The sequence below is a fragment of the Hordeum vulgare genome, chromosome 7H (assembly GCF_904849725.1).
Source record: "Hordeum vulgare subsp. vulgare chromosome 7H, MorexV3_pseudomolecules_assembly, whole genome shotgun sequence".
Classification (NCBI taxonomy): domain Eukaryota; kingdom Viridiplantae; phylum Streptophyta; class Magnoliopsida; order Poales; family Poaceae; genus Hordeum; species Hordeum vulgare.
In genome coordinates, this window is record NC_058524.1 from 46,524,484 (window position 1) to 46,596,572 (window position 72,089).

Consider the following 72,089-nt stretch of genomic DNA (forward strand, 5'->3'; position numbering starts at 1 on the left):
ATCTTATGCTAGAGTAACAATTCATTCACAAGGTAAAATATTGATCAAGAACTCTATTGAGAACTAACAAACCATGATTTCAGTCACTGAAGCAATTCCAATTTATCGCAACGTGGGAAAGAGTCAATATAAGAGCTTGTAAAGGAAATCCACATACTCAATCATCCACATCCACGCGGTACCCATGAGGTCAAAGCTTCAATCGGACACAGAGAATGATAGGGGCTTATAGTTTTGCCTCCCAACTCTTTACCTCAAGGGTAATGTCAACAATGATAACTCATGATCACCCACATCCGAGTGGATATATTTGTCTAGATCATTCCCCAACACATGACGCTTGCCAAAATATAAAGGCGAAATAAAAGAAATGGTGAAAATCACAACGACTCTTGCATAAAGGTAAAAACTAGAAAGTAAGGTAACAGAAAGTTCGTATAAAGTTTATTATCCTCACACTAGCTAATAAAACACACACATATTTATAGAGCAATTTTTATTGCTTGCACTGATGACAACTTACTTGAAGGATCTTACTCAATCCATATGTAGGTATGGTGGACTCTCAAGGCAAAACTGGGTTAAAGGTGTTTGGATGCACAAGTAGTATCTCTACTTGGGGCGAAAGTTTTTGGTTAATATGAGGTGGAGGGAACCAACAGAAGTTGAAGGATCTATAACCATATAACTTCTATTCAAAAGTAAGCAAACATAAGTCATTATGTTGTCTTCCTTGTCCAACATCAGCTTCTTAACATATAATATTTTCATGAGTGCTCACAATCACAAAAGATGTCTAAGATAATATATTTATATGTGAATCTCTCTTTCTTTATTACTTCCTTATAATTGCAACAATGACCAATAGCTTTGTTTGTCAACTCACAACAAATTTCAATCGACATACTTTTTAAATGTGCATTCATCACTCCCCATAAGATCATTATATATACTCTTTGCTTTTGTTCTATAGTTCTTTCTATTTATTTTTCTCAAGATCATAGCAAGCAAGCAAAGTCCTGAACTCAAAACTAGTCTTTATTATATAACTCTAAGACTTTCTTACATAGGGGGAACATAAAGAAAAACTCTAAACTAGATCACACTAAATCTTTATTCTACTACATCAAGATATAACCAAAAGGATTGAACGAACAAAAAAAGAAGAAAGTAAAAGGTGTGATGGTGATACGATACCGGGGCACCTCCCCCAAGCTTGGCACAAGCCAAGCGGAGTGCACATACCCATGTGTTTAGTTATCTTTCTTAGGAGGTGGTGGTGTTATATTCTTGCCGATGATGCCCCTCAGAATGCAATTCTCCCCTTCAAGCTTATTATTTCGCCGACTAAGGTCCATTATTTCCTTGCGAAGTTTTCAAGTGATGGTTAGAGCTCCAATAACCTAACCCATGGATGTTCCATTGCTGCGGGGGGAAGGAAACACTCTTTTTCATATTTTCCTAAGTAAGGAATTTAGCATTGGGAGGGATAACCGAATTTGGAATTGCTGAGCTTCAAAGTTCTTCCAACATGGCTTCAGGTTGTAAACGAGAGGTAACTTCTGGGTCTTCCTCCAAAGTATCTATCCTTTTCGAGTCAGCCTCCATCTTTTCCTCTGTGGCCTGCCCGAAGTGGTTAGCTTTGCTGAATGCCCCGGCCCCCGATGTCGGGTGAAAGGTACGGTTCTCCCCGACCAACTCTTGCGAAGACATCTTGCTCTAAACCTGCTGCAGAAATAGCTCAAAACGAAAACATGAGATATTGTCGTGATACGAAGGTCAAAACCTTCGGGATATTAAATAATGAATTTTTGCTGACCCGAAGGAGTATCACACAAGAAAACGGAGTCCGGAGGGTGCATGGGGTGGCCACAAGCCTGCAGGGCGCGTGCAGGCAGGTAGGCCGCGCCCTCCTAGATTGTCGCCTCCTCGTGCATGCTTCAGACTGCTTTAAATTTTGCTAATTTTTGAAATATTCCAAAACTGATAAAAATTGCCATTGGAAATGTTTTGGAGTCATTTTGCTTACCATAACACATACCTATTTCTTTTCGGAATCTGAAACGTTCTGATAGGTCTCCATAATGTACTATTTTGGAGTTATGGTATTGATAATATTAGTTTCAACATTCATGGGAGTACCTGAGATATAATGTTTGATTCTTTGCTCATTTACCACCTTTGAATTTGTACCTTCGGTGATGGGGTTATAGTCCCAGGGTAGGGTCATAGGTCTGCCCTATAGGTCCTACCCAAGGACTACCCTTCATAAAGGACAAGACCCTTAGATAGTTCCGACTGAACTAAAGACGCCCCCATCATCCAGTCGGCGACGATCCACTCGGAGAATATCTAACGTACCGACTGGAATCCACTCTGTACGTCGTAACTTCCCAGGAGGGCAACGGTCATACATTTTCACACACCATAACTAGCATTTAAGGCTTACGTTACCAGTAACGCCAGCCTTTAATCGCCACTACTCCACCCCTGTCCACCGGGCCATTATGAAGGGCAGCGCACTCTATATAAGCCGCCCTTCACCACTGGTACAGGGGTTGGCACTTGCTGTAATCCCCTAATACACTCGACACAAAGCTCCCTAGAGCACTGACACGTAGGGCTTTTACCTCCACCGTAGAGGGGCCTGAACTCATACATCCTCGTCGTATCTAAGGCTCTGCCCATATACTTTCGTACCCTATATTTCTACTGTCAGACTTATACCCACGACAGTTGGCGCCCACCGTGGGGCAGGCGTCTAAGCGACTTCCGGCGAGTTTGTGATTTCATCTTTTCGTCATGTCATTCGGCGGAGATCTGTGCATGGGTCATGAGATCCTCTTTGGTGCACTCTCCTTCATAGCCGATGACTCGGCATGGCTTCAGGATGCGCCCCTCGACATCGAGACGCTTCCGAGTTGCGGGGCTACGCACTTCTGTGCCAGTTCCTGCGGCGTTCTTCTTCTCCAGCCATCGACCCCGGTGTCGATCTTCGCCCCTGTCACGCGCCGCAGCAAGTGATCCGGTCGTTCACGGCTCCAGCGTTGGGTGCGACACGCCCTGGCACAACAAAACATGTCCTCTCAAGTGGCGGTGCTCGAATCGGTTGTGGTCCCACCGTCATCCCAGTGCTTGGAGTCAGTTCCGACTAAACTACCTTCCGAGTATCAGGGTCATGGGCCTAGAGCCGAAGTCCTCATGGCCGGTTCCCACAAAAGTCCCTCCAGGACTGATCGGAACGAGCGTGAGATCGGAGAATCATCCGGTGTTCGTCGTCAGCACCTTCGTTCTTCCAGTCGACGCACTCGCCAAAGCAAGGTTGAGGTGTTCCGCACACCCATCCTCAACTTGGCTGTAGCCGCCAGGATCGCTGATTTTGTCCAGCCGACTGATTCGGAGGCTGGTAGAGGAATCGAGCAGATCCGTGCCTTGTTACATACAGCGCAGCAGCAAAACTCGGCGGTCTCCCAGTCGCACAACAAGATCCACAACAGTTCCGTTCAAGCGAACACACATCGGTCGGTTTTCAGTCCCGGCTCTCACCAACAACACAAAGGGGACAGCCGTTCCAGGGACCCCAGTCGGAATTCGCTTTCCATTCGGTCTCATCCCGAAGATCGTCGCCGTTCGTGTACTCCTCCGTGGAGTGGTCCTTACGGCCCCCGGAATTACGATGATCATCGTTCGGGCGGTGGCGCGCATGATCAAAGGCCTAATGCAAGAGGGTATATCACTCAGAAGAAGGTTGATAGAAGTCGAGCCCACCGTGATGGTCACGATAGAGACCGTCCGAGTGGAAGCAGGACCGTCGTTTCTGGTCCCGAGTGTTTCAGTCGGGCCATTCGCTCGGCTGACATCCCTCCCAACTTCCGATTGGCGACGAGAATTAGTAAATTCACAGGAGAGTCCAAACCAGAAACTTGGCTAGACGACTACAGAGTGGCATTCCAGATCGGCAGCGGAGATGACCATGTCGCCATGAAACATCTCCCACTGATGCTCGACGGTTCGGCTCGAGCCTGGCTGAACCAGTTAGCTCCATCAAGCATTTACAGTTGGACAGATCTGTCCCGGGTCTTCATCAGAACCTTCGAGGGTACGTGCAAACGCTCTGCTGGTCTCACAGAGCTTCAACACTGTGTCCAGAAGAAAAACAAGCCCTTGCACGATTTCATCCAGTGCTGGACAACCCTCTACCACACGGTGGAGAACGTTACAGAACACCAAGCAGTCTGCGCCTTCAAGGCAGGCGTTCGGTATAGAGATCTATACCTGAAGTTTGGTTGGACAGGCGACATCTCCATGAGAAAGATGACGAAGATAGCCGCGCGCTATACAAATGGCGAAGAGGAGGACCGCATACGTAGCGGCAAGCATAAGTTCATCGCCGACGGAGATGGGAGCAACACTCGGAGGCAGAAACAGAAAGCCCAATCCACTCGCAAGCAGAGGCGGTAGTCGTTACAAACGCTAAGTTCAAAGGCAAGGGGAAACAACAGTACACCCCCAAGAAGAAGCAGTCAGGAAATTCCATCCTAGATCAACCGTGTCAAATCCACACGACGACGGATGAAGAAGGCAATGTCATATTGCTGAAACATACCACTCGGCAGTGTCGCCTCCTGATCCAAGGATTCAGTGAAGGACAACCGAGTGAGAAAGACACCGAGCAAGATGATGAGGACAAGGAGGATCCGTTCCCTCAAGTCCATGCAACGTTAATGATTTTTGCTGACGTAGAAAGAAAAAGTCGACTGAAGCTGGTCAACAGGGAGGTAAACATGGCAACCCCATCCACTCCCACGTTCCTCAAGTGGTCACAGACTGCAATGACCTTTGATCAGTCAGACCACCCAGCACATGTACCCACCCCAGGGAGGCAAGCTTTGGTCGACGACCCGGTGGTGGAAGGAGTTAGGCTGCGCAAAGTCCTCATGGACGGCGGCAGCGGCTTGAATATCATGTACGCCGATACTCTTAAGGGGATGGGCATTCCTATGTCCAGGCTTAGCGAGAGCAGTATGTAGTTCCATGGAGTCGTCCCAGGAAGAAAGGCCAAATCACTCGGCCAGATTGCGCGCGTTGGATGTTGTTTTCGGCTCTAACCAGAACTTCCGCAAAGAGAAGTTAACATTCGAGGTGGTAGATTTCCAGAGTGCATACCATGTCATTCTGGGCCGTCCGGCATACGTACGTTTCATGGCCTGTCCATGTTACGTATATTTGAAGCTGAAGATGCCTGGTCCCAAAGGCGTGATTACTGTCACAAGCAATCGGCAGCGGGCCGAGGAGTGTCTGCAGCAGGGGTCGAGAATTGCAGACCAGCAGATGGCTGTACTCGAGTTGGATGAGTACAAAAAGATTGCCGACCCCGCCGACCTGATGCATTCAAAGAAGCCAGCTTCCGAGTCCGCATTCCAGTCGGCGGGAGACACGAAGAAAGTAAGCGTCCACCTGACGGATGCCATCGCCGCCCCAACAAACTTCTCCACCACCCTTGATCCAAAATAGGAAGCCGAGCTCATCCAATTCCTCCGTGAGAACTGGGACATTTTTGCATGGAAGCCTGCTGACATGCCAGGTGTACCAGGGAGTTGGCGGAGCACCGACTGCACGTGGATCCTGCCGCTCGGCCCGTCCGAGAACGCCTGCGTCGGTCCGCCGCGCACAAGAGAAAAGCAATCGGAGAGGAGGTAGCTAAACTTCTGGCAGCCAACTTCATTCGCGAGGTACACCACTCCGAGTGGCTCGCTAATGTGGTCATGGTGCCCAAGAAGGACAAGTCTCTCCGTATGTGCATCGATTTCAAGCACCTTAATAAGGTCTGTCCGAAAGACCACTTCCCGCTCCCCCGCATTGATCAAATCGTTGATTTGATTGCGGGTTGCGAGTGCTTATCCTTCCTTGATGCCTATTTGGGATATCATCAGATCCGTCTGTATGGTCCAGATGAATTAAAGACATCTTTCATCACCTCATTCGGGTGCTTTTGTTACATCACTATGCCATTCGGTTTGAAGAATGTAGGAGCAACTTTTATGCGAATGATCCAAAAAAGCCTCCTAGACCAGATTGGTCGAAATGTGGAGGCATATATGGACGATATCATAGTCAAGTCACGCAAAGGTTCTGACCTGCTGATTGACTTGGCAGAAACATTCGCCAGCCTACGAAGGTACGATATCAAGCTCAACCCAGCCAAGTGTTCATTCGGCGTTCCCAGCGGGAAGTTACTCGTTTTCTTTGTTTCTGAACTAGGGATCGATGTCAACCCCGAAAAGATCGGGACCATTGTTCGAATGGAGCGACCGGTAAGAGTACATGACGTACAAAAGCTCACAGGTTGCCTAGCGGCTTTGAGCAGGTTTATCGCTCGACTCGGCGAGAAGGCGTTACCTCTGTACCGACTTATGAAGAAGTCAGATACCTTCGAGTGGACAGACGAAGCCCAAACCGCATTCGACGACCTCAAAGCCCTGCTTTCCACCCAGCCGGTTCTTACTGCCCCGCTCAGTAAAGAACCCCTTCTTCTGTACATCGTGGCTACAAATCAAGTCGTCAGCACCGTTCTGACAGTCGAACGCGAAGAAGAAGGCAAAGCGTACAAGGTTCAGCGACCAGTATATTATGTTTCTGAAGTCCTGACTCCTTCCAAGCAGAGGTATCCCCATTATCAGAAGCTTATTTATGGGATCTACATGACTGCAAAGAAGGTGGCTCATTATTTCCAAGACCACTCAGTATCTGTCATATCTGATGCTCCGTTGTTGGAAATTCTCCACAATCGGGATGTATCAGGCCGAGTGGCAAAGTGGGCAATGGAGATGCTATACTGTGACATCAAGTTCAAAGCCAAGAAAGCTATAAAGTCTCAAGCTCTTGCTGACTTCATAGCAGAATGGGTAGAACAACAGCAACCGACTCACATCTACTCGGCTCATTGGACCATGTTCTTCGATGGGTCCAAGATGTTGAATGGCTCCGGCGCCAGCATAGTGCTCATATCCCCGAAAGGTGATAAACTCAAGTATGTGTTGCAGATCCATTTTGATTCTTCCAACAACGAAGCAGAGTATGAAGCTCTCCTTTATGGGCTGCGCATGGCCATCACACTCGACGTCCGTCGCCTGATGGTCTATGGCGACTCGGATCTAGTGGTTAATCAAGTAATGAAGGAGTGGGATGTAAGGAACCCCACCATGACTGCATACTACAACGCAATAAGGAAGCTCGAAAAGAAGTTCGAAGGTCTGGAACTTCACCATGTTCCCCGACTGAAAAACCTTGCAGCAGATGAATTGGCGAAACTTGGATCCACACGGAGACCTGTCCCTAGTGATGTCTGCCTCGCGCACCTACACCTCCCCTCGGTAAAAGAAGATCCTTCTACAGAAGAACCTGTGCAACCGAAGAGCTCAACAGACCAGACTGAAGTCGAGGTTCCCGCTGTGCTTGACCTGGTCATGGAGATTCTAGTTGTCATTCCCGAATGGACTGTGCCTTTCATTGCGTACATCCTGAGGCAAGAGTTACCGGAAGACGAGGTCCAAGCTAGGCAGATCGTTCGCAGGTCGAAGTCCTTCACCGTCATTGATGACCAGTTATACAGAGAAAGTGTTTCAGGCGTCCTTCAGCGCTGTATCTCTCCTGAGGAAGCATAGTTAATTTTGGAAGAAATGCATTCGGGAACCTGTGGTCATCATGCCTCCTCAAGGGCGATCGTCGCCAAAGCATTCAGAGCTGGTTTCTTCTGGTTGCAGGCAAATGAAATGGAAAAAGATATAGTCGACCGTTGCGAGGGTTGTCAGTTCTATTCAAACAAGTCCCACAAGCCAACATCCGCGCTGAAGACAATTCCCCTTTCTTGGCCATTCGCCGTGTGGGGATTAGATACAGTTGGACCATTCAGAACAGGTGAAGGAGGATTCACCCATCTGCTGGTAGCAGTCGACAAATTTACCAAGTGGATTGAAGCCAAGCCAATCAAGAAGCTTGATGCCCTTACGACCATAAAATTTATCAGAGACATCATCGCCATATACGGGGTTCCACACAGCATAATCACCGACAATGGCACAAACTTTGACTCGGACAAGTTCAAAGGTTTTTGCGTAGGCCAAGGTATCCGAGTGGATTTTGCATCCGTTGCGCACCCCAAGCAAACGGACAAGCAGAGCGGGCGAATGGACTCATTCTTCAAGGGTTGAAGCCTCGACTCCTGCGCGAAGTTGGACATGCCGCCGGCGCATGGGTCACCGAGCTGCCTTCGGTGCTGTGGGGCCTCCGAACAACTCCGAAAAGATCGACAGGGCGATCCCCATTTTTCCTCATTTATGGAGCAGAGGCAGTCCTTCCGAGTGACTTGCTTCACAACTCTCCACGAGTCGAACTCTTCTCCGAAGCCGAAGCAGAGCAAGCCAGGCAAGACAGAGTGGACCTTTTAGAAGAGGAGCGCGAGATGGCATTGATCCGTTCAACAATTTATCAACAAGATCTGCGGCGATTTCATGCGCGGCACGTCAGGAGCCGCACATTCCAAGCAGGCGACCTGGTGCTCTGAGTGGATCAACAGAGACCACACAAGTTGGCTCCCGCCTGGGAAGGACCGTTCATCATTTCTAAGGTGCTGAACAACAGAGCATATCGACTCTACAACCTCGACAGGGAAACGAACGAGCCGCGAGCATGGAATGGAGATCTACTGAAGCGCTTGTACACATAACCGCCGGCAGAGTCAATGTAAAGAACAAATATCATCGAAGTAATACAAAGCGGATTAATTTCTAGCCGATTCAAAATTCTTTCGCGTTTGCAGACTCCAGTCTAAAAAACTAACTCCGAGTGTGCGTCGAAAGTCACACTCGGGGACTTAGCTGCGACCCAGAGTCGCCTAAGTAAAACACTCGCTCCGAGTGTGCACTAAAAGTCACACTCAGGGACTTAGCTGCGACCCAGAGTTGCCTAAGGAAACAACTCGCTCCGAGTGTGCGCGAAAAGTCACACTCGGAGACTTAGCTGGGACCCAGAGTCGCCTAAGTAATAGCTCGCTCCGAGTGTGCACTAAAAGTCACACTCGGAGACTTAGCTGCGACCCAGAGTCGCCTAAGTAAAAACTCGCTCCGAGTGTGCACCAAAAGTCACAATCGAAGACTTAGCTGCGACCCAGAGTCGCCTAAGTAAACAACTCGCTCCGAGTGTGCACGAAAAGTCACACTCGGAGACTTAGCTGTGACCCAGAGTCGCCTAAGTAAAAAATCGCTCCGAGTGTGCACTAAAAGTCTCACTCGGAGACTTAGCTGCGTCCCAGAGTCGCCTAAGTAAAAACTCGCTCCGAGTGTGTATGAAAAGTCACACTCGGAGACTTAGCTGCGACCCGGAGTCGCCTAAGTAAAAACTCGCTCCGAGTGTGCACTAAAAGTCACACTCGGGGACTTAGCTGCGACCCAGAGTCGCCTAAGTAAAAACTCGCTCTGAGTGTGCACTAAAAGTCACACTCGGGGACTTTGCTGCGACCCAGAGTCGCCTAAGTAAAAACTCGCTCCAGTGTGCACCAAAAGTCACACTCGGAGACTTAGCTGCGACCCAGAGTTGTCTAAGTAAAAACTCGCTCCGAGTATGCACTAAAAGTCACACTCGGGTACTTAGCTGCGACCCAGAGTCGCCTAAGTAAAAACTCGCTCCGAGTGTGCACCAAAAGTCACACTCGGGGACTTAGCTGCGACCCAGAGTCGCCTAAGTAAACAACTTGCTCCGAGTGTGCATTTCAAGTCACACTCGGAGACTTAGCTGCGAACCAGAGTCGCCTAAGTAAAAAGCTTCCTCCGAGTGGGCACTCGAGATACACCCGGGGGCTTAGCTGAGTCGCCTAAACAAAAACCATGAGCCAAAATCGTGTAAAAAAACTCAGTGAAAGAAGAGCAAAAGGTCTGGTTCGAATTCAAATAGAGTTCTACGATCAGTCGGCTCGGTGTGAATCGAGTTTATCCACACCAAGTCACGAATGTACCGGCCAACATCAGTGGCCAAAGTTTAATACAAACTCCACTCGGCATACAGAGGTAAATATGCGTTCATCATAATGTCAATCAAGCATCGCCGGGGCTGGCAGGCTCTACGAAGGTGTCCAGGTCGATTCCATCTGCAATCCGAGTGGCTGTGTCGAGGAAGGTCTCCATGAAGTCTTCAAATCGAAGCTTCTTGGTGTCGGCGACCTGCAACGTCTTCAGCTTGTCTTCACGGGCTTCCTTACAATGCACTCGGACCAGAGACAGCGCCACGTCCACGCCACACCGAGCGGTAGACTTCTTCCATGCCTGCACTCTGCTTGGAACATCGTCCAGTCGAGTCATCAACCCATCTATCTCATTCCGGGAGTCATCTTCAGGCCACAACTCTTTGTCAATTCGGCCGACAACTCCTCTCAGGTGACCAATGAAAGGACCCACCCTGTTAAGGCGGGAATTCACTCGGAACATGTCCCGGTTGGCTTCATCACCGAGTGGAACATTCGGTTGCCCAAGCGACCGTTCAGTTTCGGCGGTTTCGGCTTCAACGTCCCGTCAGAAATCTGCAAAGAAAAGACAGGGAGAAAATAAGCGCGAAGTGAACTCCAAAGTCAAAGAGCACTCGGCAAGCAACTTAACACCAAGCAGTGCGACCATCTTCTTCGCCCAGTCGCCAACGTAGTTCTCCTACGCTCTGCACCGAGTGTTCATTAACTTCAGCTGACCCATCCATTCAGATCTCTCCCTCTTCATTTTTTCTACCTCGGCTAGCAGTGCCTTGTTAGTCTCCCGAGATTCCCCCAAAGATTTTTCTCGTTCAGCGAGAGCCTCCTTCATGCCAGCCAGGTCATTCGCAGCTACCTCCAAGTCAGCAGCAAGTTGAGTCTTCTCAGCCTTCAGAGCATTATAGGTCGATCCCTTTCATAGTTGAGTCTCTCATTCTTCAGACCCCTGCCGATGCAAGCAATCGACAGCGGTCTCGGGGACTACACCCAGTGGGTTCACCCAGAGTGACCCCACTGGTATGAAGCTCGAACAGGTCGATTCCATTGAGCTCCATAGCAAACCAACAACAATATGAGATTACTATTACTCGACCCGAGTAACACTACTCTCGGGGACTACACCCAGTGGGTGCACTCGGCATGCCCCTACTGGTACCATTCGGGCACATCAACTCTAATGTGTAGAGATTATGGAAAATACATATAAAGATAACTGCTGGCGCAAGCACTCGGCAGAAGTCTCGGGGACTACACCCACTGGGTTCACTCGGAGTGAACCCACGCAAAATCAACCTACTGTATCCGAGTATCTCGCTGAAAACCCCAGTGGGCACCAAGAGGAATGTAAACACTTACTAGCGCACTTACTCGGATATCATCCCGAAGCTCCAAGCTCTTCTTGTACAGAGACGCAATGGAGTCATATGCTCCCTTGGCGTCGCCCACCATCAGCTCCACTTGTACCATGGCGTCCTTGGCGGCTCCTACTTGATCTTCTGGGAGGCGTCGGGCATCATATTGAACAGCCGACGAACCCGGCATGGCAGAAGGCGCCCTAGGTATCCCGAGCTCCCTGGGCATCCCGAGCTCTGCTCCAGTCGGTTTCGCCGTGAGGGCCACCGTCTCAGTCGGCGGCACGTTCATGTCGGGATTGGCAGCAGGTTGGATAACCCCAGGGACAGGTGCCAAAGTTGGTTCCGGCCTCCTTTGGTCGTCGTCGTCCAGATGGATCAGCTCCGAAGGAAGCCCGACTGAACAAAATAAAAATACAGAAAAAGATCAAGATCAAAGACAGCACTCGCAAAACGGTAATAAAGCTCTCGGAGTCGTGACATCATACCTTGCTGGGACGTGGCGGCGTTATCAATGTCCATGGGATCATCACCCTGACGCGGCGGAGAGGTGGCGGAGGTAGCAGCTCTGTTGAGTGAAAACCATTCGACGGGTAAACATGAATTCCCAAAAAGAAGAGTCCAATCAGATACTGAAGGAAGATGGGAGAGCAAAGATACTTACGCTGAGGCGACCGGAATAGCGATCCTCATCCGGGGCAAAGCTTTCCGAGGTTTAGACCCGCTGGGTTTAGCCACCTTGGACGGCTGATTCACGGGCTCGGCAGAAGCACCCCTGGTTCTCTTCACACTCCGAGCACTCGGGGCCACGGGAGGAGCCGACGGAACAGTGCGGTCATGACGGTGCTTGGTTCGGTGTTCTGGTGGTGAGGGTGACGAGCTATGCTCTTCACTCTCCTCCTCCTCCTCTTCTGTTTCCTCCTCTGTCTCACTACTGTCAGAGATGTACTCGGCAGTATCCACGCTCCCCTCCATGCTGCCTTCTTCTTCCTCGACCGGATTCCCATTTGAGACTTCAGAATGCCAGTTCGTGCACTCCTGCACAAAACACAGTTGGCAACTTCAGTCAGCAAGACAAGAAAAGAAATAAAATGAGAAGGCTAAAAGCACTCGATAACATGTACTCAACTCATTCGGAGGAGGATTTTCGGCGCGGAAGGCCTTCACCCGCCGAGCTCCCACTGGGTTATCACATGTGCCCGTGATGCTGCGGACCCACGCACTCACGGTCTCCTCGCTCACGCCTTCAGGATGGGACCGAGTGGTATCCGATGGCCCCGTGTAATGCCACATTGTGTGGTCTCGGGCCTGGAGCGGCTGGATGCGTCGACCCAGAAAAGTCTCCAACAAGTCCATGCCGGTGACTCCCTTCCGGACGACGGCTATCAGCGCGTCGACCAAAGGCTGGATCTGAGTTCTTTCTCCCTTAGATAGCGCTAGCTTCCTAGGAGGGCCCGGACGGTCTAAACTGAAGGGTGGTAACCTGCTCGAAGCATTCGGGCAGGCAATGTCCTGGCAATAGAACCAGGACGATTGCCAGTTCCTAACCGACTCGGATAGCTGAAGGGAGGGATAACTACTTGTTGTTTTCTTCTGAAAGCCTAAACCCCCGCAGAGCTGGAGGATGTGTGTCTTATCATCAGACTGGCTAAGCTTCTTAACAGTTTGAGATCTAGCAGAGAAAACATATTTGAAGAGCCCCAAGTGGGGAGGACATCCTATGAAGCACTCGCAGAGGGTGATGAATGCGGAAAGATGAGCTATCGCATTCGCCGGAAAGTGATGGAGCTACGCCCCGAAGTAATTCATGATACCTCGGAAGAAAGGATGGGAAGGCTGGGAGAAACCTCTGGCCACGTGGCTGAGCAGAAGAACGCGCTCTCCCTCCTTTGGCGCCGGCTCCATCTCGCCTTCCGGCAGCCTCCAGGACTTGTTGACGACCATGTCGTGCTCCACCAGCTCCAGCACATCGTTCTCCCTCACCATGGAGGGGAGGAAGTCCCCCTGGATCCAGCCCGCCGGCAACGCCCGCTGCCGCCGATGAGTGGAGGCCGCCCCCTTCTTCTTCTTCTTCGTCTCAAGCTTGCTGGTCTGCCCCTTCGTCATGGCGAGGGCGACGGGTCCGTAGAGGAGGAGGGGAAGGAGGTGGCTTGAGATGTGCAGGGAGTTGCGAGGAGGGCGAAATTAATGGGAGGAGGACGAGCATCGCAACAGGAAGGTCCGCCGGGGAGGCTTTAATAGGCCTCCGACTGAGTCACCTACAGGTGGGCCCAAGATCTTATCCTCCCAACCGGCTGCAGCAAGATTAGTGGAGAAGATCGCGGCACGGTAATCGAGGAGGCGAAATCTACTCGATGGCGATGTCGTCATCCCCGCTGAGCGTGCGGCAACCCAAATTTGAGGATCCCGGAAAATCCGGCGCTGTCAGTATGACCGGTCACGTCGAAAGATTCCACAGAAGCAATCGGTCCCTCACGGTTCGTTTCGCTCGCATATTCACTCGGATCACTAGCCGCAAAGATAAAATGGATCGAGGCAGACAACGCTAAGATCACTTCAATACCAGTCGGCTCCAAACTACGGACATCACTTCATCGTTCCAACCTCGATCCATTCGGGGACTAATGATGGGGTTATAGTCCCAGGGTAGGGTCATAGGTCTGCCGTATAGGTCCTACCCAAGGACTACCCTTCATAGAGGTCAAGACCCTTAGACAGTTCCGACTGAACTAAAGACGCCCCCATCATCCAGTCGGCGACGATCCACTCGGAGCATATCTAACGTACCGACTGGAATCCACTCTGTACGTCGTAACTTCCCAGGAGGGCAACGGTCATATGTTTTCACACACCATAACTAGCATTTAAGGCTTACGTTACCAGTAACGCCAGCCTTTAATCGCCACTACTCCACCCCTGTCCACCGGGCCATTATGAAGGGCAGCGCACTCTATATAAGCCGCCCTTCACCACTGGTACAGGGGTTGGCACTTGCTGTAATCCCCTAATACACTCGACACAAAGCTCCCCAGAGCAATGAGACGTAGGGCTTTTACCTCCACGTAGAGGGGCCTGAAATCATACATCCTCGCCGTAGCTAAGGCTCTGCCCATATACTTTCGTACCCCGTACTTCTACTGTCAGACTTATACCCACGACATTCGGCGTTCTTGATCTTGATGGCACCGAAACGATATACTTCCTCGATAATGTAAGGCACTTCCCATTTGGAGAGAAGTTTTCCTACAAAAGATCTTAAACGAGAGTTGTATAGCAAGACGTGATCACCTACATTGAATTCACGCTTTTGTATCCTTCTATCATGCCATCTCTTAACCTTTTCTTTAAACAACTTAGCATTCTCATAAGCCTGGGTTCTCCATTCATGAACTTAGCTAATGTCAAATAACGTCTTTTCACCAGCAAGTTTGAAATCATAGTTAAGCTCTTTAATTGCCCAATAAGCTTTATGTTCTAGCTCTAGGGGTAAGTGACATGCTTTACCATAAACCATTTTATACGGAGACATACCCATATAGGGTTTTTGTAAGCAGTTCTATTAGCCCATAAGGCATCATCAAGTTTCTTAGACCAATTCTTTCTAGATCTGTTAACTGTCTTTTGCAATATCAATTTAATTTCTCTATTCTTCAATTCTACTTGACCACTAGACTGAGGGTGATAAGGAGACGAAATTCTATGATTAACATCATACCTAGCAAGCAATTTACAGAAACCATCATGAATAAAGTGTAAACCACCATCCGTCATTAAATATCTAGGAACTCCAAATCTGTTTAGGCCTAACCGGTGCTCGTGTACCGGTAGTTGACGAAGATCGTCTATTTAGGCCTAACCGGTGCGCCGCTGTAGAGGGAGCAGAGCTTGCCGTCGCCGTCCGGCTTGATGGCGGCGGCCGGGTAGACCTCGACGGAAGAGTTGAACCCTGGACACGCCAGTTTCACGTTCTTCTGCGTGCAGCCGCAGTTGTTCACCAGGTTCACATAGTACACTGGCGTTCCTGCCGGATCGGGCCAGCTCTCTGTCTGGACAACAATATCTGAAGTTCTGCATGTTGCTGCAGTGCCTGATTGAAAACATGATGAAAAAGAAATTAAAATGGTTCTTTGTGCCTATAGGGACCTGGAGACAATCTGATTCTAAATGGGCCACAATTGCTTGCTAGTTCTTGGTGACCTATTTTGGTATGTCGAACACCATACCTCTGTTGCTGATGCCCAATAACAAGCAGGCAACAAGGAGGAGTGCTGGCTTGATCTCCATGCTAGTGTCTAGTAGTTTGCCTGGATGTGTTCAGCTTCTTTTGATTTACCTCGCTAATGGCAAATGGCGGGCTATTTATAGGCGAACAGGCCAGAGGAAGTTAATGTGCCATCGGGATTTCTATTCTTTGTTTTAGGCAAGCATTCAATTCACGATTCAAGTGCAGATTTGATTGATATAAGGAACAAATGGTACTATTAAGATCATATCAACAAATATAGTACCCCCTCCGTCCCAAATTTTTATCTTAGATTTGTTTAAATATGAATATATCTGTAGGAGTAATATATTATCCATCATTTTCTTAATATCAACCATATAACTTTTACTATTGAACAAGTAGGTAATAGCAGTGAGTTGCTACCGGGTACAAATAGTTTACCACGTTAACTCATGATTTACGTGCCTATAATAACGTGATTGTGCAAAAACAAATAGTATTATACTCCCTCTATCCCGTAATATAAGACGTTTTTGACAGTAGCGTGGCGTTCCTGCCGGATCGGGCCAGCTCTCTGTTTGGACAACAATATCTAAAGTTATGCATGTTGCTGCAGTGTCTGATTAAAAACACGATGAAAAAGAAATTAAAGTGGTTCTTTGTGCCTATAGGAACCTGCAGAAAATCTGACTCTAAGGTCTCCTTTGATTCAAAGGAATTCTATAGGATTTTTAGAGGATTGAAATCCTTAGGAATTTTTCCTACATTGGTCCTTTGATTCATAGGATCGGATCCATATGAATTTTTCCTATGAAATCTTTTGTACTACATTTCATACGAAATCTAACATCCATTTCAACCTCTTTTTACAATTCCTTTGTTTTTCCTATGGCATCAAACACTCCTTGTTAATCATATATGATTCAAATGGACATGGTGTTGGGGAACGTCGCATGGGAAACAAAATTTTTCTTACGCGCACGAAGACCTATCATGGTGATGTCCATCTACGAGAGGGGATGAGTGATCTACGTACCCTTGTAGACCGTACAGCAGAAGCGTTAGTGAACGCGGTTGATGTAGTGGAACGTCCTCACGTCCCTCGATCCGCCCCGCGAACAATCCCGCGATCAGTCCCACGATCTAGTACCGAACGGACGGCACCTCCGCGTTCAGCACACGTACAGCTCAACGATGATCTCGGCATTCTTGATCCAGCAAGAGAGACGGAGAGGTAGAAGAGTTCTCCGGCAGCATGACGGCGCTCCGGAGGTTGGTGATGACCTTGTCTCAGCAGGGCTCCGCCCGAGCTCCGCAGAAACGCGATCTAGAGGAAAAACCGTGGAGGTATGTTGTCGGGCTGCCGTGGAAAAATCGTCTCAAATCAGCCCCAATACCTCCGTATATATAGGTGGGAGGGAGGGGACCTTGCCTTGGGGCTCAAGGAGCCCCAAAGGGGTCGGCCGAGTCCAAGGGGGGAAGACTCCCCCCCCCCAAACCGAGTTGGACTTGGTTTGGTGGGTGGGAGTCCTTCCCTTCCTTCCCACCTCCCTTTTTTTTTTTCTTTCTCTTTGATTTTTATCTCTATGGCGCATAGGACCCTTTTGTGCTGTCCCACCAGCCCACTAAGGGCTAGTGCACCACCCTTATGGCCTATGGGCTTCCCCGGGTTGGGTTGCCCCCCCGGTGAACTCCCGGAACCCATTCGTCATTCCCGGTACATTCCCGGTAACTCCGAAAACCTTCCGGTAATCAAATGAGGTCATCCTATATATCAATCTTCATTTCCGGACTATTCCGGAAACCCTCTTTACGTCCGTGATCTCATCCGGGACTCTGAACAACATTCGGTAACCAACCATATAACTCAAATACGCATAAAACAACGTCGAACCTTAAGTGTGCAGACCCTGCATGTTCGAGAACTATGTAGACATGACCCGAGAGACTCCTCGGTCAATATCCAATAGCGGGACCTGGATGCGCATATTGGATCCTACATATTCTACGAAGATCTTATCGTTTGAACCTTAGTGCCAAGGATTCATATAATCCCATATGTTATTCCCTTTGTCCTTCGGTATGTTACTTGCCCGAGATTCGATCGTCAGTATCCGTATACCTATTTCAATCTCGTTCACCGGCAAGTCTCTTTACTCGTTCCATAATACAAGATCCCGCAACTTATACTAAGTTACATTGCTTGCAAGGCTTGTGTGTGATGTTGTATTACCGAGTGGGCCCCGAGATACCTCTCCGTCACACGGAGTGACAAATCCCAGTCTTGATCCATACTAACTCAACTAACACCTTCGGAGATACCTGTAGAGCATCTTTATAGTCACCCAGTTACATTGCGACGTTTGATACACACAAAGCATTCCTCCGGTGTCAGTGAGTTATATGATCTCATGGTCATAGGAATAAATACTTGACACGCAGAAAACAGTAGCAACAAAATGACACGATCAACATGCTACGTCTATTAGTTTGGGTCTAGTCCATCACGTGATTCTCCTAATGACGTGATCTAGTTATCAAGCAACAATACTTTGTTCATAATCAGAAGACACTGACTATCTTCGATCAACTCGCTAGCCAACTAGAGGCTTGCTAGGGACGGTGTTTTGTCTATGTATCCACAAATGTAAATGAGCCTTCATTCAATACAATTATAGCATGGATAATAAACGATTATCTTGATACAGGAATTATAATAATAACTATATTTATTATTGCCTCTAGGGCATAATTCCAACGGTCTCCCACTTGCACTAGAGTCAATAATCTAGCCCTCAAATTATCATGTGAATTACATTGTAATAAATCTAACACCCATACAGTTCTGGTGTTGATCATGCTTTGGCCGTGGAAGAGGTTTAGTCAGCGGGTCTGCTACATTCAGATCCGTGTGCACTTTGCATATATTTACGTCCTCTCCCTCGACGTAGTCGCGGATGAGGTTGAAGCGTCGTTTGATGTGTCTGGTCTTCTTGTGAAACCGTGGTTCCTTTGCTAAGGCAATGGCACCCGTGTTATCACAGAACAAGGTTATTGGATTCAGTGCGCTTGGCACCACTCCAAGATCCGTCATGAACGGCTTCATCCAGACACCCTCCTTAGCCGCCTCCGAGGCAGCCATGTACTCCGCTTCACATCTAGAATCTGCTACGACGCTTTGCTTGGAACTGCACCAGCTTACCGCACCCCCATTAAGAATAAATACGTATCCGGTTTGCGACTTAGAGTCGTCCGGATCTGTGTCAAAGCTTGCATCGACGTAACCTTTTACGGTGAGCTCTTCGTCACCTCCATACACGAGAAACATCTCCTTAGTCCTTTTCAGGTACTTCAGGATATTCTTGACCGCTGTCCAGTGATCCACTCCTGGATTACTCTGGAACCTACCTGCCATACTTATGGCCAGGCTAACATCCGGTCTAGTGCACAGCATCGCATACATGATAGAACCTATGGCTGAAGCATAGGGGACGGAGCGCATATGCTCTCTATCTTCATCAGTTGCTGGGCACTGAATCTTACTCAATCTCGTACCTTGTAGAACTGGCAAGAACCCTTTCTTGGACTGTTCCATTTTGAACCTCTTCAAAACTTTATCAAGGTATGTGCTTTGTGAAAGTCCTATCAGGCGTTTTGATCTATCCCTATAGATCTTAATGCCTAGAATGTAAGCAGCTTCTCCTAGGTCCTTCATAGAGAAACTTTTATTCAAGTAACCTTTTATGCTCTCCAAGAACTCTACGTTGTTTCCAATCAGTAATATGTCATCCACATATAATATCAGAAACGCCACAGAGCTCCCACTCACTTTCTTGTAAATACAAGATTCTCCAACCACTTGTATAAACCCAATTTGATCACCTCATCAAAGCGTTTGTTCCAACTCCGAGATGCTTGCACCAGTCCATAAATGGATCGCTGGAGCTTGCACACCTTGTTAGCATTCTCAGGATCGACAAAACCTTCGGGTTGTATCATATACAACTCTTCCTTAAGGAAACCGTTAAGGAACGCCGTTTTGACATCCATCTTCCAGATCTCATAATCGAAAAATGCAGCTATTGCTAACATGATTCTGACGGACTTAAGCATCGCTACGGGTGAGAATGTCTCATCATAGTCAACTCCTTGAACTTGTGAAAAACCCTTCGCCACAAGTCGAGCTTTATAAACGGTCACATTGCTGTCAGCGTCCGTCTTCCTCTTAAAGATCCATTTGTTCTGAATAGCCTTGCGGCCCTCAGGTAGTACCTCCAAAGTCCACACTATGTTCTCATACATGGATCCTATCTCGGATTTCATGGCCTCTAGCCATTTGTTGGAATCTGGGCCCACCATTGCTTCTTCATAATTTACAGGTTCATTGTTGTCTAACAACATGATTGATAAGACGGGATTACCGTACCACTCTCGAGTAGCACGTGGTCTCGTCGACCTGCGTGGTTCGACAGAAACTTGACCTGGAGTTTCATGATCATCATCATTAACTTCCTCCTCAACCGGCATCGCAATGACAGAGGTTTCCCCTTGCCCTGCGCCACCATCCAGAGGGATGAGAGGTTCGACAACCTCGTCAAGTTCTATCTTCCTCCCACTCAATTCTCTCGAGAGAAACTCCTTCTCGAGAAAAGCTCCGTTTTTAGCAACAAACACTTTGCCCTCGGATTTGAGATAGAAGGTGTACCCAACTGTCTCTTTTGGGTAACCTATGAAGACGCACTTTTCCGCTTTGGGTTCCAGCTTTTCAGGCTGAAGCTTTTTGACATAAGCATCACATCCCCAAACTTTAAGAAACGACAACTTTGGCCTTTTGCCATACCACAATTCGTATGGTGTCGTCTCAACGGATTTTGATGGTGCCCTATTTAAAGTGAATGCAGCTGTTCCTAATGCATAACCCCAAAACGATAACGGCAAATCAGTAAGAGACATCATAGATCGCACCATCTCTAATAGAGTACGATTACGACGTTCAGACACACCATTACGCTGTGGTGTTCCAGGCGGTGTTAACTGTGAAACAATTCCACATTGTCTTAAGTGAGTACCAAACTCGAAACTCAGATATTCACCCCCACGATCAGACCGCAGGAACTTGATCTTCTTGTTACGATGATTTTCCACTTCACTCTGAAATTGCTTGAACTTTTCAAATGTTTCAGACTTGTGCTTCATCAAGTAGACATAACCATATCTACTTAAATCGTCAGTGAAGGTGAGAAAATAACGATATCCGCCGCGTGCCTCCACGCTCATCGGACCACACACATCGGTATGTATGATTTCCAACAAGTCACTTGCACGCTCCATTGTTCCGGAGAACGGAGTCTTAGTCATCTTGCCCATGAGGCATGGTTCGCACGTGTCAAGTGAATCAGAGTCAAGTGACTCCAAAAGTCCATCAGCATGGAGTTTCTTCATGCGCTTTACACCAATATGACCTAGGCGGCAGTGCCACAAAAATATGGCGCTATCATTGTTAACTCTAACTCTTTTGGTCTCAATGTTATGTATATGCGTATCGCTATCAAGATTCAATATGAAAAATCCTATCACATTCGGTGCATGACCATAAAAGATGTTACTCATAGAAATAGAACAACCATTATTCTGTGACTTAAAAGAGTAACCGTCTCGCAATAAACAAGATCCAGATATAATGTTCATGCTCAACGCAGGCACTAAATAACAATGATTTAAGTTCATCACTAATCCTGACGGTAACTGAAGTGACACTGTGCCGACGGCGATTGCATCAACCTTGGAACCATTTCCTACGCGCATCGTGACTTCATCTTTTGCCAGCCTTCGTCTATTCTGCAGTTCCTGTTTCGAGTTGCAAATATGAGCAACAGAACCGGTATCGAATACCCAGGCACTACTACGAGAGCCGGTTAAGTACACATCAATAACATGTATATCAAATATAACTGATTTTTCTTTGGCCGCCTTCTTATCTGCCAGATACTTGGGGCAATTGCGCTTCCAGTGACCCATACCCTTGCAATAGTAACACTCCGTTTCAGGCTTAGGTCCAGCTTTGGGTTTCTTCATCGGATTGGCAACAGGCTTGCCGCTCTTCTTCGAATTGCCCTTCTTGCCTTTGCCGTTTCTCTTGAAACTAGTGGTCTTACTCACCATCAACACTTGATGCTCTTTACGGAGTTCAGACTCTGCGACTTTCAGCATCGCAAACAACTCGCCGGGAGACTTGTTCATCCCTTGCATGTTGTAGTTCAACACAAAGCCTTTATAGCTTGGCGGCAGTGATTGAAGGATTCTGTCAGTGATAGCTTCTTGCGGGAGTTCAATCCCCAGCTCAGCTAGACGGTTTGAGTACCCAGACACTTTGAGCACATGTTCACTGACAGATGAGTTTTCCTCCATCTTGCAAGCATAGAATTTATCGGAGGTCTCATACCTCTCGATTCGGGCGTTCTTCTGAAAGATAAACTTCAACTCCTGGAACATCTCAAATGCTCCATGACGCTCAAAGCGGCGTTGAAGTCCCGGTTCTAAGCCATACAAGACTGCACATTGAACTATTGAGTAGTCCTCCTTACGTGCTAACCAAGCGTTCTTAACATCCTGATCAGCCGTAGCGGGTGGTTCATCTCCTAACGCAGCATTAAGGACATAATCCTTCTTCCCAGCTTGTAAGATTAGCTTAAGATTACGAGCCCAGTCTACAAAGTTGCTTCCATCATCTTTCAACTTAGCTTTCTCTAGGAACGTATTAAAATTCAGGATGACTGTCGCGTGATCCATGATCTACAACACAAATATATTCAAAGTGGACTTAGACTATGTTCAAGATAATTAGAGTTTAACTTAATCAAATTATTCGCTAAACTCCCACTCAAAAAGTACATCTCTCTAGTCATTTGAGTGGTTCATGATCCACTTACACTAGCTCAAGTCCGATCATCACGTGAGTTGAGTATAGTTTCAGTGGTAAGCATCCCTATGCTAATCATATCATCTATATGATTCATGATAGACCTTTCGGTCTCATGTGTTCCGAGGCCATGTCTGCACATGCTAGGCTCGTCAAGCTTAACCCGAGTGTTCCGCGTGCACAACTGTTTTGCACCCGTTGTATGTGAACGTTGAGTCTATCACACCCGATCATCACGTGGTGTCTCGAAACGACGAACTGTAGCAACGGTGCACAGTCGGGGAGAACACAATTTCGTCTTGAAATTTTAGTGAGAGATCACCTCATAATGCTACCGTCATTCTAAGCAAAATAAGGTGCATAAAAGGATTAACATCACATGCAATTCATAAGTGACATGATATGGCCATCATCACGTGCTTCTTGGTCTCCATCACCAAAGCACCGGCACGATCTTCTTGTCACCGGCGCCACGCCATGATCTCCATCAACGTGTTGCCATCGGGGTTGTTGTGCTACTCATGCTATTACTACTAAAGCTACATCCTAGCAAAATAGTAAACGCATCTGCAAGCACAAACGTTAGTATAAAGACAACCCTATGGCTCCTGCCGGTTGCCGTACCATCCACGTGCAAGTCGATATTTCTATTACAACATGATCATCTCATACATCCAATATATCATATCACATCGTTGGCCATATCACATCACAAGCATACCCTGCAAAAACAAGTTAGACGTCCTCTAATTTTGTTGTTGCATGTTTTACGTGGTGACCAAGGGTATCTAGTAGGATCGCATCTTACTTATGCAAACACCACAATGGAGATATATGAGTTGCTATTTAACCTCATCCAAGGACCTCCTCGGTCAAATCCGATTCAACTAAAGTTGGAGAAACCGACACTTGCCAGTCATCTTTGAGCAACGGAGTTACTCGTAACGATGAAACCAGTCTCTCGTAAGCGTACGAGTAATGTCGGTCTGAGCCGCTTCGATCCAACAATACCACGGAATCAAGAAAAGACTAAGGAGGGCAGCAAAACGCACATCACCGCCCACAAAAACTTTTGTGTTCTACTCGAGAAGACATCGATGCATGAACCTAGCTCATGATGCCACTGTTGGGGAACGTCGCATGGGAAACAAAAATTTTCTTACGCGCACGAAGACCTATCATGGTGATGTCCATCTACGAGAGGGGATGAGTGATCTACGTACCCTTGTAGACCGTACAATAGAAGCGTTAGTGAACGCGGTTGATGTAGTGGAACGTCCTCACGTCCCTCGATCCGCCCCACGAACAATCCCGCGATCAGTCCCACGATCTAGTACCGAACGGACGGCACCTCCGCGTTCAGCACACGTACAGCTCGACGATGATCTCGGCCTTCTTGATCCAGTAAGAGAGACGGAGAGGTAGAAGAGTTCTCCGGCAGCGTGATGGCGCTCCGGAGGTTGGTGATGACCTTGTCTCAGCAGGGCTCCGCCCAAGCTCCGCAGAAACGCGATCTAGAGGAAAAACCGTGGAGGTATGTGGTCGGGCTGCCGTGGAAAAATCGTCTCAAATCAGCCCCAATACCTCCGTATATATAGGTAGGAGGGAGGGGACCTTGCCTTGGGGCTCAAGGAGACCCAAAGGGGTCGGCCGAGTCCAAGGGGGGAAGACTCCCCCCCCCCCAAACCGAGTTGGACTTGGTTTGGTGGGTGGGAGTCCTTCCCTTCCTTCCCACCTCCCTTTTTTTTCTTTCTCTTTGATTTTTATCTCTATGGCGCATAGGACCCTTTTGGGCTGTCCCACCAGCCCACTAAGGGCTGGTGCGCCACCCTTATGGCCTATGGGCTTCCCCGGGGTGGGTTGCCCCCCCCCCCCCCCGGTGAACTCCCGGAACCCATTCGTCATTCCCGGTACATTCCCGGTAACTCCGGAAACCTTCCGGTAATCAAATGAGGTCATCCTATATATCAATCTTCGTTTCCGGACTATTCCGGAATCCCTCGTGACGTACGTGATCTCATCCGGGACTCCGAACAACATTCGGTAACCAAGCATATAACTCAAATACGCATAAAACAACGTCGAACCTTAAGTGTGCAGACCCTGCGGGTTCGAGAACTATGTAGACATGACCCGAGAGACTCCTCGGTCAATATCCAATAGCGGGACCTGGATGCCCATATTGGATCCTACATATTCTACGAAGATCTTATCGTTTGAACCTCAGTGCCAAGGATTCATATAATCCCGGATGTCATTCCCTTTGTCCTTCGGTATGTTACTTGCCCGAGATTCGATCGTCGGTATCCGTATACCTATTTCAATCTCGTTCACCGGCAAGTCTCTTTACTCGTTCCGTAATACAAGATCCCGCAACTTATACTAAGTTACATTGCTTGCAAGGCTTGTGTGTGATGTTGTATTACCGAGTGGGCCCCGAGATACCTCTCCGTCACACGGAGTGACAAATCCCAGTCTTGATCCATACTAACTCAACTAACACCTTCGGAGATACCTGTAGAGCATCTTTATAGTCACCCAGTTACGTTGCGATGTTTGATACACACAAAGCATTCCTCCGGTGTCAGTGAGTTATATGATCTCATGGTAAATACTTGGCACGCAGAAAACAGTAGCAACAAAATGACACGATCAACATGCTACGTCTATTAGTTTGGGTCTAGTCCATCACGTGATTCTCCTAATGACGTGATCGAGTTATCAAGCAACAACACTTTGTTCATAATCAGAAGACACTGACTATCTTCGATCAACTGGCTAACCAACTAGAGGCTTGCTAGGGACGGTGTTTTGTCTATGTATCCACACATGTAAATGAGCCTTCATTCAATACAATTATAGCATGGATAATAAACGATTATCTTGATACAGGAATTATAATATTAACTATATTTATTATTGCCTCTAGGACATAATTCCAACACATGCCACTCCAACCCTCTACTTTTCCTATTCCCGTGTTCTCAAAATCCTGCGAATCAAAGAGGCCCTAAATGGCACACAATTGCTTGCTAGTTCTTGGTGACCTTTTTTGGTATGTCGAACACCATACCTCTGTTGCTGATGCCCAATAACAAGCAGGCAACAAGGAGGAGTGCTGGCTTGATCTCCATGCTAGTGTCTAGTAGTTTGCGATGTGTTCATGTTCTTTTGATTTACCTCGCTAATGGCAAATGGCGGGCTATTTATAGGCGAACAGGCCAGAGGAAGTTAATCTGTAAATGTGCCACCGGGATTCCGATTCTTTGTTTTAGGCAAGCATTCAATTCACGATTCAAGTGCAGATTTGATTGATATAAGGAGCAAATGGTATTAGGAATAGCTAGTTATTGAAGATAAGGTTAAAAAATGACCCATTATATGATATTTTTTATCATCTCTAAATATCATTTAAGACTTAAGATAGAACCATCCTATCAATCATTGTACATGCCCTTAAGATCATATCAACAAATATAGTACTCCTTCCATCTTAAATTCTTATCTTAGTTTTGTCTAGATATGAATGTATCTGTACTCTCTATAGAAAATGATGGTTAATAAATTACTCATTTGTTTTATAGGGAGTAACTAGCGGGGCGACCCGCGCATTTGCGCGGCTAGAATTATCATGTGCTACCATATACGATGTTAATTCTATCATGTCAATTCTCTATATTTATCTACTTACTACTTAATTTTTTAACTTCCTATGGAATTGCATCTTTAGTTTTTAGTACCACGGAGAGATTTAAGTTTAACTGATAAAAAGCATCCAAAATATGTAGCTAGCGAACCAACGGCTTATTGTTTACATAGAAGATATAATAAAAAGCCTCATATGTCTTTAATCTATTGTATTAATGTGTTATCCTTTACTCATATCTCCTCCTCTCGCCATTCATTTATTTCATTTTGTCATCATTTTATTCGTAGATTTTTAGTAAATGTTAGATCTTACTAATATTCTTCTTCTAAATCTTACTATTTTTGTAGATTGTCAATAAATAATGTGTCCTCTATCTTCCAACGACATTCACTGGTAGAAAAAGAGGCTTCCGTCCAGCCCCATAAGTCGCGACACTGTAGGAACCGCGACTAATGATTTCTTTAGTCGCGGTTCGGCAGACGAACCGCGACCAAAGGCCTGGGCCAGGGCGCTCGGTGGCCAGCTGGTGCACGTGAGGGGCTTTAGTTGCGGTTGGCCAGGCCAACCGCGACTAAAGGTGCCCAAAGGCCTTTAGTCGCGGTTTGCCATGCCAACCGCGACTAAATCTCCTCCCCTATAGATACCAGTTCAGCACACTCACTTAGCCATTTGGTGCCACTTCTCTTCACAAGCTTCACAAGGGGGTGTAGGTTTGCTTTTGGTTCCTCTTATGCACACAAGGTGTTTGATGAAATGCCCCAAGAGCGTGAAACAAATATGATATGAAGTGTTGGAGCCACACTTGAGGTTCCTCATTTATTTTTTCCTCCTCGATCGCGGTTAGCAACTTGAACCTTTCATGCATGTGTGTCATTGATAAAATATGCATGTGTGTTGTTCATTGTTTAATTTCTATTGTTTATAGCTAGTTAGTTTAACAAATGCATGATGGTTAATTATATATTTTATATTATAATAATGCAGATGAATCGGCAATGGATGTACGGTAACCGACTCTCCCGCGAGTTCACTACGGGTTTGAAAGATTTCCTCGTAGTGGCTAATGCGAACAAGCAGAAGGGTTTTGTTATCTGTCCATGTGTTGACTGTAAGAATCAGAAGGGTTACTCTTCCTCAAGAGAAGTTCACCTGCACCTGCTTCGGCACGGTTTCATGCGAAGCTATAATTGTTGGACCAAGCATGGAGAAAGAGGGGTTATAATGGAAGAAGATGAAGAAGGGGATGATTTCATGGATGAAAGCTATCTTGCTCATTTCGGTGATACTTTCATGGAGGATGCTGAAGGTGAAGGGGAAGGTGAAGGGGAAGGTGAAGGTGAAGAAGAGGCACGTGATGAGACCGTTGATGATCTTGGTCGGACCATTGCTGATGCACGGAGACGCTGCGAACTGAAAAGGAGAGGGAGAATTTGGATCGCATGTTAGAGGATCACAGAAAGTCGTTGTACCCCGGATGCGATGATGGTCTGAAAAAGCTGGGCTGCACACTGGATTTGCTGAAATGGAAGGCACAGGCAGGTGTAGCTGACTCGGCATTTGAAAACTTGCTGAAAATGTTGAAGAATATGTTTCCAAAGAATAACGAGTTGCCCGCCAGTACGTACGAAGCAAAGAAGGTTGTATGCCCTCTAGGTTTAGAGGTTCTGAAGATACATGCATGCATCAACGACTGCATCCTCTACCGCGGTGAATACGAGAATTTGAATGAATGCCCGGTATGCACTGCATTGCGTTATAAGATCAGAGGCGATGACCCTGGTGACGATGTTGAGGGCGAGAAACCCAGGAAGAGGGTTCCCGCCAAGGTGATGTGGTATGCTCCTATAATACCACGGTTGAAACGTTTGTTCAGGAACAAAGAGCATGCCAAGTTGTTGCGATGGCACAAAGAGGACCGTAAGTCGGACGGGGAGTTGAGACACACCGCAGATGGAACGCAATGGAGAAAGATCGACAGAGAGTTCAAAGATTTTGCAGCTGACGCAAGGAACATAAGATTTGGTCTAAGTACAGATGGCATGAATCCTTTTGGCGAGCAGAGCTCCAGCCATAGCACCTGGCCCGTGACTCTATGCATCTACAACCTTCCTCCTTGGTTGTGCATGAAGCGGAAGTTCATTATGATGCCAGTGCTCATCCAAGGTCCGAAGCAACCCGGCAACGACATCGATGTGTACCTAAGGCCATTAGTTGATGAACTTTTACAGCTGTGGGGCAGACCTGGTGTCCGTGTGTGGGATGAGCACAAAGAAGAGGAATTTGACCTACGAGCGTTGCTTTTCGTAACCATCAACGATTGGCCTGCTCTTAGTAACCTTTCGGGACTGTCAAATAAGGGATACAATGCATGCACGCACTGCTTACATGAGACTGAAAGTGTACATTTGCCAAATAGTAAGAAGAACGTGTACCTTGGGCATCGTCGATTTCTTCCGAAAATTCATCCAGTAAGAAAGAAAGGCAAGCATTACAACGGCAAGGCAGATCACCGGCCGAAGCCTGCGGAACGCACTGGTGCTGAGGTATTTGATATGGTCAAGGATTTGAAAGTCATCTTTGGAAAGGGTCCTGGCGGACAATCAGTTCCGAAGGGAGCTGACGGGCACGCAGCCATGTGGAAGAAGAAATCTATATTCTGGAAGCTAGAATATTGGAAAGTCCTAGAAGTCCGCTCTGCAATCGACGTGATGCACGTTACGAAGAATATTTGCGTGAACCTCCTAAGCTTCTTGGGCGTGTATGGGAAGACAAATGATACAAAGGAAGCACGGCAGGAGCAGCAACGTTTGAAAGACCCTGATGACCGGCATCCGGAATGGTTTCAAGGTCGTGCCAGCTACGCTCTGACCAAAGAAGAGAAGGTCATCTTTTTTGAATGCCTGAGCAGTATGAAGGTCCCGTCTGGATTCTCGTCCAATATAAAGGGAATAATAAACATGGCGGAGAAAAAGTTCCAAAACCTGAAGTCTCACGACTGCCACGTGATTATGACGCAATTGCTTCCGATTGCTTTGAGGGGGCTCCTGCCGCAAAATGTTCGAGTAGCCATTGTGAAGCTATGTGCATTCCTCAATGCAATCTCTCAGAAGGTAATCAATCCAGAAGTTCTACCACGGTTACAGAACGATGTGATCCAATGTCTTGTCAGTTTCGAGCTGGTGTTCCCGCCATCCTTCTTCAATATTATGACGCACCTCCTGGTTCACCTAGTCGAAGAGATTTTCGTTCTCGGTCCTGTATTTCTACACAATATGTTCCCCTTCGAGAGGTTCATGGGAGTATTAAAGAAATATGTTCGTAACCGTGCTAGGCCAGAAGGAAGCATCGCCAAGGGCTATGGAAATGAGGAGGTAATTGAGTTTTGTGTTGACTTTGTTCCTGACCTTAAGCCGATTGGTCTTCCTCGATCGCGGCACGAGGGGAGACTAAGTGGAAAAGGCACGATCGGAAGGAAATCAACGATATGTATGGACGGCCATTCTCTGACTGAAGCACACCACACTGTACTGACCAATTCCAGCTTGGTGGCTCCGTACTTTGAGAAACACAAGAATATTTTACGCTCGGACAACCCGGGGAAGCCTGAATCCTGGATTAGGAAGGCCCACATGGAGACTTTCGGCAGTTGGTTGAGAAAACATTTAACGAATGACAATGATGTTGTAGATCAGCTGTACATGTTGGCCAAGACACCATCTTCGACTATAACGACTTTCCAAGGGTACGAGATAAATGGGAATACATTTTACACGATCGCCCAAGATAAAAAGAGCACGAACCAAAACAGTGGTGTCCGCTTTGATGCAGCAACCGAGAATGGGCAAGAGGTCACATATTATGGTTACATAGAGGAGATATGGGAACTTGACTATGGACCCTCCTTTAAGGTCCCTTTGTTCCGGTGCAAATGGTTCAAGCTAACAGGAGGTGGGGTAAAGGTGGACCAGCAATACGGAATGACAATGGTGGATTTCAACAATCTTGGTTACCTTGACGAACCATTCGTCCTAGCGAAAGATGTCGCTCAGGTTTTCTATGTGAAGGACATGAGTAGCAAACCGAGGAAACGGAAAGATAAGAAAACGATCAGTACATCATGCGATGATCCAAAGCGCCACATTGTTCTTTCAGGGAAAAGAAACATCGTGGGAGTGGAGGACAAGACAGACATGTCAGAAGATTATAATATGTTTGCTGAAATTCCGCCCTTCAAAGTGAACACCGACCCAAGCATTAAGTTAAATGATGAGGATGCTCCATGGATACGGCACAATCGTAAGCAAGCAGGGACACAAGGGAAGAAATGATGTGTAATAATTTATTGTACCAAACTTTGTTGAATGGATCATGTGAATTATATTACCCGTGATGTGTTTGGTGTCCATTTTCGAATGATTCGAGATACCACTGATGATACATGAAATTTGGAGTGATTTAGTCATACTCCTGCCTAGGCGTATAATATGCATACTCGTAGTCTTCATAGCCGCTGTCGTCGTTGTACTGGTAGTCGTCGCCTTCTAAGTTGCCGCCGTCGTCGTCGTCGCTGCTGTCGTCGCTGTCGTCGGGCGGCGCTCGTGGCTCGAACTGAGGGTAGCGCAGGCGGGGGATATCGCCGGCCGTGATGTAGTCCATGACGCTCTGCAGAGTCCGACCGTACCACCATAGCCGACGGCCGGCCTCGTGGAAGTTCCCAGGAGGCAGACCGTCCTCCTCATACCTGGCGAGCGCCCTCTCACGCCGATTGATGAAGAAGGCGTCCCAAGTATGCTGGTTATCGGGATGCCAGCGGGGATTCATCCGCTGCTCCGGCGTGAGGTCGAGGTAGTATTTTTAACATTTTGAATTGAATTAGTTTTATTTTTCTTAATTTTTTGATATAATTTTTGTGTTTTTAACATATTGAATTGAATTAGTTTTATTTTTCTGAATTTTTTGATATATTATTTGTATTTTTAACATATTGAATTGAATTAGTTTTATTTTTCTGAATTTTTTGATATATTATTTGTATTTTTAAGATATTGAAAAAGAAAAGTATTTTGAAAAATACCTTTAGTCGCGGTTGGCCAGACCAACCGCGACTAAAGGTCGTTGCGCGCGGGAACGAAAAAACCCTTTAGTCGCGGTTGGTTTAGCCAACCGCGACTAAAGGTTACCTTTAGTCGCGGGTCGCCTCCCCAACCGCGACTAAAGGGGGGGGGCGGGAACGCAAAAACCCGCCAAAAACCCTTTAGTCGCGGTTGGGGAGGCGACCCGCGACTAAAGGTACCCTTTAGTCGCGGGTCGCCACCCCAACCGCGACTAAAGGGGGGGCTATAAATACAAGGGCCTGCCGCCGTCTTCTCCGATTCTCGTCTTCTCCGATTCACTGCCGCGCGCGCCGAAGGCCTGCCGCCGTCGCCCTCGCCGCCCGCCGTCGCCCTTGCCCTCGACGCCGCCCGCCGTCGCCCGCCGTCGCCCCTCGCCCTCGACGCCGCCCCGTCTCGCCCACGTACGGCGCCGCCGGCCCACCGGCCTCCCTCGCCCACCCTCAACGCCGCCGGCCGCCTCGCCCACGTACGTCGCCGCCGGCCCACCGGCCTCCCTCGCCCACCCTCAACGCCGCCGGCCGTCTCGCCCACGTACGGCGCCGCCGGCCCACCGGCCTCCCTCGCCCACCCTCAACGCCGCCGTATTTAGAAACGGAGGAAGTACTATACGTTTCATACACATTTCATGGTGTACATTTTTATATACATGATAAACATTTCTCTATACACAATAAAAAAATTCAAATCCTTAGTCAACACTATTCAAATATTTTTGTTGAATGTTTTAAATATATATAAAATTTATATAGTATAAAGAGTTATAAAAATAAAGAAGAAAAGAACACAAAATAAAGAAGATGAGGGGCAGTGTAGTTGAATGGGAAACTATTTTAGAAATGGGAGACATTAGAAATTTGGGCATGAGAAGGATTGTACAAGCCTGTCTTGACCTTTTGCAGCGCTAGACTTAGCTCCATAGATACAGTAGAGCTTGTCTCAACAGTAGACCGGTAGAACTTTAGCCAATCACACAAGCGAGGGCGTCGGACTTTCAGACGATGGGTGGCACTTCGGCTTGACATGCTGCAATATCAACCGGTCTTTTCTCTAGTCACTATCCTGGCTGTTGTCAGTGTTCCTACCGCACGCGAAGGAGCTCAAAATTGATCGCATTCCAACCTTATCACGATGTCTGGATGCCCCGCCTTAGCAAGCTTTATTCTTCTTCGGGGCGCCAACACAACGATCCCTGGATGCATCGACAGTGGGACGGGGATACCAAGTAGTCGTCTGCCGCCCTGTCTCGCGCTCTACCGCGACACCCTCTCCCACCCCTTCCTCGCCCCCTCCTTTTGCCACCGCCCTTTCGCCACCGCCACCGCCACCGCCCCCCTTCTTCACTTAATTAATTTGTTTTTACTACATGTTTTCAGGACTGACATAATGGCGGACGATAGAGCTGACCCGATTATGGACAATTATGATCCGGACGGTGAAGCACATATGTTCGGCATCATAAACGGCGATATTCTATATGTGCCGACCGGACAAGATCAAGAGGATGATATCTCTTCTTATCTGAACCTTGACGGTGAAGATGAAGGGCGCCGTCAGCAAGATGATGCCGAACAAACGTCGATAAACGACGATCTTCAAATGGAAGTAGCAACCACCTCCGGCGCCGAGGTATATATATACATTGAGCCTCTGGTGATACAAACTAACTGATTTGAATAAATATGTGTGTACTAACGCGCGCGACTCTCTTTCTTATTTTAGCCCTCGGCCGGATCGTCGAAACAATCGAGTACGTCGTCAAAGCGTGGCGCAACCAAGACGATGAAACAAGGAGAAACATGCACCATCGAGGTTGTCGACAGTGCAACCGGCAGGCCGCTGGAGCCCCGCAAGAACGCCACCAAGTTTGTCAGCCAATGCGGAGCCGTTGTTAGAGACAACGTCTCGATCACCGTCGAGGAGTGGAATGAGCCAAAGAAGGCACGAAATGCTGGTTTCACTTTTGTCGATAAGAGAACAAAAAAAGATTGCTTCAAGAAGCTTATGGAACATTTCGTTCTACCTCCGGAATACAACAAATTCGATGAGGAGGGTAACAAGATTGAGGAAAACAAGGAGAGGAGGAGGCTAGTCAAACAGTTCGCTCTTCATAAGATGGCCGACGCATTCCGGAAATTCAAGCAAAATCTAGCCCATGACTTTGTCAAGCAGAACAAGACTCCGGATTTCAAAGGACAATATGAGAAACTGAAACATGATTGGCCAGAATTTGTGAAGCAAAAGAAATCGGAGCAGTTCATTCAAATATCGAAAAGAAATAAGGAAAATGCGGCTAAGAAGGAGTACAATCATATTATGGGGCCAGGAGGGTATCGCATTTGGGTGCCTAGGTTGGAGAAGATGGAGAACGAGCTGAGGGCGCGAGGAATCCATCCAGGTACGGAGGGATGGGACCAAAGGGCCAAAAGCTGGTGGTACGGGCATGGGGGAACGCTGAACCCGGAGACAGGGGAGTGTGTTTACCGGGGCAAATTAATTAAACCCACCCAAGCCCTTATTGACGCAATGAGGGATGCTCAAGAGGGGAAGATCAAGTTCAACAGAGAGAACGACGCGCTGACAAAAGCCCTCGGGAATCCTGAACACGGAGGACATGTACGAGGCATGGGGAACATTCCGTGGAAAATAGGGTTCCCCCAGAACGATGACCCGTACGGTTACAGAAGCCGTAAGAGAAAGATGGATCGGGAAGCAGATGTTGTGGCGCGGTTGGCATCGGAAATGGATGTGATGAAGAAAACCGTGAGTGTACTATTAGCCGAAAGAGATGTAGCTCGGGCGCAGCATGAAGATCATCCAGCGGATCTCGGAAGCCAGCAGCGGAGAAGCAACGTGGCTTCCACGGAGGCCCCACCAGCTGGTGCAGATGCACCGACGATCGAAATTACTGCACCGGAGCCTCTGGTGGTCGAAATTACTTCACCGGAGCCTCCTCGCTACCCCGTGGACGATATAAAGGAGATGAAAGAATGTCATCTGTATTATCCTATCGGGAACATGTCCATGAAGGTAGCCATCGGCAGTGCTTTACCATGTTTACCTGGAGCACTCCACCACAACAACCCCATTCAAGATGGCTATGCTCGTGTCACGGTGGAGGACATAGTCCAAGGGTTTGAGGACCTGGAGATTGACATTGCTACACCTGAAGGGGAGAAAAGACTTGGAGATGTCAAGCGCCATTTCATTCTATGGCAAAAGAAGTTTATCAAGTTTCCAGGCGAGGCGCCAAGGACAACAAGTCCACCCCCCTACGGTGGTGGTGGTGGCGGTGGCGGTGGTGGTGGTGGTGGTGGTGGTGACGGTTCACCTACACCTCCGTCACGTCAGCCGACGCCCCCCAGTCCACAACGTCCGGCGGGTGATCAGACGCCGCCCCCCAGTCCTCGTCCTGCGGGTGATCACACGCCACCCCCCAATCCACCTCCGGCAAAGAAGCAGAAGCAGTCCTGGATTATTAACCCGGACCCTTATGTACCTAAGACCACAAAGGTACCGGAGCCATCACTGAAGCCTCTCCCCACAAGGCCTTGGGAACGTAGTGCCGAGGAAACTGCCGCGAGGGCGGCTGCTGATCATGAGAAATGGAAGGCGGACTGCAAGAAGAAAAGAGAGCCCGAGCCCAAGCCAGTATTTTCTGATGAGCAAAAGAAGTGGGCTAAGTCATTTTTGAGCACACCGTCCCAAGCCGCGAAGAATCTGCCTGACGACTATGCACGTGAACTTCGTAGGCAGGCATTCATGTTGAAGGAGAAGAAAGAGCGGGCGGAGAACCAGGAGAACAAAGCCTTGGAGGAGGCCGAGAAAACGGAATTAGAAAGTAAAAAAAGCGGGAAACGAGTTGCCCAGCTCGGGGAACAAAGTAAACAATCGATTGCCCCGCTTATAGTGAAAGCCGCCGGTCCGGATGACCCCGATATCATAGCAGCTGCGGCAGCACATGGATTGACTGTAACGAGTGCCAGAGAACAAGCGGCCAACTTAGGTATTACTCTTCGTGAAATGTTAGGCCTTGATGAGGCGCCAGTGAAGGAGGTAGTAATTACATATGTGAAGAATGGGCCTCTCGTCGAGCCTGCGCAGGAAGAGGATCTACCTCCACAAATGAAAGGTCTGCTGAAATGGTACAAGGGTTACATAAAAAATAAAAACGCCAAAGATTATATTTATGCGGAAGTTAGATATGAGCATCACTTCAAACATTACTATGTACAAATTCATCTGAGTGAATTGTTCCAGCTTTTCAATCTGCGCGAGCTCGACAAATCTATCATCAGTTGCTACGTTCTGTAAGTGATTTATTTATACCCCATCTCGTTCATATTGCCTGCACTATATATATGTCGTAACTATATTGTTGTGTCCGCTATTATACATGCAGAATGAAGATTAAGGAATGCAGAGTAAGGAACATCCATGATGTTGGGTTCATTGACCCACACATCGTTAATGGATATGTGTTGGAGCATCACCCCGCCGACATGGAGGCAGACCTGTGGCAGTTTCTTACAAAGCAGGAACTCAAAAGTGATATTCTATTTCCTTACCATTTTGGGTGAGTGTTTCTGTCTTGAGCACATTCTCTTTTGTTTACTCCATGCATGATATGTGGCCGGCTAATCGATGAGTTATGCATGACGTACTGTGCATGTATCGTGTCCGCAGGTTCCACTGGATTCTGCTAGTAATTAAAGTTGACACCTCAGAATGTCTCGTCCACGACTCTCTGAATATGGATCCAAAGCTTTGGGGCGGCATCAGAAGAATGCTGCAGAAGTAATTATTTTCATTCATTTGCGCTCTATATCGATCGGCCTATTTCGTTCATTTCCTAATATCAAGTAACTAATAACTCTCTTGTTCATTTAATTTTCTTTGCCTCGTAGGGTTTGGAGACGGTTCGTAGATACAAAGGTCGGTGAATTCAAAAAAGAGCTAGAATTCAAAAGGTCAAAGGCTAAGAATGGTGGGGATATTCAGCCAGCGGGGACCAATCTATGTGGATACTATGTCTGTGAGATGATCCGGAGATACACCTCTGAGCGGGTTCCGAGTGATACCAATGCTCAGCGGAATAACCTCCGGGTGATGCTTAGTCCAGAAGCTCGCTTCCGACCACTTCAAGAGGAACTAGCTGGATGGTTCAGGAGGGAAGTCCTCCATCGTAAAGGAGAACACCATTACGAGGACGTAGAACTTCATATGCATTAAATTATGTATGGAAACTTGTTCAAAATTGTATATGATCATCCGATGATATTGAATATATATTGTATATTCCTCTTGAATTCTTTTTGGTTCTAATTTCAAATTTGTTTGGAATTGTACATTCATATGCATGTATGTAGTACCGTAGAATATGTGAAACTCCTTCAAAATTAAAATAAAGCACAAAAGAAATAAAACAATACAAATTAAATAGAAAACAGGTTTAGGGGGGGGGCTAAACCCTGTGGCCTTTAGTCGCGGTTGGCCAGAAGAACCGCGACTAAAGGTCCTCCGCCCCGACGGCCGCCTGGCGCCCACGTGGACGGGCCTTTAGTTGCGGTTCTTAAGCAACCGCGACTAAAGGGGGGGCCTTTAGTCGCGCCTATTTAGTCGCGGTTGCGCAACCGCGACTAATGGCAGTTGCGAACCGCGACCAAAGGCCCTTTTTCCACCAGTGATCCTCACTCATCCTATTGTAATTGCAGTCTTTTTTGATCAATGTAGGGACGTATGGCTGCCTCCAGACTTTAACTTGGGGGTATGTCACTTGTATATGCGGGAACGTATCCAGACTTTAACTTGAGATTGACCGAGGAGGATAACCGTCCAATCCGTATCAGGAGAAAATTAGTGCCTTGATTCTTTTTCTTTTTCCAGCGGTTTTGATTTTCCATTACATTACACGTACATGCAGCCGGGACTCCTTTTTAAAGGTCATGTACATGCAAAGTTTTTTTAATTTTTAAAGATTGCTAGTAAGACGTGACTGCTGCATGTTTTTGTAGACATGTACGATTGAGATTCCTGTAGTACTTGTCTATCTCAGTTATTTTACGTGTGTAGTACTTCTTTCTAGACGTGTACAATTAGGATTTTCCTAGAGTTTTTTTTCTTTGAAGTCTAGTACTTGTGTTATTTCAGTTTTCCTCGCATGTTGTGCTTGCCTAATCTTAACCGTTGATACCTCTTAGTTTTAGAATGTCAAATCATCACCGTTCGTTATCTATCGTTTTAAGTATATAATAGATAGATAGATTTATTAGGCATCATTTTCCTAAGATCAACCATATAACTTTTACTACTCCCTCCGTCACGGTTTAGAAGGCACGCTTGGAAAATCTCTGGGATCAAGGTAGTCACCGATTGGTTGTGAGATGTAGTAGGTGTAGATGCTAATGCGCCTAATCAACTGAGAAAATACTAGCACTACTTCGTGAGCAGCAAATTGAGAGGGTGCATGCATGAGTAGTACTAGTACTAATTAATAAAAGTAATTGCTACCGCGCCTTAAACCTTGTCTATTTTGGAAACGCACGCAAGTTTAACTGTGCCTTCTAAACCGTGACGGAGGGAGTATTGAACAACTAGGTAATAGCACGTGAGTTGCAACCGGGTATAAATAGTTTACTACGTTAACACATGATTTACGTGCCTATAATAATGTGATTGTGCAAAAACAAATAGTATTATACTCCCTCTATCCCATAATATAAGACGTTTTTAACACTAGCGTGGCGTGAAAAAATGTCTTACATGACGGAGGGAGTATTTAGTAACCACTAGTAGAAAACAGGGCATTGAGCCAACAACATTTGACCCGGATTGGATATAAACCGGTTCTAAAGGGTCTGTCCGCTGGGCCCCCTCCCTGCAGCAAATGGCCGGAAGGCCTTTAGGACCGGTTTGGTCCTAAAGGTTTTTGGACCGTTTGCTGCAGGGAGGGGGGCCCAGCGGACAGACCCTTTAGAACCGGTTTGTATCACAAACCGGTTCTAAAGGTTTTCTCATTTTTGCAGCAACTGCAGGGCCCCGCTGTCAGACCCTTTAGAACCGGTTTTTGACACAAACCGGTCCTAAAGCCCTCCTCTCCTTCCTCCCTGAGCACCCTATATTCCACCCCTTTTTTCTAGCTCGAGCTCAACTCCATTTTTGCTCTCTCCTTCCTCTTGGGAGCTCTAATCCATCCCCATTTTTCTCCACCATTTGTCAAGATTGTTGGCACCCATCGGTCCTACGGTTAGCATCAACATTCCCTCTTCCGGCATTGCAAGTTTTGCTCGTTTTCTTGCTCATTTCATTTTTGTTGTGCTAGCTAGGTGTTTGATGAAATGCCTAAGCTAGAGAGAGTTCATCATTTGTTATGTATACATATGCAATTTGAGCTCAAATTTAATTATGATTTGTGGTTTTTTTTAGTGTCGCGCGCCTTGTCCCCTTCCTCACCGCCGTCGATCGCCCCGTCACCGACACAACCTTGGTAAGCCTATTGTTTTTATTTACCAAAACAAATTTTGATTTGTATGATTTACATATTTACTTGTATATAATTTTCTTATTGTGTAAGATTTTTTTTATATGTATAGCGTCATGGTTTTGATATCCGTCCCCGTTGGCCCTCGTCCAGTCTATGATTCGGATGTGGTATATTATCTTTTATAACTACATATTTTCATTTCCTGATTATATGACAATCAATTACGCCGACCAACTTGACATAGATATTTTTATCTAGGAGGTAGTGGAACCGGAAATGCCAATCGACCCTATTGGTGAGAAGTTACACTTAGTTGAACAAGAAAATGTTGCCCTGAAAGAAAGATTGAAAAAAACTGAAGAAAGGTTGGAAAAAACTGAAAGAGAGAAGATGACCTTGGAAAAGGTTCTTGCCGGTGTCGTCGATGGTCACAAGAGCGAGATGGACGCAATGCGTCTGAAGATTAGAAAGATTAGAAAATATGCAATTAGTAAAGAGGCTTGGTATCATTATGCCGTCGGGTCAATTGTTACCTTTGTTGCGATTTTGATCGCATTTGTTGTTGTTTTTAAATGCATTAATTAGAGAGAGTTTTTATGGTTGGTTTCAGTGTGTGTTTTTATGAGAACTATATATGTATGGTCACTTCGCTACTTTGGTTTTAACGTGTGATCAACTTTTTGTATTAATTAATTAATTTAGTCATGATGATTTAGCATAATGGTTTTTGATAAATTTATATAATGCAGATGAACCGGCAATGGATGTACAGTGATCGACGTCGTCCCGAATTCCTTAATGGCATGCATAGTTTTCTCAATGTGGCTGAGAAAAACAGGCAGAATGGATTTATTTTTTGTCCATGTAAAAAATGCCAGAATAAGAGGAATTTCCCTAACTCAAGAACCATACACACCCACCTGTTGCAAGAAGGCTTCATGCCCAGTTATTTTTGTTGGACCAAGCACGGAGAAAGAGGGGTTGTAATGGAAGACAATGAAGAAGAAGAGGATAATGATAACTATCCTATGTTCGGTGAACACGGTGATACTGAAATGGGGGAAGACGAGCCTGAACTTGAAGACATTGTTGATGAGTCTGATGATGATCTTCGTCAGGTCATTCGTGAAGAACAGATAAACTGCGGAAGTGAAAACGAGAGGTTGAAGTTGGAGCGCATGTTAGAAGATCACAAAAAATTGTTGTACCCAAATTGCGAAGATGGCCAGAAAAAGCTGGGCACCACCCTGGAATTGCTGCAATGGAAGGCAGAGAATGGAATATCTGACAAGGAATTTGAAAAGCTGCTGAAAATAATGAAGAAGATGCTTCCAAGCGATAACGTGCTGCCCTGCAGTACGTACGAAGCAAAGAAGGTTGTCTGCTCTCTAGGATTGGAAGTGCATAAGATACATGCATGCATCAATGACTGCATCCTCTACCGCGGTCAGCACGAGAATTTAAATGCCTGCCCGGTATGCGGTGCATTTCGGTATAAGATCACGCGAGATGACCCTGGTGATGTTGAGGGCGACGACCGCCCCAGGAAGAGGGTTCCTGCCAAGGTGATGTGGCATGCTCCTATAATACCACGGTTGAAACGTTTGTTCCGAAACAAAGAGCATGCCAAGTTGCTGCGATGGCACAAAGAAGACCGTAAGGAAGACGATATGCTGAGACAACCCGCTGATGGGTCGCAGTGGAGAAACATCGACGATAAGTACGAGGACTTTGCACGTGACCCAAGAAACTTAAGGTTTGGTCTAAGTACAGATGGCCTGAATCCGTTTGGGGAGCAGAGTAGCAGTCATAGCACCTGGCCCGTGACTCTATGTATCTATAACCTTCCTCCTTGGTTATGCATGAAGCGTATGTTCATTATGATGCCAGTGCTTATCCCAGGCCCGTCGCAACCCGGCAACAACATTGATGTGTACCTGAGGCCACTGGTTGATGAACTTTTAGAGTTATGGGCTGACGAAGGTGTACGTGTGTGGGACGAGTACAAACAGGAGGAATTTGACCTACGAGGGTTGCTGTTTGTAACCATCAATGATTGGCCCGCTCTTAGTAACATCTCAGGACAGTCAAACAAGGGATACAGCGCATGCACACACTGTTTAGGCGAGACTGAAAGTATACATATAGGCAAGAATGTGTACCCGGGGCATCGTCGATTTCTTCCAGACAGGCATCCCGTAAGAAAGAAAGGAAAGCATTTCAAAGGCGAGGCAGATACACGGAGGAAGCCAACCCTCCCTAAAGGTACTGATATATATGACATGGTCAAAGATATAAAAGTAATCTTTGGTAAGGGTCCTGGCGCACAATCTCTTCCGAATGACGCCGACAACCACGTAGCCATGTGGAAGAAGAAATCTATATTCTGGGAACTACCCTATTGGAAATTCCTAGAGGTTCGCTCTACGATCGACGTGATGCACGTGACGAAAAATATTTGCGTGAACCTGCTAAACTTATTGGGCGTGCATGGGAAGAAGTCGAGAGATACACCAAAAGCACGGCTGCACCACAAACGTATGCACGAACGAGACGACCTGATGAATCGAGAGAATTTCAAAGGTCCTGCCAGCTACGCTCTTACCAAGGAAGAGAAGGAGATCTTTTTCCAAGACCTGAGCAGTATCAAGGTCCCGTCTGGCTACTCGTCGAACATAAAAGGAATACTAAACCTGGAAGAGAAAAAGTTCCAAAACCTAAAGTCTCATGACTGCCACGTGATCATGACCCAGTTACTTCCGATTGCATTGAGGGGGCTTCTGCCAGAAAACGTGCGAGTACCCATTGTGAAGCTATGTGCATTCCTCAACGCAATTTCTCAGAAGGCAATCGATCCAGCAAATCTACCAAGTGTACAGAAGGACGTGGTCCAATGTCTTGTCAGCTTCGAGTTGGTGTTCCCACCAACCTTCTTCAATATTATGACGCACCTCATAGTTCACCTAGTCCAAGAAATTTCCGTTCTCGGTCCTGTATTCTTACACAATATGTTCCCCTTTGAGAGGTTCATGGGAGTCTTGAAGAATTATGTTAAAAACCGTGCTAGGCCAGAAGGAAGCATGGTCAAGGGCTATGGAAAAGAGGAGGTCATTGAGTTTTGTGTTGACTTTATTCCTGACCTGAACCCGATCGGTGTTCCTCAGTCGCGCCATGAGGGGAGACTGCGTGGAAAAGGCACGCTAGGAAAGAAATCAACAACATGTATGGACGAGCAATCTTTCACTCAAGCACACTACACAGTTCTAGTTAATTCCAGCTTGGCGGCTCCATATATCCAGGAACACAAGGATATTTTACGCTCGGAATACCCGGAGCAACCTGAAGATTTCATTGCTAAAGAACACGCGAAGACTTTCGGCGGTTGGTTGCAAAGACGTCTCATTAATGACAACATTGTTGAAGATGAGCTATACTTGTTGGCCAAGCAACCATCTTCGACTGTATTGACCTTTAAAGGGTACGAGATAAATGGTAACACATTTTACACAGCAGACCAAGATAAAAAGAGCACCAACCAAAACAGTGGCGTCTGGTTTGATGCAAAAGACGACAACGGGCAAAGAGTCACATACTATGGTTACATAGAGCAGATATGGGAACTTGACTACGGACCTTCCTTTAAGGTCCCTTTGTTCTGGTGCAAATGGTTCAACCTGTCAGGCGTGAAGGTAGACCCGAAGTACGGAATGACAACAGTGGATCAGAAGAATCTTGGGTACGACAATGATCAATTCGTCCTAGCCAATGATGTGGCTCAGGTTTTCTATGTGAAGGACATGTCTAGCAGACCGAGAAAAAGAAAAGATAAGGAAGCGAATACATCAGACGATGAGCCAAGGCGCCACATAGTTCTTTCAGGGAAAAGAAACATCGTGGGAGTCGAGGACAAGACAGACATGTCAGAAGATTACAATAAATTTGATGAAATTCCTCCCTTCAAAGTCAAAGATGATCCAAGCATCCCGTTAAATGATGAAGATAGTCCATGGTTACGGCGCAATCAGAAGAAAGGCAAGAAGAAAAATAGATAGGGGGTGTTGTTGGTGATGTGTAATAATGTATTAAACCAGTTTCCACTAAATTTGACCAGTTTCCACTAAATTTGATCATTTTGATAATTATCATTTTTTATTTTTTAAGTGTAAAAATGACATTTTGACAATTTGTAAATAAATGTAAAAAAAAACAGAAAAGGAAAACAAAAAATAAAATAAAAGAAGAAACAGAAAAAAGAAAAAGGAAACAAAAAGAAAAACAAAACAGAAAACAGAAAAAGGAAAAAAGAAAAATAAAAAAAGAAACAAGAAAAAGAAAAAGGAAACAAAAATAAAAAGAAAACAGGAAACAGAAAAAAGAAAAAAGAAAAATAAAAGAAGAAACAGGAAAAAGAAAAAGGAAACAAAAAAAAAGAAAACTGGAAACAGAAAAAAGGAAAAAAGAAAAAGTAAAAAAACCTTTAGGACCGGTCTGTAACAACAACCGGTCCTAAAGGTGACCTTTAGGACCGGTCTGTAACAACAACTGGTCCTAAAGGTGGGTTCTGTTCGCGCCCGAATTTGGACCCTTTAGAACCGGTCTTTGTTAGCAACCGGTGCTAAAGGGTCTTTAGCACCGGTTGCTAACAAAGACCGGTGCTAAAGGCCCTATACCTCTCCGGGGTCGCCAACTTCTCGCCTTCCCGCGCGTGCCTTCTCTCCTTCTCTCGCCTCCTCGCCGCCTCGATCTCTCCTCGCCGCCTCGCCGCGCCGTCGCCTCCTCGCCGCGCCGCCGCCTCCTCGCGCCGCCGCCTCCTCGAGCCGCCGCCGCCTCCTCGCGCCGCCGCCGCCTCTCCTCGCGCGCGGCGCCGCCTCCTCGCGCGCCGCCGCCGCCTCCTCGCCGCGCCGGCCGCCTCCTCGCGTTGCGGCCTCCTCGCGCCGCCTCGCCTGCTGACGATCCTCGCCGCCTCCTCGCCGCGCCGGCCGCCGCCTCCTCGCCGATCCTCGCCGCCTCCTCGCGCCACCTCCTCGCCGATCCTCGCGCCGCCTCCTCGCCGCAACGTCGCCTCCTCGCCGCCTCTTCGCCGCGCCGTCGTCAAAGGTATATCGTCCATATTTTCGTATATCCATATTTTCATATATTCACGTAAGGACATCCTATAAAAAAGTTACGTGAAGCCGCCTTCATCATATTCCGACGATTCCGTAAAACCCTAAACCGACGATTCCGACGATTCCGACGATTCATAGTTTACCCTAAACCGACGATTCCGACGATTCATAGTTTACCCTAAACCGACGATTCCGACGATTCCGTAAAACCCTGAACCGACGATTCCGACGATTCATAGTTTACCCTAAACCGACGATTCCGACGATTCCGTAAAACCCTAAACCGACGATTCCGACGATTCCGACGATTCATAGTTTACCCTGAACCGACGATTCCGTAAAACCCTAAACCGACGATTCCGACGATTTCGTAAAACTTTCCGACGATTACAATTCCGTAAAACTTTCCTACGATTCCGACGATTCCATAACTGCGGGGAAAGTTTCCGACGATTCCGACGATTCCGTAAAACTTTCCGACGATTACAATTCTGTAAAACTTTCCTACGATTCCGACGATTAATTCCATAACTGCGGGGAAAGTTTCCGACGATTCCGTAAAACTTTCCGACGATTCCGTAAAACTTTGCGATGATTACGACTCCGACGATTCCGTAAAACTTTTCCGTAAACTTTCCGGTTCCGTAAAACTTTTCCGTAAATAATTTTGCTAAGTTAAATTCTTGTTACTAGCAGGTGTTGAGCTATGGATCCCCAAGAACCACATGATCAGCACGCCGATCAACTCGCGGAAATGGGTGAGGCGGAGAAGGAAAGATACATGTGCCAGATGATTTTTGAAGATGCAACGGCCATATATCATGATGACGACGGTGGGCATGCGTTTAGCAATCAATTTTTGAACGACTCCGGTGACGGAGCTGAGAATATAGAAGATGTAGTAGATGAAGAAGTGCCCTCCGGAACAAACTCTGCCAATGTATATCTCAAGTCACTGTTGACGCAACAATTAATTTGTATTGCACTTACTAACGAATCATTATTTTCCCGTTTAGGTGCCCTCCGGAACACCTAGCGCAAGTACTGAGACAAAGTCGAAACGAGGCCCGGCCGCAAGGTTGAAAGATACTGCAAGGTACTCGATCGATAAAGTTGCTGCTGATGGCAAACCACTGGAACCCCCAGAAACTTATCGCAAATTTGTAAATTAGTGCGGAGTTGTTGTAAGAGACCTGGTCCCGATCAACTTAATAGAATGGAATAAGCCGAAGACCGGCGCCAACGTTGGAGCTACTTATGTCGATGACAGATTGAAAAGAGTGCTTTGCGACACGGTCTGGCTAAATTTCAGCGTAGCAGAAGATAAGAAGAAGAAAGTCGAGGAGTGGGCTTTGAAGAAGATGGCCACACAATTCCAGAGGTGGAAGAAAGACTTGTGGAAGAAATATAAGGACGAAGATCCAGTTTTCACTGGGCACCTAGTGAAGATAAGAGACGCTTGGCCTGATTTTAAGGCGTACAAGAAATCGGGTGTCTTTACATCCCGATCAGCGACAAATACGGAGAATGCGAAGAAGAAGAAATATCACCATATTTTGGGGTCAGGTGGCTACATGACTGCCCTGCCTAGGTGGCGACGCTATGAAGACGCGCTTCTGAAAAGAAATATCATTCCACAGACACATGACTGGCCCGATAGGTCCAAGTTCTGGTTGTTCGCGCATGGGGCAACGTTGGACGCTGAGACTGGGATGATTGTTGCGGAGGGACCATGGTCGGAAAAAATAAGACAAGTCGTATCAGATCTAGAGAAGGCAATAGAAGCTGTTCGAAAAGGAACTTTTGTTCCCGATAGAGAGAACGACGAGTTGACGAAGGCACTCGGGAACCCCGAAAAGTGGGGACGAACACGAGGCTTTGGAGCCACTACCCCGTGGAACCAAGGGTTTCCGGCGGACCTTGGCACTTACAGAAGCCGTGGTAGAAGCAAGAGGAAGGCGCTGGAACGGATAGCGACATTAGAAGAAAAGGTGTCGTTTCTCTTGAAGAAAGGGGGACACCCTGTACCTGACACTGAAGAGGAGGAAGAAGATCCTGCACCTGACGCTGATAGGCAGCAATTAGAAGACGATCCTGTAGCAGATGCCGTCCCATCTCAACATAGAAGCAGCGTGGGTTCCACACAGCTGCAGCTAGAAGACGGTCCTGTAGTCGAACCGTCGGCGGCTCACTACCCCGTGGATGATGTCACGGAGAAGACAAACTGTGAGATACATATGCCAATGGGGAACATATCCTTCATGGTGGCGTCAGGCTATTACCGAATCAACCTGGAGCAACCTACCATGGTGGTCAGATTCCAGCATCCCATGCTCGTGTCGGGTTGTCAACAATTACGCCGGGATGCCAGTCAATTGAGCTTGATATTCCTGGAGGTGAAGGTGAGAAGACACTGGGAGAAATGGAGCTTGGTATCATCTTGTGGAAGAAGAAACACATCGTGTTTCCTAACGCGGCGCCAAGGCCACCGACTCCTCCAGGTACAATTATGCACCACCTCCAACAATTACTGAATGTTGCACCACATGTAAGCCTATTTTTAATAGTTTTTTCACTTTCGTACAGAGAATGCACGACCTCCAAGTCCACCCCCAACGCACCTCCAAGTCCACCCCCCAACGCACCTCCAAGTCCACCCCACAACGAAGATAGGGAGCCCGAGGCCGAGTGTCCATCGCCCGTGCACTCCAGTGAGCCGACGGATGCGCGCACTACGGGTACGGCAAAGCGGAAGCTGCAGTTCAGAAGAAACGGGAGTCCTCCCAAGAAGAGAGAAAGGAAACCCAATAAAGTCAAGACTCCCCCGAATTTACCAGGCCTGATGACTCCGGAGGAACTAGACGAGGCCGTGAAAGCCAAAAACAAAGCATGGTTCGCACGGTTTCCCCTGAAGCCCCCTCCAGACATCTGGAAGGAAACTCTGAAGAACGTACCAAAGTGGAAAATTGAGCGCACCATCGACAACTTATATTATCCTGAACCGCCGCCACCGCTGCCCCTTTCAGACTATGAACGGTTCATTGAAAAGATGCACACCGCACAGATGAAGCAGGCGGAGCAGATGAAGCAGGCGGAGCAGACGAAATGCGGGAAACAAGTTCCCCAGCTCGGACAACAAGAAGCACAGTCAATTGCCCCGCTCAAGGTGTTATCTGACCAGGCTTCAGTGTCCGGTCCACGCATGGGCGACGTAGGTTACGCTATTGCTGATGTGGTATATAAATATAAGCCCGAGCAGCCTCTGGTCGAAAATCCTAGTGCTCTAACAACCCAACTATGGAATTTACATGGTTGGTACTTGGAGGCCGCAAGGCAAAAGAGAGACTGTATCATGGCGGCAGTTCAGGATCAACACTACTTCAGAGAGTACGGTGTGGAGATTGGGTTCGATGATTTTTTCCAGATGTACAATCAACGTGCCCTCGACAAAGCTATCGTCAGCTGCTACTATTTGTAAGTGATTTATTTGTGTAATTTAATTATTTAGTTAAGCTCGCGTTCATTGCCCGTATAATTATCACTCACGAGACATTCTTTTTGTACGCTACTATGCAGAATGAAGATTCGTGAATGTAGGCTGGCAGGAATCTGGGACTTTGGGTTCATTGACCCGTATTCGTTTCATCAAGAGACAATAGAAAAGTTCAACAAGGATACACCGGATGATTTGCTAAGGTTTTTGAAGCGACAAAGTACCAAAAAAGAAATACTTTGGCCCTACGCATTCAAGTGAGTGTTACTGTCTTGTACACATTCCATTTTGCTTACCTGATGTTAAGTGTAATTGATGAGTATGCATGACTACGTGTGTACACGTGCGCAGGTCCCACTTCATATTGTTCATCATTAGAATCGATCAAGGAGTGGTTGAAGTCTGGGACCCGTTAACCTGGGACTCTGACAAATGGAAGAGCGCGCGTCAGATGCTTCAAAGGTATATATATATATCGGCCTCTTTCGTTCATCGGCCTCTTTTTCGTTCATTTCCTGATATCAAGTAAGTAATAATTAACTCTTGTATTCATTTTTCTTTGTCGGCCAGGGTTTGGCAAATGTTCATCAAGGAAGAACCCGGTACATGGGCAGACAAGCTCCACTTTCAGATTAACAAAGTAAGTAGTACTACGTACCCTGGTTTCAATACCATTACCATTCTCTTGATTATTATTAATTTGACTGAATTATGTTCTCGTATATAGGGCGTCCCGCAACAACCACAGGGCACTGATTATTGTGGATACTACGTTTGCGAGTACATTCACAGGATTATCAACGAGAAATCCCGTACTTCCAGAAATCTAGAGGTACGTAACCGGATCTTCATAACTTTATTTATGTTGCCATCAATTATGTTAGTTTTGTTCATAACTTAATTGTTTTCATCTACTTCTTTTAAAGCTGCAACGAAAACGGGCGATGCTAAGACCAATCCAACGTTGCAAGGCAGTTGCAGAGGAATTGGCAGGATTTCTCCTCACGCAAGTCATAGATGAAGGCGGAGAATTTTTCCATCCTATGAACCAATAGCCAGCTCCCTTCTCTATGCAAGTATAGAGCTATATATAGGAAACGAACTTCAAATTATGTAATGATAATCGGTCCAGTACTTCGTGTTACATGTATATATGTACTTTTATTTGGTGCATCAACATTTAACCGCAAACACGGAATCGGAGAAACACTTAACCGCAAACACGGAATCGGTGTTTCCGGATACGTGTTTCCGATTACGTGTTCGTAAAAAACGGAACACGGACACACGGAATCGGAAACACGGAATCGGAAAGACGTAAACGGAAATACGGAACCGGAAACACGTAAACGAAAACCCTGAAAATACGGAACACGGAAACACCAAAATACGGAATCGGAAACCCTGAAAAGAAAAGAAAAAAAAAAGAAAAAAAAAGCATTAGGACCGGTTGGTGTTACCAACCGGTCCTAAAGGTCCTCCGCCTGCGCGCATTTTTCGGCGCCCACGTGGAGGCCTTTAGCACCGGTTTGTAAGAGACCGGTGCTAAAGTGGGGGGCCTTTAGTCCCGGATACGTAGCACCGGATGTGTATCCGGGTCCAAAGGCCCTTACCAACCGGTTCGAATTCCCCTTTCTCCACTAGTGAACCTTATATTTTGTGGGCATGAATTATTTGATAACTAATTGTTTGGTAAGTATTTATTGGCTTACCAAAGTAAATATAGTTTTATTTGAATTGACTTACCAAAGAAACATAATTTTATCTTCTAAGTCAATAAGTGGTCGGGTAGTTTATCTTGTTTGCAAGGATAATCAATAGGAAAATAAATCGAAGATGGAAGGAAAACATCAATTGGAAGAGGGAGGAGGAAACATATGTAAATTTGAAAGGAGCCAATCGTCGGAGTTGGCATAGTGTGCGTTGCAGCGGGATATAAATATTTTAGTATGTTAGCTTGTGATTTGCCTATCCATATTAGGGTGATTATGTAAATAAATGCTATTAGTGGAAGGAGACGTTTTCGTTGACTACAAAAGCGTATGTGAGACTTCATCAATTTCAAGATGATGTGTCAGTTCAGTATCTCGGATGTGCTTATAAGGATAGGATGTGCGTGCGTGCCTTCATAGATGTGAGTGTATATGAGTGAATTTGATTGTACTGTGCTAAAAAATATTATCAAATTTTCCTTGTGATTTAAGCTACATCTATACTATTAAAGGGGATCTGCCGTCGTCGTGATGGTTCGACCTCCTTTCCTCCTCCCATCGACAGATCCCGCATGAAAAAATCGCTAAAGAACCGTTGGCGCTCCGTCCCTCTCTCCCTTCCTCGGTTAAAAGCTGAAAGAAAAAAAAGAAAGAAACAACCGCATCCCACCTCCCACCGCAAAACGAGCATCCTCCTCGCGCTCCCAGCCTCGCCTGAGCGAGGGCCACGTTCGCATCAACCGAGCCCTTCACGATCGCACCAGCCGAGCCCACGTTCGATCCTCTGCACGGTTCCTCTGAGATAAAAAAGTTGCCACCAACGCCCCTTCTCTCCCCGATTTTCCCTGGAAGGAACCACCCTAATACAATCCAGTCAACACTCCAGAAACAGAGACACCAGCACCCACGAACATGCATCAGGCATCCATATCCCCAACACTATTGATATGATCCCCTCTTTCCATGGAGCAATGAAGGGCCGTGGGGTTACTCTCGGCTCATCATGAGGGCTGATTAGGTCACGTGTCGTCGGACAACGGTGGTTTCAGTCTCCATGATCTCGGCCAGCTCCTCTCCTCCGGTGAAGGGGCGGACGTCACGTTCGAGGTCGGCGGTGAGACGTTCGCCGCACACAGGTGTATCCTCGGTGCTCGTTCCTTCGTCTTCAGGGCAGAGCTTCTGGGACCAATGAAGGAGAGCACATCAACGTGTGTGCAGATTGAGGACATGGAGCCAAAAGTATTCAAGGCATTGCTTCATTTCATCTACACCGACTCGCTGCCTGAGATCGACGAGGCTGAAGCGCTAGAGATGATCCAGCATCTGCTTGTTGCCGCGGACAGGTACGGCCTCAAGAGACTAAAGTTGACCTGTGAAGAGAAACTATGTAGTTACATCAACACTACCACAGTGGCCACTACGTTGGCACTCAGCGAGCAACATGCTTGTCCTGCACTCAAGGAGGGATGCTTGAGATTCCTCGAGTCCAGTAACAATAGCACGCTGGATTTGATCACACGGAGTTCTGACTTTGAGCATCTGGCAACAAGTTGCCCGTCTATTATGAAGGAGCTTATTCCCAAACTTGCTCGTAAACCCCCTTTTGTAATAAATTATAGCAACATGTAGCTAACTATATACTGAGGAAATTGCCAACGTCCACATTTAGTTTACTTTTGCAGCTTGAAGCTTTGTGTCTATCTCTATCATTCTTCTAGGTGTTATCCTTTCAGCTAGCAGACATTGTTGGTCTGTAATGAATTCAACCGAAGAGAAGAAAAGAAGAAAATTGCATGTATTCGATTATCTTTGTTGTACTAATTCCTCTTTGCGTAAAGATGATTTTTTGTTTCATCCACCACTACTCCAGCTAGCTTCTTCTCGTGTAATCAAATTTGTTCCTGTATGTATGTATGTACGTATGAGGCTGGGTTGTTCAATTCTTGTTTTCTTTCTAACTCATTCATATCCTTTTGATATTTGCTACTGCTGCTGTATCATATATGGTCACCTACTAGCTTGTTTTGCTATTCCTATAAGAGCTCGTCCTAAAAAAACATTTACAACGCCGGAATAGCCAGTTTTTACGCGCCGTGGAACGCTGTCTCCAGCGACCGCTGTTAAAAAGGATATGAAGGACTGGAGTATCACCAAAGAACTAGCCATGGATAGGGTTGCTTGAAAGCCTTCTACTCATGTGCCAAAATCATGAGTTGGTCGTAAGATTTGATGGGTTTCAACTCTAACTTATCCCAACTTGTTTGGGACTAAATGCTTTGTTGTTGTTGTTCTTGTTGTTGAATAAATTTCCATTTTAGATACTCTAAAAGAAATAAAAATATATAACTTAGGGCACAAAGGAAAAAAAGGGGTGTTTGTACCTGGTACCTATAATCAACAAACTATTCGTCCGTCTTGGCTATTTTGCAGAAAAGTCTCTGTCTTTTTCATAATTAACCTGTAGTCCATCTTTTACTCACAGCTGAACCGTTTTTGCATTTTTTAGAAAACCCCTGATGTTTTAGGTAATCAACCCGCCATCTGTATTTAAGTCAGCCGAAACGTTTTTTTAACAAAAAACCCCGACTTTTTAGTTAATCAATCCACATTTTACCTAAAACAAAATTATCCATATCTTTTAAACCGTAACTCCGATTTTAACATGTTATATATAAAATTTGATTAAAAAATATGTTGAATCTAAATAGGATGTTATTTTTAGCAGTTGAATACTTCTTAAATATTATTTTTGGTGCAAACTTAATCTGTAGTGCACTGTCCTTTTTTTCTCTTTCCGGCAATGATACGAATTGCAATAAACATCCATTATTAAAACCAAATTGAAAAGAAAAAAACATCGTTAACCACACATGCACATCTTTGAAAAATCTCATGGAAAGAAACAACATATATGTCATCTTATTTCGAGTGACTCATTCAAACGCGTTTTCATTGTGTGAGCACTAAACCATCGTCGGCAACACAAATATGATGTCATGTGAAAATATATTGCGTTCAGAGCGTGTGTTATTTTCTGTTCCGTTGCAACGCACGGGCTCTTTTGCTAGTATGTTTTAGTATTTTATTCTGCCTTGTGGTTTATCTCTAGAGCCATTCAAGTTTAGTTCGCTAAACTGGCCTGAGAAGCACTCCGTCTTCAAGAAGGAGATGGAAACCAAAGGCTGGCCCACTTGAAGTCTAAAGATCATATGTGTCATGTTAAAGCACGATGGAAACAAAAATTAATAAGGCCACTTTTGAATGGGCACCAAAAAATATTGATTTAATTTAGACGTAAAGTTTCTATGTAAGTTTTTTTTGTTTTTTTAGTATAATTCTCCCAATGCAAACCGAGACGATTTCAAAGCATCGACAATGTTAATGGGAGGATGTGACTAGAGCCAAACCCACCAAAAACCAAGGTACTCCATGGAGTCCTCGGCAAAACATTCTCGGATATTGCTTTATATGCCTCGATTTTGAATTGTGTCTTTGATAAATATTTTGGTTGCTCATCTGCTGTGCTTACTCCGTACATTCCTGATTGTTCGGCTAAGGGTAAATGGAGAACCACTAGGATTGTACTTCCAGTTTAACTGGTCAAGTACCTCAGTGGAGAAAATTGAAACCTGATTGTCATAATGAGTGTAAACTGATCAATGATCCAATGACTGTGTCAAACTATAGGTTGATAGAGATTACCCCATGTTAAACTAGGGGCCTTTCATAACATTGGTCGAAGTGTTAATGGCTTTACCTTGGCTGATGCCAAACACTAACTGGGGCTGGTAACTTGCCTCACCACTTAAAGCTCCTATGACTAAGTGAAAATTATAAGTTCGAATATCTGTTTGCCTCGTTTCCACTAACACAAACGCCTCCGGGCACCACGATGTTGGCTAAGGGTTGTCCTCTTAGTATGGAAATGCGTTATGTAACCTCTACAAAGTGGTGGAAGCTGGCGATGTGCCACTTTAAAATTATAAAAAGTCGCAACGTGGTCCAAATAAACCATATCGTACGGTTACATTGGGACTCTTGGAGAACCCAACATATCAGCGTTTGTAGTGAATATACGAGCGCTGCCTTGCGTAATCATCATTATAAAGTCGTAAATATGCATCAATTTGACTCAAGATTTTGGCCAAGCTGGGTTGCCTGCTCCTGTACTTACCCCCTATGTTTCCAAAAAATTGGTTTTCTTAACGGGGAATATATTAATATCGCAAAGATACCAATTACACCCAGCCTATATACGAACAAGATGTCTCAAAGACATCCAGGATACACACAACCCGAAAACAAAACAAAGAAGAAATAAAAAAATAAGGTTTTTTTACATATGTGCCCTTGGTTCCTTAGGTGTACTCATTCATCCCCATGTTCTTAACTTGTGCTCACTTTTTCCCACTCCCTTGTCTGAAACCCTTAGAAATGATCACAATGGAGGATGCCATTTGGTCAAAGGTTTGACCTTAACTCTAACGAGTGGGGCCGTGTCGGAACGGATCCTCTTTTGACCGTTATGACGTGTGGGGACGCATTGGCTTGTGAGAACCTCGAGCTCGCCACTACAACACCGCGCCGCTCCGCCCCCTCCGCCGATGTCGTGCAGCCTCCGCTGTTGTTGTGCCCTTCACCCTCTAACCCTATTCCCCTTCACCTCCATCCTCTAGCCTATGCCGCCTTCGTAACCTCCACAAACTAACCCTATTCCCGCTTCGCCACCGTCGTGCAACAACCACCATCGTGCATCCTCCGCCATCGTCGTGCCCTCCAACCTCTAACCCCATTCCACCTTCGTCGACGTCGTGCCCTCTACCAGATCTACCCGCACATCCCCATCTATATTAAGCAATAATGTCAGGGAAGAAGGCTCTGAATCCCATCGACCGTGGAGAGGATTGGGTCGAATCGGATGTAGGTAATTCATGGATTACACCTAGGTAAGCGTCATTTCCCTTCTAATTGATTTAATGATTCATAAATTCAGTCCTATTTGACCCTTATTTATCGAATAGGATTGATCATGCACTTGCTTTCCGGTGGGCGGTTAGGATGGAAGTTACTGTGCTACACCGTAGAAAATCACATATGATTACTGGATTTTTCTATCCGAAGGTGGTAGAAATTAGTATGTTGTTCAAAGATTTGCTTGTGGCGCTCCGAAATTCTCCATATGGGTGGATCCCTGCCGATGTTGTTGAACTGGAATTTTTCAGCAATACTGAGAAAATATTTCACCCACTAACTTGTGATGAGCATGTGGGATTGCTCTTTACTTTGAATGCTGAAAGACACTTCGGTAAAATCCATATCGAGGTGCTTCAGCCACGCAATGAACGTGACAAGTGGAAGGGTGTTCAAAATCTTCTATCTCTTCTAATAGAGAGCCCCCGACACTCCTTGTAGGTCGAAACCAAGCAGAACTAGTGGTTCTGAAAGTCACAATATGTCTGTTGCCGCTTCTTGTGTCGCTTCTCCTGTCGCTCCTGTAGCCAATGTAGAACAAGATGCAGAGCCAGACGAGGAGGTGCCTCGACATGATGATGAGGATGAGAATATGTTCCCTCATCTTGTAGATATTCTCAGTAAACAAGTAGTGGAAGATGAATATTAGGATCAACCTATCAGTTGTGCTAGATTTAATGACACTGACGATGAAGAGAGGGAGCAGAACATAGACAACTTAGTTTTAGACGAATATGATGGTGAGGACATGCCAAAAATTGAGTGGAATAGGAAAGATCCTCATTTTCCTGTGGGCACCATATTCCAGTCGATGGTGGATTGTCGTAAATTAGTGACTACATACTGCATTCTGAGTCAGAATACATAGTGATTTTTAGGAGTCAGCCAACAAGGTTGACTCTTGATTGCCCATATGATAGGTGTAGATGGAGGTCGCATGCATCATATATATACGTCCTACTTGATTATAATGATGTGTGTTACAGAGCTGATCTATGACGAGATCAGATGAACTAAACCCTAGATGAGTAGTATATAATGATTCTCTCCCTCTATGAGCTAAACCCTAATGACATCCGGGGTACCTAGGGTTACATATGGTAGGTTGCCATTAGGGAATAAGCATGCAAATTCTACCATCTTGTCGTGGAGAACACACCAAGCCACCGGAGGAGTCCTTCCAAAACATGGAGCCGCCTCATAGTGCGGTCTTCCAGTAATAGTCACAAAGCAGCCCACCTATCCGGCCCATAAGAGATAGACCGGCGGCCCGAGGACCCTTTAGTACCGGACTCCCTCACCTCCACTATATATAGGCATCCGTCACGGGCTCAACTCTTGGGCCTTGCACGGATCCAAAAGCCCACGGGTGTTCTTCATGTTGGAATTATGCCCTAGAGGCAATAATAAATATAGTTATTATTATAATTCCTGTATCAAGATAATAGTTTATTATCCATGCTATAATTGTATTGAATGAAGACTCATTTACATGTGTGGATACATAGACAAAACACCGTCCCTAGCATGCCTCTAGTTGGCTAGCCAATTGGTCAATGATAGTCAGTGTCTTCTGATTATGAACAAGGTGTTGTTGCTTGATAACTGGATCACGTCATTGGGAGAATCACGTGATGGACTAGACCCAAACTAATAGACGTAGCATGTTGATCGTGTCATTTTGTTGCTACTGTTTTCTGCGTGTCAAGTATTTATTCCTATGACCATGAGATCATATAACTCACTGACACCGGAGGAATGCTTTCTGTGTATCAAACGTCGCAACGTAACTGGGTGACTATAAAGATGCTCTATAGGTATCTCCGAAGGTGTTAGTTGAGTTAGTATGGATCAAGACTGGGATTTGTCACTCCGTGTGACGGAGAGGTATCTCGGGGCCCACTCGGTAATACAACATCACACACAAGCCTTGCAAGCAATGTAACTTAGTGTAAGTTGCGGGATCTTTTATTATGGAACGAGTAAAGAGACTTGCCGGTAAACGAGATTGAAATAGGTATGCGGATACTGACGATCGAATCTCGGGCAAGTAACATACCGAAGGACAAAGGGAATGACATACGGGATTATACGAATCCTTGGCACTGAGGTTCAAACGATAAGATCTTCGTAGAATATGTAGGATCCAATATGGGCATCCAGGTCCCGCTATTGGATATTGACCGAGGAGTCTCTCGGGTCATGTCTACATAGTTCTCGATCCCGCAGGGTCTGCACACTTAAGGTTCGACGTTGTTTTATGCGTATTTGAGTTATATGGTTGGTTAACGAATGTTGTTCGGAGTCCCGGATGAGATCACGGACGTCACGAGGGTTTCCGGAATGGTCCGGAAATGAAGATTGATATATATGATGACCTCATTTGATTACCGGAAGGTTTTCGGAGTTACCGGGAATGTACCGGGAATGACGAATGGGTTCCGGGGGTTCACCGGGGGGGGGGGGGCAACCCACCCCGGGGAAGCCCATAGGCCTTGGGGGAGAGACACCAGCCCTTAGTGGGCTGGTGGGACAGCCACAAGTGGTCTATGCGCCAAGAGAAGAAAAATCAAGAGGAAAAGAAAAAAAAAGGAGGAGGTGGGAAGGGAGGAGGACTCCCTCCCACCAAACCTAGTCCAACTCGGTTTGGGGGGGGAGAGTCCTCCCCCTTGGCTCGGCCGACCCCCTTGAGGGTCCTTGGACCCCAAGGCAAGGCCCCCTCCCAACCACCTATATATACGGAGGTTTTAGGGCTGATTTGAGACGACTTTTCCACGGCAGCCCGACCACATACCTCCACGGTTTTTCCTCTAGATCGCGTTTCTGCGGAGCTCGGGCGAAGCCCTGCTGAGACAAGATCATCACCAACCTCCGGAGCACCGTCACGCTGCCGGAGAACTCTTCTACCTCTCCGTCTCTCTTGCTGGATCAAGAAGGCCGAGATCATCGTCGAGCTGTACGTGTGCTGAACGCGGAGGTGTCGTCCGTTCGGTACTAGATCGTGGGACTGATCGCGGGATTGTTCGCGGGGCGGATCGAGGGACGTGAGGACGTTCCACTACATCAACCGCGTTCTCTAACGCTTCTGTTGTACGGTCTACAAGGGTACGTAGATCACTCATCCCCTCTCGTAGATGGACATCACCATGATAGGTCTTCGTGCGCGTAGGAAATTTTTTGTTTCCCATGCGACGTTCCCCATCAGTGGCATCATGAGCTAGGTTCATGCGTAGATGTCTTCTCGAGTAGAACACAAAAGTTTTTGTGGGCGGTGATGTGCGTTTTGCTGCCCTCCTTAGTCTTTTCTTGATTCCGCGGTATTGTTGGATTGAAGCGGCTTGGACCGACATTACTCATACGCTTACGAGAGACTGGTTTCATCGTTACGAGTAACCCCCTTTGCTCAAAGATGACTAGCAAGTGTCGGTTTCTCCAACTTTAGTTGAATCGGATTTGACCGAGGAGGTCCTTGGATGAGGTAAAATAGCAACTCATATATCTCCGTTGTGGTGTTTGCGTAAGTAAGATGCGATCCTACTAGATACCCTTGGTCACCACGTAAAACATGCAACAACAAAATTAGAGGACGTCTAACTTGTTTTTGCAGGGTATGATTGTGATGTGATATGGCCAACGATGTGATGTGATATATTGGATGTATGAGATGATCATGTTGTAATAGAAATATCGACTTGCACGTCGATGGTACGGCAACCGGCAGTCGCCATAGGGTTGTCTTTATACTAACGTTTGTGCTTGCAGATGCGTTTACTATTTTGCCAGGATGTAGCTTTAGTAGTAATAGCATAAGTAGCACGACAACCCCGATGGAAACACGTTGATGGATGATCATGGTGTGGCGCCGGTGACAAGAAGATCGTGCCGGTGCTTTGGTGATGGAGATCAAGAAGCACGTGATGATGGCCATATCATGTCACTTATGAATTGCATGTGATGTTAATCCTTTTATGCACCTTATTTTGCTTAGAATGACGGTAGCATTATGAGGTGATCTCTCACTAAAATTTCAAGACGAAATTGTGTTCTCCCCGACTATGCACCGTTGCTACAGTTCGTCGTTTCGAGACACCACGTGATGATCGGGTGTGATAGACTCAACGTTCACATACAACGGGTGCAAAACAGTTGCGCACGCGGAACACTCGGGTTAAGCTTGACGAGCCTAGCATGTGCAGACATGGCCTCGGAACACATGAGACCGAAAGGTCGATCATGAATCATATAGTTGATATGATTAGCATAGGGATGCTTACCACTGAAACTATACTCGACTCACGTGATGATCGGACTTGGGATAGTGTAAGTGGATCATGAACCACTCAAATGACTAGAGAGATGTACTTTTTGAGTGGGAGTTTAGCATATAATTTGATTAAGTTGAACTCTAATTATCTTGAACATAGTCTAAGTCCACTTTGAATATATTTGTGTTGTAGATCATGGCTCACGCGACAGTCATCCTGAATTTTAATACGTTCCTAGAGAAAGCTAAGTTGAAAGATGATGGAAGCAACTTTGTAGACTGGGCTCGTAATCTTAAGCTAATCTTACAAGCTGGGAAGAAGGATTATGTCCTTAATGCTGCGCTAGGAGATGAACCACCCGCTACGGCTGATCAGGATGTTAAGAACGCTTGGTTAGCACGTAAGGAGGACTACTCAATAGTTCAATGTGCAGTCTTGTATGGCTTAGAACCGGGACTTCAACGTCGCTTTGAGCATCATGGAGCATTTGAGATGTTCCAGGAGTTGGAGTTTATCTTTCAGAAGAACGCCCGGATCGAGAGGTATGAGACCTCCGATAAATTCTATGCTTGCAAGATGGAGGAAAACTCGTCTGTCAGTGAACATGTGCTCAAAATGTCTGGGTACTCAAACCGTCTAGCTGAACTGGGGATTGAACTCCCGCAAGAAGCTATCACTGACAGAATCCTTCAATCACTGCCGCCAAGCTACAAAGGCTTTGTGTTGAACTACAACATGCAAGGGATGAACAAGTCTCCCGGCGAGTTGTTTGCGATGTTGAAAGTCGCAGAGTCTGAACTCCGTAAAGAGCATCAAGTGTTGATGGTGAATCAGACCACTAGCTTCAAGAGAAACGGCAAAGGCAAGAAGAGCGGCAAGCCTGTTGCCAATCCGCCAAAGAAACCCAAAGCTGGACCTAAGCCTGAAACGGAGTGTTTCTATTGCAAGGGTATGGGTCACTGGAAGCGCAATTGCCCCAAGTATCTGGCAGATAAGAAGGCGGGCAAAGAAAAATCACGTATATTTGATATACATGTTATTGATGTGTACTTAACCGGCTCTCGTAGTAGTGCCTGGGTATTCGATACCGGTTCTGTTGCTCATATTTGCAACTCGAAGCAGGAACTGCGGAATAGACGAAGGCTGGCGAAAGACGAAGTGACGATGCGCGTAGGAAATGGTTTCAAGGTTGATGCAATCGCCGTCGGCACAATGTCACTTCAGCTACCATCGGGATTAGTGATGAACTTAAATCGTTGTTATTTAGTGCCTGCGTTGAGCATGAACATTATATCTGGATCTTGTTTATTGCGAGACGGTTACTCTTTTAAGTCTGAGAATAATGGTTGTTCTATTTCTATGAGTAACATCTTTTATGGTCATGCACCGAATGTGAGAGGATTGTTCATATTGAATCTTGATAGCGATACGCATATACATAACTGTTGGGGAACGTCGCATGGGAAACAAAAAATTTCCTACGCGCACGAAGACCTACCATGGTGATGTCCATCTACGAGAGGGGATGAGTGATCTACGTACCCTTGTAGATCGTACAGCAGAAGCGTTTAGAGAACGCGGTTGATGTAGTGGAACGTCCTCACGTCCCTCGATCCGCCCCGCGAACAATCCCGCGATCAGTCCCACGATCTAGTACCGAACGGACGGCACCTCCGCGTTCAGCACACGTACAGCTCGACGATGATCTCGGCCTTCTTGATCCAGCAAGAGAGACGGAGAGGTAGAAGAGTTCTCCGGCAGCGTGACGGCGCTCCGGAGGTTGGTGATGATCTTGTCTCAGCAGGGCTCCGCCCGAGCTCCGCAGAAACACGATCTAGAGGAAAAACTATGGAGGTATGTGGTCGGGCAGCCGTGAGAAAGTCGTCTCAAATCTGCCCTAAAAGCCCCATATATATAGGAGGAGGGAGGGGGACCTTGCCTTGGGGTCCAAGGGATCCCCAAGGGGTCGGCCGAGCCAGGGGGGAGGACTCTCCCCCCCCAAACTGAGTCCTACTTGGTTTGGTGGGAGGGAGTCCTTCCCCCTTCCCACTTCTTCCTTTTTTTTCTTTCCTTTGATTTTTTCTCTCTTGGCGCATAGGGGATTGGTGGGCTGTCCCACCAGCCCACTAAGGGCTGGTGTGACCCCCCCAAATGCCTATGGGCTTCCCCGGAGTGGGTTGCCCCCCTCCGGTGAACTCCCGGAACCCATTCGTCATTCCCGGTACATTCCCGGTAACTCCGAAAACCTTCCGGTAATCAAATGAGGTCATCCTATATATCAATCTTCGTTTTCGGACTATTCCGGAAACCCTCGTGACGTCCGTGATCTCATCCGGGACTCCGAACAACATTCGGTAACCAACCATATAACTCAAATACGCATAAAACAACGTCGAACCTTAAGTGTGCAGACCCTGCGGGTTCGAGAACTATGTAGACATGACCCGAGAGACTCCTCGGTCAATATCCAACAGCGGGACCTGGATGCCCATATTGGATCCTACATATTCTACGAAGATCTTATCGTTTGAACCTCAGTGCCAAGGATTCGTATAATCCCGTATGTCATTCCCTTTGTCCTTCGGTATGTTACTTGCCCGAGATTCGATCGTCAGTATCCGTATACCTATTTCAACCTCGTTTACCGGCAAGTCTCTTTACTCGTTCCGTAATACAAGATCCCGCAACTTACACTAAGTTACATTGCTTGCAAGGCTTATGTGTGATGTTGTATTACCGAGTGGGCCCCGAGATACCTCTCCGTCACACGGAGTGACAAATCCCAGTCTTGATCCATACTAACTCAACGAACACCTTGGGAGATACCTGTAGAGCATATTTATAGTCACCCAGTTACGTTGCGACGTTTGATACACACAAAGCATTCCTCCGGTATCCGTAAGTTATATGATCTCATGGTCATAGGAACAAATACTTGACACGCAGAAAACAGTAGCAACAAAATGACACGATCAACATGCTACGCCTATTAGTTTGGGTCTAGTCCATCACATGATTCTCCTAATGATGTGATCCCGTTATCAAGTGACAACACTTGCCTATGGTTAGGAAACCTTGACCATCTTTGATCAACGAGCTAGTCAACTAGAGGCTTACTAGGGACAGTGTTTTGTCTATGTATCCACACAAGTATTGTGTTTCCAATCAATACAATTATAGCATGGATAATAACCGATTATCATGAACTAAGAAATATAATAATAACTAATTTATTATTGCCTCTAGGGCATATTTCCAACAGTCTCCCACTTGCACTAGAGTCAATAATCTAGTTCACATCACCATGTGATTCCAACGAATCCAACACCCATATAGTTCTGGGGTCTGATCACTTCTTGCTCGTGAGAGAGTTTTCAGTCAACGGTTCTGAAACTTTCAGATCCGTGTGTTCTTTACAAATTTTTATGTCATCTCATAGATGCTGCTACTACGTGCTATTCGGAAATGCTCCAAATATCTACTCTACAATCCGAATCCGTTTCACTACTCATAGTTATTCGGATTAGTGTCAAAGCTTGCATCAACGTAACCCTTTACGACGAACTCTTTAACCACCTCCATAATCGAGAAAAATTCCTTAGTCCATTAGTCACTAAGGATAAATTTTGACCGCTGCTAGTGATTCAATCATGGATCACTCTCTGTACCCTCAACAGACTTTGAGTCAAGGCACACATCAGGTGCGGCACACAGCATGGCATACTTTAGATTCTACGGCTAAGGCATAGAAGACGACCTTCGTCCATTCTCTTTATTCTGCCGTGGTCGGGTTTTGAGTCTTACTCAAATTCACACCTCACAACGCAACTAACAACTCCTTCTTTGCTGATCTATTTTGAACTCTTTCAAAAACTTGTCAAGGCATGCATCTTGTTGAAACTTCTATTAAGCGTTTTCGATCTATCTCCATAGATCTTTGATGCTCAACGTTCAAGTAGCGTAATCCAGGTACTCCTTTGAAAACTTCTTTCAAACAACCTTGTATGCTTTACAGAAATTCTACATTACTTCTGATCCACAATATGTCAACCACATATACCTATCAGAAATTCTATAGTGCTCCCACTCACTTCTTTGGAAATACAAGTTTCTCATAAACCTTGTACACACCCAAAAACTTTGATCATCTCATCAAAGTGTATATTCTAACTCCGAGATGCTTGCACCAGTCCATTGAAGGATCACTGGAGCTTGCATACTTGCTAGTATCTTTAGGATCGACAAAACCTTCGCGTTGTATCACATACAATGTTTGCTCAAGGAAACCGTCGAGAAAACAATGTTTTGACATCCTACCTGCAATATTTCATAAATAATGCATCAACAACCAACATAATTCTAACAGACCTTTAGCATCGCTACGAGTGAGAAAGTCTCATCATAGTCAACTGTTTGATCTTGTCGAAAACATCTTTGCGACAAGTCGAGCTTTTCTTAATAGTGACTTATCACCATCATCGTCTGTCTTCTTTTAAAGATCCATCTTTACTCAATAGTCTTATGACCATCAAGTAGTTCTTTCAAAGTCTACACTTTGTTTTCATACATGGATCCTCTCTCGGATTTCATGGCTTCCAGCCATTTGTCGGAATCTGGGCCCACCATCGCTTTCTCCATAACTCGTAGGTTCACTGTTGCTCAACAACATGACCTCCAAGACAGGGTTACCGTACTACTCTGCAGCAGTACGCGACCTTTTCGACCTACGAGGTTTGTAGTAACTTGATTCGAAGCTCAATGATCACCATCATCAGCTTCCACTTCAATTGGTGTAGGCGCCACAGGAACAACTTCCTATGCCCTGCTACACACTGGTTGAAGTGATGGTTCAATAACCTCATCAAGTTCTACTACCCTCCCACTCAATTCTTTCGAGAGAAACCTTTCCTCGAGAAAGGATCCGTTTCTAGAAACAAACACTTTGCTTTCGGATCTGAGAAAGGAGATGTACCCAACTGTTTTGGATATCCTATGAAGATGCATTTATCCGCTTTGGGTTCGAGCTTATCAGGCTGAAACTTTTTCACATAAGTGTCGAAGCCCCAAACTTTCAAGAAACGACAGTTTTAGATTTCTCTAAACCTCAGTCTATACTGTGTCATCTCAACGGAAATACGCGGTGCCCTATTTAAAGTGAATGCGGTTGTCTCTAATGCATAACCCATAACCGATAGTGGTAATTCGATAAGAGACATCACAACATGCACCATACTAAATAGTGCGTGGCTATGACGTTCAGACACATCATCACACTATGATGTTCCAGGTGGCATGAACTGTGAAACAATTTCCATATTGTCTTAACTGTGTACCAAAAACTCGTAACTCAGATATTCATTTCTATGATCATATCGTAGACAGTTCATCCTCTTGTTACGACGAACTTCACTCTGAAACGGAATTGAACTTTTCAGTATTTCAGACTTGTGATTCATTAAGTAAATACTCCTGTATCTACTCAAGTCGTCAGTGAAGTAAGAACATAATGATATCCACTGCGTGCCTCTGCACTCATTGGACTGCATACATCAAAATGTATCACTTCCAACAAGTTACTATCTTGTTTCATCTCAATGACAACAAGGCCTTGCTCATGTGGTATGATTTGCATGTCACTGGTGATTCGCAATCAGGTGAGTAAAGATCCATCAGCATGGACCCTCTTCATGCAATTTATACTAACATGACTCAAGCGGCAGTGCCACAAGTAAGTGGTACTATCATCATTAACTCGTATCTTTTGGCACCAATGTGTAACACTACAATCGAGATTCAATAAACCATTGAAGGTGATTTTTCAAGCAAATAGAGTAACCATTATTCTCTTTGAATGAATAATCGTATTGCAATAAACACGATCCAATCATGTTCATGCCTAACGCAAGCACCAAATAACAATTATTTAGGTTCAACACCAATCCCGATGGTAGAGGGAGCGTGCGACGTTTGATCATATCAACCTTGGAAACACTTCCAACACGTATCGTCACCTCGCCTTTAGCTAGTCTCCGTTTATGTCGTAGCTTTCATTTCGCGTTACTAATCACTTAGCAACCGAACCGGTATCCAATACCCTCGTGCTACTAGGAGTACTAGTAAAGTACACATCAACATTATGTATATCAAATATACTTCTCTCGACTTTTGCCAGCCTTCTTATCTACCAAGTATCTAGAGTTGCTCCGCCTCAGTGACTGTTCCCCTTATTACAGAAGCACTTAGTCTCGGGTTTGGGTTTAATCTTGGGTCTCTTCATTAGTGCAGCAACTGTTTTGCCGTTTCACGAAGTATCCCTTCTAGCCCTTACCTTTCTTGAAACTTAGTGGTTTTACAAACCATCAACTATTGATGCTCCTTCTTGACTTCTACTTTCGCAGTGTCAAACATCGCGAATCGCTCAAGGATCATTGTATCTATCCTTGATATGTTTTAGTTCATCACGAAGCTCTCACAGCTTGGTGGCAGTGACTTTGGAGAACCATCACTATCTCATCTGGAAGATTAACTCCCACTTGATTCAAGTGATTGTCATACTTAGACAATCTGAGCACACGCTCAACGATTGAGCTTTTCTCCTTTACTTTGTGGACAAAGAATCTTGTCGGAGGTCTCGTATCTCTCAACAAGGGCACGAGCATGAAATCACAATTTCATCTCTTTAGAACATCACTTATGTTCCGAGACGTTTCAAAACGTCTTCGGTGCCTTTCTTCTAAGCCATTTAAGTATTTTGCACTGAACTATTGTGTAGTCATCAGAAACGTGTATGTCGGATGTTCACAGCATCCACAGACGACGCTCGAGGTACAGCACACCGAGTGGTGCATTAAGGACATAAGCTTTCTGCGCAGCAACGAGGACAATCCTCTGCAAAGTTTGCTACTATCAACTTTCAACTAAATTTTCTCTAGGAACATATAAAAACAGTAGAGCTATAGCGCAAGCTACATCGTAATTCGCAAAGACCATTAGACTATGTTCATGATAATTAGCTCAATTAATCATATTACTTAAGAACTCCCACTCAAAAGATACATCTCTCTAGTCATTTGAGTGGTACATGATCCAAATCCACTATCTCAAGTCCGATCATCACGTGAGTCGAGAATAGTTTCAGTGGTAAGCATCCCTATGCTAATCATATCAACTATACGATTCATGCTCGACCTTTCGGTCTCATGTGTTCCGAGGCCATGTCTGCACATGCTAGGCTCGTCAAGCTTAACCCGAGTGTTCTGTGTGTGCAACTGTTTTGCACCCGTTGTATGTGAACGTTGAGTCTATCACACCCGATCATCACGTGGTGTCTCGAAACGAAGAACTGTCGCAACGGTGCACAGTCGGGGAGAACACAATTTCGTCTTAAAATTTTAGTGAGAGATCACCTCATAATGCTACCGTCGTTCTAAGCAAAATAAGGTGCATAAAAGGATTAACATCACATGCAATTCATAAGTGACATGATATGGCCATCATCACGTGCTTCTTGATCTCCATCACCAAAGCACCGGCATGATCTTCTTGTCACCGGCGCCACACCATGATCATCCATCAACGTGTCGCCATCGGGGTTGTCGTGCTACTTATGCTATTTACTACTAAAGCTACATCCTAGCAAAATAGTAAACGCATCTGCAAGCACATATGTTAGTATAAAGACAACCCTATGGCTCCTGCCGGTTGCCGTACCATCGACGTGCAAGTCGACATTTCTATTACAACATGATCATCTCATACATCCAATATATCACATCACATCGTTGGCCATATCACATCACAATCATACCCTGCAAAAACAAGTTAGACGTCCTCTAATTTTGTTGTTGCAAGTTTTACGTGGTGACCAAGGGTATCTTGTAGGAGCGCATCTTACTTACGCAAACACCACAACGGAGATATATGAGTTGCTATTTAACCTCATCCAAGGACCTCCTCGGTCAAATCCGATTCAACTAAAGTTGGAGAAACCGTCACTTGCCAGTCATCTTTGAGCAAAGGGGGTTACTCGTAACGATGAAACCAGTCTCTCGTAAGCGTACGAGTAATGTCGGTCCAAGCCGCTTCAATCCAACAATACCGCGGAATCAAGAAAAGACTAAGGAGGGCAGCAAAACGCACATCACCGCCCACAAAACCTTTTGTGTTCTACTCGAGAAGACATCTACGCATGAACCTAGCTCTGATACCACTGTTGGGGAACGTCGCTTGGGAAACAAAAAATTTCCTACGCGCACGAAGACCTATCATGGTGATGTCCATCTACGAGAGGGGATGAGTGATCTACGTACCCTTGTAGATCGTACAGCAGAAGCGTTTAGAGAACGCGGTTGATGTAGTGGAACGTCCTCACGTCCCTCGATCCGCCCCGCGAACAATCCCGCGATCAGTCCCACGATCTAGTACCGAACGGACGGCACCTCCGCATTCAGCACACGTACAGCTCGACGATGATCTTGGCCTTCTTGATCCATCAAGAGAGACGGAGAGGTAGAAGAGTTCTCCGGCAGCATGACGGCGCTCCGGAGGTTGGTGATGATCTTGTCTCAGCAGGGCTCCGCCCGAGCTCCGCAGAAACACGATCTAGAGGAAAATCTATGGAGGTATGTGGTCGGGCAGCCGTGAGAAAGTCGTCTCAAATCTGCCCTAAAAGCCCCATATATATAGGAGGAGGGAGGGGGACCTTGCCTTGGGGTCCAAGGCATCCCCAAGGGGTCGGCCGAGCCAGGGGGGAGGACTCTCCCGCCCCAAACCGAGTCCTACTTGGTTTGGTGGGAGGGAGTCCTTCCCCCTTCCCACTTCTTCCTTTTTTCTTTCCTTTGATTTTTTCTCTCTTGGCGCATAGGGGATTGGTGGGCTGTCCCACCAGCCCACTAAGGGCTGGTGTGACCCCCCCAAATGCCTATGGGCTTCCCCGGAGTGGGTTGCTCCCCTCCGGTGAACTCCCGGAACCCATTCGTCATTCCCGGTACATTCCCGGTAACTCCGAAAACCTTCCGGTAATCAAATGAGGTCATCCTATATATCAATCTTCGTTTCCGGACCATTCCGGAAACCCTCGTGACGTCCGTGATCTCATCCGGGACTCCGAACAACATTCGGTAACCAATCATATAACTCAAATACGCATAAAACAACGTCGAACCTTAAGTGTGCAGACCCTGCGGGTTCGAGAACTATGTAGACATGACCCGAGAGACTCCTCGGTCAATATCCAACAGCGGGACCTGGATGCCCATATTGGATCCTACATATTCTACGAAGATCTTATCGTTTGAACCTCAGTGCCAAGGATTCGTATAATCCCGTATGTCATTCCCTTTGTCCTTCGGTATGTTACTTGCCCGAGATTCGATCGTCAGTATCCGTATACCTATTTCAACCTCGTTTACCGGAAAGTCTCTTTACTCGTTCCGTAATACAAGATCCCGCAACTTACACTAAGTTACATTGCTTGCAAGGCTTATGTGTGATGTTGTATTACCGAGTGGGCCCCGAGATACCTCTCCGTCACACGGAGTGACAAATCCCAGTCTTGATCCATACTAACTCAACGAACACCTTCGGAGATACCTTTAGAGCATCTTTATAGTCACCCAGTTACGTTGCGACGTTTGATACACACAAAGCATTCCTCCGGTATCCGTGAGTTATATGATCTCATGGTCACAGGAACAAATACTTGACACGCAGAAAACAGTAGCAACAAAATGACACGATCAACATGCTACGTCTATTAGTTTGGGTCTAGTCCATCACATGATTCTCCTAATGATGTGATCCCGTTATCAAGTGACAACACTTGCCTATGGCCAGGAAACCTTGACCATCTTTGATCAACGAGCTAGTCAACTAGAGGCTTACTAGGGACAGTGTTTTGTCTATGTATCCACACAAGTATTGTGTTTCCAATCAATACAATTATAGCATGGATAATAAACGATTATCATGAACTAAGAAATATAATAATAACTAATTTATTATTGCCTCTAGGGCATATTTCCAACAATAACATTGAGACCAAAAGAGTTAGAGTAAACAATGATAGCGCCATATTTTTGTGGCACTACCGCTTGGGTCATATTGGTGTAAAGCGCATGAAGAAACTCCATGCTGATGGACTTTTGGAGTCACTTGACTTTGATTCACTTGACACGTGCGAACCATGCCTCATGGGCAAGATGACTAAGACTCCGTTCTTCGGAACAATGGAGTGTGCAAGTGACTTGTTGGAAATCATACATACCGATGTGTGTGGTCCAATGAGCGTAGAGGCACGTGGCGGATATCGTTATTTTCTCACCTTCACTTACGATTTAAGTAGATATGGTTATGTCTACTTGATGAAGCACAAGTCTGAAACATTTGAAAAGTTCAAGCAATTTCAGAGTGAAGTGGAAAATCATCGTAACAAGAAGATCAAGTTCCTACGGTCTGATCGTGGGGGTGAATATCTGAGTTTCGAGTTTGGTGCTCACTTAAGACAATGTGGAATTGTTTCGCTGTTAACACCGCCTGGAACACCACAGCGTAATTGTGTGTCCGAATGTCGTAATCGTACTTTGTTAGAGATGGTGCGATCTATGATGTCTCTTACTGATTTGCCGTTATCATTTTGGGGTTATGCATTAGAAATAGCTGCATTCACTTTAAATAGGGCACCATCAAAATCCGTTGAGACGACACCATACGAACTGTGGTATGGCAAAAGGCTGAAGTTGTCGTTTCTTAAAGTTTGGGGATGTGATTCTTATGTCAAAAAGCTTCAGCCTGAAAAGCTGGAACCCAAAGCGGAAAAGTGCGTCTTCATAGGTTACCCAAAAGAGACAGTTGGGTACACCTTCTATCTCAAATCCGAGGGCAAAGTGTTTGTTGCTAAAAACGGAGCTTTTCTCGAGAAGGAGTTTCTCTCGAGAGAATTGAGTGGGAGGAAGATAGAACTTGACGAGGTTGTCGAACCTTTCATCCCTCTGGATGGTGGCGCAGGGCAAGGGGAAACCTCTGTCGTCGCGACGCCGGTTGAGGAGGAAGTTAATGATGATGATCATGAAACTCCAGTTCAAGTTTCTGTTGAACCACGCAGGTCGACGAGATCACGCGCTGCTCCAGAGTGGTACGGTAATCCCGTCTTATCAATCATGTTGTTAGACAACAATGAACCTGCAAATTATGAAGAAGCAATGGTGGGCCCAGATTCCAACAAATGGCTAGAAGCCATGAAGTCCGAGATAGGATCCATGTATGAGAACAAAGTGTGGACTTTGGAGATACTACCTGAGGGCCGCAAGGCTATTCAGAACAAATGGATCTTTAAGAAGAAGACGGACGCTGACGGTAATGTGACCGTTTATAAAGCTCGACTTGTGGCAAAGGGTTTTTCACAAGTTCCAGGAGTTGACTACGATGAGACTTTCTCACCCGTAGCGATGCTTAAGTCCGTCAGAATCATGTTAGCAATAGCTGCATTTTTCGATTATGAAATCGGGCAGATGGATGTCAAAACGGCGTTCCTTAACGGTTTCCTTAAGGAAGAGTTGTATATGATGCAACCCGAAGGTTTTGTCGATCCTAAAAATGCTGACAAGGTGTGCAAGCTCCAGCGATCCATTTATGGACTGGTGCAAGCATCTCGGAGTTGGAACAAACGCTTTGATGAGGTGATCAAAGCATTTGGGTTTATACAAGTGGTTGGAGAATCTTGTATTTACAAGAAAGTGAATGGGAGCTCTGTGGCGTTTCTAATATTATATGTGGATGACATATTACTGATTGGAAACAACGTAGAACTTTTGGAGAGCATAAAAGGTTACTTGAATAAAAGTTTCTCTATGAAGGACCTAGGAGAAGCTGCTTACATTCTAGGCATTAAGATCTATAGGGATAGATCAAAACGCCTGATAGGACTTTCACAAAGCACATAACTTGATAAAGTTTTGAAGAGGTTCAAAATGGAACAGTCCAAGAAAGGGTTCTTGCCAGTTTTACAAGGTACGAGATTGAGTAAGACTCAATGTCCAGCAACTGATGAAGATAGAGAGCATATGCGCTCCGTCCCCTATGCTTCAGCCATAGGTTCTATCATGTATGCGATGCTGTGCACTAGACCGGATGTTAGCCTGGCCATAAGTATGGCATGTAGGTTCCAGAGTAATCCAGGAGTGGATCACTGGACAACGGTCAAGAATATCCTGAAGTACCTGAAAAGGACTAAGGAGATGTTTCTCGTGTATGGAGGTGACGAAGAGCTCGCCGTAAAAGGTTACGTCGATACAAGCTTTGACACAGATCCGGACGACTCTAAGTCGCAAACCGGATACGTATTTATTCTTAATGGGGGTGCAGTAAGCTGGTGCAGTTCCAAGAAAAGCGTCGTAGCAGATTCTACATGTGAAGCGGAGTACATGGCTGCCTCGGAGGCGGCTAAGGAGGGTATCTGGATGAAGCAGTTCATGACGGATCTTGGAGTGGTGCCAAGTGCACTGGATCCAATAACCTTGTTCTGTGACAACACGGGTGCCATTGCCTTAGCAAAGGAACCACGGTTTCACAAGAAGACCAGACACATCAAACGACGCTTCAACTTCATCCGCGACTACGTCGAGGAAGAGGACGTAAATATATGCAAAGTGCACATGGATCTGAATGTAGCAGACCCGCTGACTAAACCTCTTCCACGGCCAAAACATGATCGACACCAGAACTGTATGGGTGTTAGATTTATTACAATGTAATTCACATGGTGATGTGAGGGCTGGATTATTGACTCTAGTGCAAGTGGGAGACTATTGGAATTATGCCCTAGAGGCAATAATAAATATAGTTATTATTATAATTCCTGTATCAAGATAATAGTTTATTATCCATGCTATAATTGTATTGAATGAAGACTCATTTACATGTGTGGATACATAGACAAAACACCGTCCCTAGCATGCCTCTAGTTGGCTAGCCAGTTGGTCAATGATAGTCAGTGTCTTCTGATTATGAACAAGGTGTTGTTGCTTGATAACTGGATCACGTCATTGGGAGAATCACGTGATGGACTAGACCCAAACTAATAGACGTAGCATGTTGATCGTGTCATTTTGTTGCTACTGTTTTCTGCGTGTCAAGTATTTATTCCTATGACCATGAGATCATATAACCCACTGACACCGGAGGAATGCTTTGTGTGTATCAAACGTCGCAACGTAACTGGGTGACTATAAAGATGCTCTACAGGTATCTCCGAAGGTGTTAGTTGAGTTAGTATGGATCAAGACTGGGATTTGTCACTCCGTGTGACGGAGAGGTATCTCGGGGCCCACTCGGTAATACAACATCACACACAAGCCTTGCAAGCAATGTAACTTAGTGTAAGTTGTGGGATCTTGTATTACGGAACGAGTAAAGAGACTTGCCGGTAAACGAGATTGAAATAGGTATGCGGATACTGACGATCGAATCTCGGGCAAGTAACATACCGAAGGACAAAGGGAATGACATACGGGATTATACGAATCCTTGGCACTGAGGTTCAAACGATAAGATCTTCGTAGAATATGTAGGATCCAATATGGGCATCCAGGTCCCGCTATTGGATATTGACCGAGGAGTCTCTCGGGTCATGTCTACATAGTTCTCGAACCCGCAGGGTCTGCAAACTTAAGGTTCGACGTTGTTTTATGCGTATTTGAGTTATATGGTTGGTTACCGAATGTTGTTCGGAGTCCCGGATGAGATCACGGACGTCACGAGGGTTTCCGGAATGGTCCGGAGACGAAGATTGATA

At 46.0% G+C, this 72,089-nt stretch overlaps 1 protein-coding gene and 1 pseudogene across 1 annotated transcript; one reads left to right on the forward strand and one right to left on the reverse strand.

The window, feature by feature from the left end:
- Positions 1-15,191: 15,191 nt before the first annotated feature.
- LOC123413474 lies at positions 15,192-15,679 on the reverse strand. Its single transcript, XM_045106413.1, has 2 exons — positions 15,588-15,679; positions 15,192-15,451 (listed from the first exon to the last, which is right to left on the reverse strand). Exons 1-2 carry the CDS (start codon positions 15,646-15,648, stop codon positions 15,207-15,209), a joined length of 306 nt encoding a protein of 101 aa, XP_044962348.1. The 5' UTR covers positions 15,649-15,679; the 3' UTR covers positions 15,192-15,206.
- Positions 15,680-49,188: 33,509 nt separating this feature from the next.
- On the forward strand, positions 49,189-50,693 carry LOC123408225 (annotated as a pseudogene).
- The last annotated feature ends 21,396 nt before the right edge of the window (positions 50,694-72,089 follow it).

What these genes read in the sequence shown, in the direction of transcription:
- LOC123413474 (XM_045106413.1), bottom strand. Translation starts at nt 15,648, where the DNA reads ATGGAGATCAAGCCAGCACTCCTCCTTGTTGCCTGCTTGTTATTGGGC. An exon ending in ATTGGGCATCAGCAACAGAG is followed by an intron (nt 15,452 to 15,587) that starts GTATGGTGTTCG and finishes GTTTTCAATCAG; the next exon opens with GCACTGCAGCAACATGCAGA.